At 34.8% G+C, this 72,089-nt stretch overlaps 2 protein-coding genes across 4 annotated transcripts; both read right to left on the bottom strand.

Annotated features, from left to right (window-relative positions):
- Positions 1 to 34,687: 34,687 nt before the first annotated feature.
- LOC120171833 (proline-rich receptor-like protein kinase PERK4) lies at positions 34,688 to 37,382 on the bottom strand. The gene is made up of 7 exons (XM_039179469.1): positions 36,899 to 37,382; positions 36,194 to 36,730; positions 35,750 to 35,820; positions 35,567 to 35,643; positions 35,274 to 35,412; positions 34,987 to 35,148; positions 34,688 to 34,918 (listed from the first exon to the last, which is right to left on the bottom strand). Exons 1-7 carry the CDS (start codon positions 37,380 to 37,382, stop codon positions 34,688 to 34,690), a joined length of 1,701 nt encoding a protein of 566 aa, XP_039035400.1.
- Positions 37,383 to 38,399: 1,017 nt separating this feature from the next.
- LOC120171769 (F-box protein At5g03970-like) lies at positions 38,400 to 40,547 on the bottom strand. 3 transcript variants are annotated; one of them, XM_039179424.1, is made up of 3 exons: positions 40,533 to 40,547; positions 40,089 to 40,200; positions 38,400 to 39,742 (listed from the first exon to the last, which is right to left on the bottom strand). In XM_039179424.1, exons 2-3 carry the CDS (start codon positions 40,194 to 40,196, stop codon positions 38,615 to 38,617), a joined length of 1,236 nt encoding a protein of 411 aa, XP_039035355.1. In that variant the 5' UTR covers positions 40,197 to 40,200; positions 40,533 to 40,547; the 3' UTR covers positions 38,400 to 38,614. The 3 variants fall into 3 exon arrangements, with proteins under 3 accessions (XP_039035355.1, XP_039035353.1, XP_039035354.1); XM_039179422.1 differs by lacking the exon at positions 40,533 to 40,547 and adding an exon at positions 40,289 to 40,382; XM_039179423.1 differs by lacking the exon at positions 40,533 to 40,547 and adding an exon at positions 40,300 to 40,373.
- Positions 40,548 to 72,089: the final 31,542 nt, after the last annotated feature.

Here is a 72,089-nt window from a genome sequence, read left to right as displayed (position 1 = left end):
TATTCTGATGCCTTCAATCTTGCTTTGCTTGACTTGGATCTGCTTTGCTGGGGATTTTTCCATAAGATACATTCATCTCCAGTATTTTGTGCTTCTTATTGAAATATGAATCTTTGAACTTTATTGCACTTGATCAACCTTGTAACTTGAGGCTCAATGAGTCACCCATCTTGATTTAATTTTTTCCTTTTTCCTTTTTTTTATCCGATGAATGAGTATAGGACTTCAATTGCTTTGAGCACCTCTTTTTCCTATTGTATTTTGGAAATTCTTTTGTTATTCTTGAATGGATTGATCTTCAAGCACTTTACATTTGATCTACCTTGTAGTTCAAAACTCTCTCCATTTCATGAAGATTTGCCTTCGTAATTGACAATCTTTATCCCTGTGAGCAGATATCCTTCTTCTTGCTCCCTAATGTGGAGGGTGATCATTGGTTAGGGTTGAATCAGAAAAAATATTATAGGCTCAAAAGGGGACAACAAGGGATATATATATATATATATATATATATATATATATATATATATATATATACATATATTTGAAAGGAAAAATGAAACAATGTCGTTCGTCATCTTATACACAGAAGTTTTTATAAAAAGATGTATCCTCAGGGGGATGAATATTCAAGATTAATTTTTATTTACATGAAAACAATGTAATTAATGCATGATATATTTATCTAAATCAATTTTTTTCTTCTTCTTTGAGTATTCCCCAATCACTCGAAATTATCTTCGATAAGTTGATTCATGATGCCTCATCTCGTCTCTTCTTGCAAGAAGATTTACGGATAATTTGAAAGTTTGGTTCTTTTGAGGTCTTTTAGTTTATGATGGTTTTTTATTTGGAATGACAAATGTGTGACTTTTGAAGTCGTGTATATAGTGGAGGGTAATGAACCAATCAACTCTACCCGATAAGGTAAACATTTGGATTTGGTGTCTCAAAACAAGTAAAGACATGACTTCAGAGTCTCAGATAAATGTATAGTCAAGATTTGGTTTTAGTAAGGATCAAGTAATTGGCATTGGATGGGATATAATTTTATCACTTGCCAAAGATCTATGAATCTTGAAAAATCTAAAGAATAATTAATTTACTTGATACTCAAAAACTTCAATATTAAAATTTGATTCTTTTCTCATAACCATAAAAGTAACACAAATTTATTTATTGCACAAAAAACGAAGAATGGAACAAAAAACAAATTCAAACTGGATGCTGAAAATAGAAAGGTATTACAGTGGTAGATAACAACTTCCACTTGTTTATTTTATCTTGCTCTATCATTCCTCGAATGTTGGGTATGTACTTGGGCCAGGATTTTCATCCTTATTTGCCCCCCATTTCTTGATCATTTCTTGTGTCAAGACTCTCTTGTCAATGAGCGTCTCTATTTCTTTTAACAGTGACCAACAATTCCCTGTTGAATGCCCAGATACTCCCAAGTGAAAATTACAGAAACTATTTTGATCATAGCAATCTGCATAAGAATTTGGTGCCACTTTCACCAATCTTGGTGTAATGTATTGGCCTTTAACCAAATGAGGGTACAAATCTGAGATAAATTCTTGAAACACCTTCATAGTTTTTCTTGCTCGAGAGATTATCACTTTCCTTGATCGTTCTGAACGACAAAATGTTCTCCTGTGATCGAGGGGATTCTGGATGCTCATTTCAGCTACAACTGGAGTAGTATTAACCAGACTCCTTAAGTTGCCCCTTGCCTTACTGGTTTTTGGAAAATTTGATACAGGTATATGAGGTGTCTTTTGGGTTATATCTACATCATTCTTTCTTAGACCTATGGACCAATCTCGAGTTACCTCCATGGGAGCCTTTTGATTTCTTTTCCCATTTTCTTGCGGCCGATATTCTTCGCAGGATTTGGTCACATTAGTCTCTATTGAGGCAACGATTTATGAGTATTGAATCTTAACCTCTTCTTTTACCTTGTTTTTTTTAATTTGCTTGCTCTAAAGGATCTTGGAAATTTCCTTCAAGGTTACCAGGAACCTTAGCTGAACAATTTGGAATTCCAGTCTGATTTATCCAAGGAACCTCCTCATATGTCCAATTCTCATTTGGAGGCCACTGTGATTGAACAAGTCGTTGAGTAGTTAATCTGGCTGAGAGCATTTTTTGATGTAATTTTTCACTTGAACAGTGGAAGAGAGGAAATTGAAAACCGTACACATTCTTTTTCTTCTTGATCACTCTATAAGGTTTTGCACTATGTTTAACTGAATAAGGCCTCACTATATTAACCTCAGCTTCTTTCTCGACTTCAGTATTGTCAGAGCCTCTTATCTTGCCATTCTTCATAGCCATTTCGATCATTTCTCCACTCATGATGATGTTAGAGAAATTATTAGGGACAACCCCTATCATGTGATTAATATAGGGAAATTTTAATGTACTGATGAACAAAGTAGTGAACTCCCTTTCAGTCAATGGTGGATGCACTTGAGAAGCAACGTCCTTCCATCGTTGTGAATATTGTCGAAAACTTTCATTGCACTTCATATTTATGTTTTGCAACATTGTTCGATTAGGGGCCATATCAATCATGTGCTTGTATTGACCTAAAAAAGCTTGAGCTAAGTCTTTCCAAGAATGTATTTGAGTACGTTTTAGCTTATTATACCATTTGGATGTACACTCCGATAAACTGTCTTGGAAACAGTGGATCAACAACTTTTCATTCTCTAAATAGCCAGTCATACGACGATAGTACATAGTGATATGATATGAAGGACATGTGGTCCCATTATACTTTTCAAAATCTGGAACTTTGAAATTTGGTGGGATAACTAATTCAAGGACCAAACTCAGCTCTTTGGCTTCAAACCCATAAAATGACTCAACCGTCTCTCTAGAAGCAGCACAAAATTCATTTGGCTTTGACCTAGAAGAACTAGGAAAATCAGTGGGGAATGATGCTCCAGCTTGATATTGTGAGTTCTTAACAGCGAAATGAACTGGTGATTGAATTTCCTGGTGTACAGAGGTATGCTGAGGAATGTGAACAGGTGTAACACCCAAATGATTTATGGGGTTTTCAACAAGACTCTTTTCAGTGGTCTGGTGCTTCCCAATTATTTATTTCATATTGTTTAGTAGATCGATATGAGAAATTGTGATATTAGCTTCAATTTGTACCAACTTGTTACCCAATTCTTCATGCCTCTCTTTTTGCTCTATCTCAAATTTGGCTAGCTTATCCTCAGTTTCTTTAGACATTTTTCTTATGTCGTGCTAAACGTTCTACAAGGAAGAACCAAGATCACTTCGGTTGAAATCCTTATTTTAATTAATGAATGTTTTAATGCATGATGTAAATTTGAAACTATAGATGTATCTATGCAACGATGCAAATGCAAATACAACGATAAAAAAATAAGAATGCAAATTCTGCAATACAAAAGCAAACAACAAATGCAAAATGAAAATGCAAAGATGTAAAATGCAAATGCAATGTATGAAAATGTGTTACTCAAGAGTGATCATCTTAGAACAGATTTCATTGAACACAAAGGTTTTCGTGCATCAAACAAAATTTTTACATGTGGGGACAGCTAACAAAACTTTACATATATGGGAATACTTTCCTATTTTCTTCTCTAAAGCCAAGTTAGTCTAACACTTATGGGCCATATTGCTTGTCTGGACTGCAGCTTCTTCCATGACATTCTCTTTCATCTTCTGTATCAGTTCTTGGAGTTGCTCATTTCTCTGTAAGAGAACCTTTTTGTTCAAAAAATTCTTGGACAAAATATTCATATATGTTGCAGTTCTTTTTCAATTTGGTGGCCCCTGTTATCCACTATTCTGGGGTGTTTCCTATGCCAGCCTTTTGAAAGGCTTGACTGATCTTCTGGAAATCTTAATGCATGGTTTCCATTTTTGTGCTCAATTTCTTGTGTTGGTCTTTCAAATAACATGCTTGAGCTTTAAAAACCGCCTTTATTCTGAATGTCCCGATATGCTCTTACCATAGAATGCTTTTGGTATCAATCTGGCAGGATCTTTGTGTAATACTTTTGGTATTAATATAACAGGATCTCTGTGTGCATTGCTCGCTTCTATCCTCGGAGTTTCCTCGGGATGTCTTTCCTTGGCCGCATCATATTTTATTTGATCATAAAACGTTTTGTCCATTTACGATTTCTTTCCAATTTGATGAACAATCTTTCAAGTCAACACCTTTTGATTATGCTATGATCATGCAATGCAAACAAAGAAATCAATATAAACAAGTTAGAGCAAAATAATTAAAAATGAAAAAAGAAAGGAAAAAAAATGATTAGTAATTAATGGAAAAAAATTCTATCTAGCAAGGTATAAATCCTAACCTCATGCTTTCTAGTTCCATGCTTTGTTTGGAAAAATTAACCTAACTGCATGATTTCTAGTTCGCATGCATTTATATAGAAAAAGAAAATAAAATTAAAAACTAGAACTTATTTCTCCTTTGTGTACACCTACGGACAGAGTTTTGATATTATCTTAGATTAGGAGAATTTCTAGGGTTTATTATATGCAGGGTTTCGATTCTAAGAGTAAAGGTACCCGAATTGTCTTTGTTAGTGCCCTCTTGGGCTGTCAACCCTCAATCCTAGTCCATTACAAACTTAAGCGGATCGAGTTCAATTCGAGGGGAAAATTTCTCTATGCCTGACACGGATAATAAATTCTCACGAAGATAAAGAGCATATGAAATAAATAATAACAGAATTAATTAATGACTAACATGAAATAAAATAGAAATTAACATGCAAAAATCAGAATAAAATAAATAAAGAATATTGGTGACCATAACAGAAAACACGCCTAAACTAGAATGGTTTATGGGTGATTAACCCACTAATTATTGATTTAAATGAAAACAAGCTTAAAATACAGGGACTTTAGCGTGATTTACCCCGAAAATTAACTAAACTCTTTAGTGACCAAACGCATGACACAACAAATAGGGATTAAATGCGATTTAACCCTAAAACTAGTGTTTAAAATATAAAAAGGGGTAAGCTAAGAGGACCTAAGAATATTTTACCCAAAACCTAAGCTATATATGTATTATTTCCCTCTATTGGCTAACCTAGCCACTTTTATTTTTTCTTTTCTCACAACCGAGTGAAGCCAAAGCTTCTCCATTCTTCTTCTTTCATAACCGGCCGACCAACCCAAGCATAACATCTCACCGCCGGCCACCATAAATCGATGGCCGTTCATTCTTCCGACGACTCGAACAAAAAACCAGAAACAAAATAAATCAATAAACAGTCCCGATTTGGGACTAAAACTATCAAAACCGAGACCTAAAAACTCAGGTCTTTCCCGATGCATCAACATGCGATTCGCGGCGACTAGACTTCGACGAAGAAATGACGGTGAGATAAAACACTCTTCTCTTTTCTATTTTTTATTTAATAACTACTGTTTTTTATTTCGAAAATAAAATAAAAGTAAAATACAAAGTTGAAAATTAAAAACAAATGTAAAATAACCTTTGTTGTTTTCTTTTTGATTTTTTTTTTGTATTGATGCTTGATTCCTCCCCCAAATTACATAATGTTCTGGGGTTTTTATAGCCCCAGTTTACATGTAAACTATATATATATGTATATAATATTTGTTGTTGTTTTCTGATTTGCTGATGAGGATGTTGGGATGTGGACGGTGCTTACGAGGCCACGGGTGGAGCTGTCGGAAGCTACTGGAGTGTAGAGGGACAGCTGGGTTGCTTACTGTAAGTTATTGGATGGAGGGGGAACATCTGTTGTTACTGGAAGCTGCTGGAATACTGCTGTAGTGGAGTTGAAACGTGGAAGGGGCTGCTGTCAATGTAAAAATGGTGATTACAGATTCAATTTAGTCATATTTATTAATTTCAACTTAACATTTTATAATTATTTCTATTGATCCCTCATTTGTGTTTTCTAATTTATTTAAATTCAATTTTTAGTTTCTTGTTGTCAATTATTCCTTAAAAACTATATTTTTACTAAAATTGACCCATAATTTTTTATATTTTTTGTAATTTACTCCAAATCATATACAATTACAAATTACAATTCGTCGTTCATGAAAGGCGAAAAATAAATAACCTAAAAATGACCTGACTTAAAGTCAATCTGAACCCGATAAGATCCAACCTGATTTTTTCTTTCAATGATGTGACCCGATCTGAACGAGATCTGACCTGAAGTCCATTCGAACCTGAATTAACCTGTTATTTAACTAATTCAGACATGAATCATTTTGACCTGAACTGGCATCGATTCGAAATGAAATTAACCCAATCCAAACCCGAACTGAATCTGATGTCAAATCAACCTAAAATTGACTCGAACTGATATGACCCAAACCCGACCTAGTCTAAGTCAAACCATCAAATTGACCTAACACGACTTGTATCCAATTTGGCCTGATCTGACAAGATCCAACTGAAACCTGAACGATTACATGATTCACATCCCTATTCATAAAGAGAATATGAAAATGTTAAGCCTAATTAGACTTTAAAATCTTTAATTACATTATTATCAAATTAAAGGACTTAATTATAAAATTCAATCAAAGTTATGCTACCAAGTTTTAAACATTAAATCCAGTTCAATTAAGAAGTTAAGGGCATTTCAAGTCTACTATTAACTTTTCATCTTACTTCGAGTTGAGATTCACTTCCAATTTCATTTGTAAATTTTGGGAATATTTTTGTAAATTTCACTTATGTAAGTACTATAAACTAAAAACTAACTTTTAAGGCTTTTAATTTAATTTTAAACATTTTCATGTGAATATTCGAGGGATCCATAATCTTACTTTAAACAAGGGATTAATACTTATAAAAAGAGATCGGTCTTTTTTTCTAGTAACAAAAGGTTGGATAATTTCCTAAAAGCGATGGATCGTTTTTTTTTTTTTTTGAAAAAATCTTGAAATTCACTGTAATAATGCATGATTGAGTTAACAATCTAACTATAATATTTATGTTGTTAATGAAGATATATGAACATGCCTAGTAAATCAAAAACTTCGCCCAAACAGAATTTGATCATGCATTATATCACTCAATACAAATTAGTAATAGAATATGATCATTTACAATTAATAAATTTTACATAATTTACAATCATTAAATTTAAATAATTTACATCATAAATTTAAATAATTAGATTTAATTAAAATTTATAATGTTTTTCAATTTACGATAAAGTAGTTTTTTTCATTTTTTTTACCCATAAAACCCATATTCTCCGTATTTCTTTTACTTTTCTCCATAAACATCACCGATATAACTTTCTATAAAATAGTTTTTTTTATGAGCAAAACCAACAAAAGACCTCGTTAAAAACTCCTAAACCAAGCAAGAAGAAAAGATTGTTCAAATTACATTAAATTTTATTTTTCAAATAATTTAAAATTTAATTGTAGGATATAATTATTAAAAATATATTTTAAATAGATAAAATATTATTTTAAATATTTTAAAAAATATAAAAATTATATAAAACTTATAAATAAATAATTTTATTAAAGAAAAAGATAAAATTTATAAATTTCAAGTCTTGCAAAGTATTTTTTTAAACCTAAATTACTATCAACTCTTAAAGTTAAATTGAAAAAAACATTTTTTTAAGAAAAATCTATAACCATTTCAAAACTAACCCAATAATAGAAGGCGGAAAGGCAAGTAAAATTGGCCCAATACGACATTCGGGCTTTTATTCCAATACGACACATTGTAAATTATTTAGACAACTACAACATTTGTTACTTATTCATGGAACTTGTCATGTCGACATGAAGAGTTTCATCGAAAAATATATTTTAATGGACATAGACGTTTGGGTCTAATATTTTAGTATTCTTGGAACTCGTTACACCAACATGACGAGTTCTATTAACAATATTTTTTATTTAGAGATATTTTTTCAAAATAATTTTTTAGGAAAAAATCATGAAACTCGTCATGCTGACGTGACGATATCCATCTGTCATATTGATAATTTTTACTAAATAGAAAGTACTAAATTTTACATTTGAAGCATTAACTCATACATTACATAAAAAACATTAACTTGTACATTACATTAGAAACATTAAATCCTACATTACATTACAGTACAATAAAAGCATTAAGTGGTTACCCCTGCATCTTAGTCTTCATAGTCAGTTGACTCGTCAGATGTTAAGTTCTTCAATCCTTTAGTTTTTTTTCTCTTGTTTCATTCTATATAAGTAGTTTAAGTTTTGAAATTCAGCTTCTATATTGTTAGATATGTACGAAGATTTTGTTTTGATGTGGAATGAGTTGTAGCTTGCTTGTAATACTTGACAAATAAGCCAACATTACTCACCGAATTTGTAATCTATGTGTCAATCATTGTTCGAACTACAACATCATTGTTCATATAGTCCATTGATGAATGTTGTGGAACCAAAGAGGTTTGAAACCTGAATTGTAGTAAAGAAAGTGTTGAATCTTCATTAGCTCCAACCTTGTTTGAAAATTTCGTCATCAAGTCAAATGTCTCCATCGAAGGAGATGATTAAAATTTTCCTCTCACAATAAATTGTTGTTGAAATTGTTGCCATGAAAATTTTCAAAATAAGAACTTCAACAATTAAGTTGTGTGTCAAATATAGGCTGTCTATATATAGCACTGAAATGTTATGGTGAAATAATTATGGTAGGATATGGTGAATTATTAATTATGATCAACAAGTTCAGAAATAAGGTGATACATCACCAAAAAGAAAATTGATGTTTGAATTATTATGATAGGGTCTGATTAATTATTATGATAGGGCCTAATATGTCAACAAATTGAGGTGATATATATCATTGAAAAGTTAAAAATGAAGTATTAAGCATTGAAAAGTTAAGTCATTGTTCATTCAAAAGTCACTGAGAAAAACATTTTTAATTAAAAATAGAATACCCCAAATTATGAGATAGTAGCTTTGGGTTACTCGAGAGGCAGTGGACCATGTGAATTTCATAATTTAAGTCATTGGGCTTAAAAAGGGATATTTTTGAATTGTAGAACGATGAGAATGACTAAATGTATAATTAATCCATTTTTAAAAGATGAGAGATTTTATATCTTTTTTCATTTTTCTCTTCACTTTCTTCATTCTCACTTATCTCTTTATTTTCCTCTCCAAGTGTCATATATAAGGGTAAGTCCTTTGAGCCATTTTCTACTTCTTTTAATATCCATTTTCATTCCTAATCCCTACAGCAACATCGTTTTAACGATTCAAGTCTTGGGTTATTCCTAGATAAGAAAAAGTGGGAGTTTTCATCCAAATCACAAAGGAATGAGTGTGGCCAAGCAGGTAGCTTCATTTTAGAATTGAAACATCAAGATAGTGTATTTGTAATCCATTGAAGTGTTAAGACTTTCATAAATATGAAGAATTGCTAAGATTTGTATAGCTGAGCATTTTAGGGCTTAAACTTGATTTCATGATTAAATAACATTTTAGATGTAAAGAAGGTGTTTTGTGCCCTATAAGACCCTAATTAACCTTTAACATTTAGCACATGATTAGGAACCAAATTAAGACATTTGAGATGATTTTACGATGTTTCTTGCGCTTAAACAAGATATTTCTGGGTTCGAGTATCGATATTGGATGAATAAGGATGAAAATTGGGGATTTCTAATTGGGAGCATTAATACTGCTAGGGAGAGTATCGATACTAGTATCGATACTCAGGTAACAATATCGATATTGGGCCACATTTTTCAATAACAAAAACAATTTTTGTATCGATCCTCATAAGGGTATCGATACTTGACCCTAGAGTATCGATACTACAGTAGAGTATTGATAGTACTTACTTTGGATGGTTAGATTTGACAATTAAGGCTTGTAAGAGTCAGGGATGGTCTGTAATGGTAGAACTTAGTCCGTGAGGGACATAAATGGCCAAAGGGGCCAAGAAATACTTGTAGGAATGGGTTACAACCGAAGTAACCATAGTATGTGGAATACGACCAAGTATTTTCAATCGTGCACATAGCAAGTATCTAAGAAAGAAGGATCGTTGTAGAAGATATACCCATAAACGGTATGAAGAAATAATCATATTATGAAATAGCGGAGTTATGTACTGCAAGAATGTCACAGAATGAGGAATGTACAGTTGTCCCTCCAACTCGATGATGAATTGAGGGAAAGTGTAGTAAGAGCGATTAGAGTGTCGCTACCCAATAATGAACTTGAGTTAGATATTGGGCTAGATAGTGTTACAGACAACGAACAACAAGCACAATAATCATTGTAAAATCACAAAACGTGTAGAGACTTCTTTAGAGATAAAATAACTAAAATACCCTAAGTAAAAATGACCAGAATAGAGTAGATAAATAAATTAAAAGAAGTGACAGACTAATAAATCTTCGCATAATGTTCTAGGTGAGAGAATGAGTGAGATAGCAACCAGTGAGGATTGACCTCACTTTAGTATGTCAAGCTATACTAGTGTGTAGTTAGGTTCCTCAATTGCCCTAGTGGGGCATTGTCAGTGCACGGGGCACTTTAGTGGCTAACTAGGGCATGAGGCCCAAACACTCACGAGGAGTGGGATAGCGATGTCAATGTTATGTGGACTTTAGGCACCCTTAGATATACATGTATAGTTGCATCAGTCTAGTACAAAAGATGTCCTAAAAGCTTGGCTTGAAGACTATGTGAGATCAAGTCAATGCTTCAATTGAGTGGGAATTGTACTGATGTTATATGACAATGGGTTTCTTTTCTATGATCTACCTGATGACTATATGAGGACCAAGAGATCATTCAACAGCTTAGTGGAGATTTCACTGATGCTATGTGACACCGGGTTCCCTCAATTAACTAGTGTTTGATGGCTATGTGAGACCAGATACTAGTCAGTGTGGCATTTAGATAATACACATCAGAGCCAATGTTGCATTAAGATAATACACATGAGTGTATGTGTCGTATTTAGATAATGCGTAATAGTTACATTCATTAAGGTTAGAGACCCCTTTAGGGGTATTCTCATAGATGGGCCCTTAGTAAAGGATTAAGGGAAGCGTGAGACCTCTACTCTAATGATAGGATAACTAAACCCTAAGTAGTCAATACTTGATTAAAATCATGCATGTACCTACCACTTAGTACCACGTCTTTAAAATGCTTGTGTTTATGAAAGTCATAATGTTGCTATAGATTAGCGATTATACTACTAGGCTTTGTAAGTTCATCTTTCGGACATCTTTAATTCATAGGTTAGTAGCCAAAGTCGATAGTGGAGCATTGTCACAATAGGACTTCCAGCATCTCCTTCAAAGTATTATATTGTTGCTTTAGTGGGCATATGTATTCATATGACCTTACTCATATATTTGGTTTATCAACTCTAAGTCATACTATTTTGATTTTAAATTATATGTCATGGAGCTCTAGTTTATAAAATGTTTTATAAATGTTATTTATATCTTTTATGATACCATTCAGTATGTTTGAAATGAAAATAAACGTGTTTTGAAATTCAGGGGTTATCTTGATGGCCCGATGTGACACTTTAGGTCATTCGGGTTTAGGGTGTTATATTTAGTTGTATCACATCATCATGTTGATTCGTTCCTATGACCCATTGGTCAATTTTAGTAAGGTTTCAGTGAATACATGCCCCTAGGTACTTAAAGTACTTGTCTAAGTATGAAATCCTGATGGTGTCCTTTTCTTAATCTATGTTGTAGATTCTTGCGATGGCCAATAGTTTCAAGCGTAGTCTCGAGGATGGAATGGAGAGCTGAGCCTCTCATCCCGTTAGTGCTAGTGAGAAGTTCCTGCCTAGGACAGAGGATCATGGGATCCCCTTAGGTGTGGGAGTCGAAAAGATGAAATTCTTAAGAGGTTTTACCTATACTCTTAGAGAGATAATATATATCATTCCTAGAGCTCAGACTGTTCAGCCAGCCACCCAGAGTACGTTAGTACTGATAGAGGCCCTAGTAGAGAGACTGATGAGGTACAAGATAGTCAACTTTTTCGGTTTAGGTAATGATGATCATATTTTGGTTGATCATGGTTGAGGGAGACCATGAGGACCTTAAGATAGCTTCACCTTACCCTTGAGGGTAAGTCAGAGTATGTCACCGTTTTGCTCGAGGGTAATGTTATTGACTGGTGGGAGATTATAGAGATGGCTCTACAGCCAGAGGTGCCCACATTGGATATGTTCCTAAAGAAGTTTAGATGCAAGTATATCAGCTAGTTTATAGACATCTCTCGTTATACGAGTATGAGGGAGATTTTCTACAATTGAGGTGCAAAGCCCTAGAGTTAGTTTGTGACTGAGTCCTTGAGGTACAAGATGTTCCTCTAGGTACTTCATATTGATATCCATACATAGTTAGCGGTATATCTACCTAGGGTATTTTTAGAGTTGGCACCGCAGGCTAAGGCTATGGAGAGGGTGCAGAGTATGAGCAAGAGTTTATTAGGTGAATCAGGTATTTCAATATGAGAACTCGTGTACCAGTAAACGTACTGAAGCCGATAGCAGAGAGGATTAGAGGTCCGTATGAGAAAAGAAAAGTGACGTCAGCTTTGTCACTCCAGTCAAGTCAGCGGTAAAATGGAGGGTCCTATAGGAGACCGTCAACTTCACCGTCTATGGCGAGCTTTTGAAAGCTTTGATAGAGTTTTTAAGTATCTGGAGTCTGAGTATTGTTGCCAAAATCATCAAGAAGGTGGTTTAAACTTTTTAGGAAATGTTATGGATGCGGATCCTTGGCACATTTAGTGAGGGATTGCCCTAGTTTGGATGGTGATGTTTAAGCTCGACTCGGAGAAGCAATCTAGTAGCTCAACATGGCAGAGAGCCTAACTAGAGAGGTGTTAGTTCTATGGTCGGAAGGAGAGCAGAGAAGCAGATCGACTTATTCTCAATTCAACGGTGCGTGATCTCGCTTGTAAGATCATAGAAATGCAGGGTTAGGACATCGATTTCACATATGAGATGCCAGGTATGTTCTTAGCTACCTCAGTTTTTCATGTTGCTTCAGTAGGTGTAAGTGCATGCATTCTTTTGCGATGACTAGTGAAGAGTTTTTTTATCCCAAGTTCAACATCGAAGATAAAAATCTCCGTGAGAGTGTTACGAATACCCAAGTTACTCTTTTTAGAATAACAATCACCTTATTGTCATAAACATCAGGATATATCTCGGCTAGTGCCAAGGCACTTTAGTTGTTAACTGGGCGTAGATACACCAAATACTCACGAGGAGTAAATTAGTTGGGTTTACATTCTGATGCAGCAGTTCTGAAATTTTACCTAAGGTACTAAGGGTACTATAGGTATGTTAGTAGGTTGCGAGTCTCGAGGTGTAGTAAACCCTCCAACGTCACCATGATGCCTTCTTGCGTGAACAGTAAGTGAATCAGCTAAGTGAGCCAAGCCTCGTTTGATGTCTTCGTGTTGGTACATAGCAGTATGTAGCTTGTGTAATACCGTAGATTCTAGTGTCAAAAATTAGAGGAAAACAAGTAATTAAGATACGTTTGACTAGCGTTGGTCGTCATTGAATACCTTAGTGGTGGTAAGCAATACTAAGTGCAAGGCGTAGAGTCTTAAGATCGTTAATTCAGAGTGTGGTTGCATGAAATCTCCTTTTTATGAGGTGTGTCATCCAAGAAATCCTATATTGCTAGTTTCGGTAGGTAAGTGGTATATTTTTAGTTGTGAGTGCCTTAGATGCACGACCTGATGAGTAGAGTGTATGTAAACCAAAAGGAGAATGAGAAACAATCAGATAGTGTAGATGAGTATTGAATCAGAGTTGCATAGCAGAATTGTAGAGATCGATGTTAGAAAGTCGAGACTTGTAACCATATCTTCAGTAGTCGACATGGAGACCGTGTATGGCAAGTGCTCATAGGATCTCAATGTGTATTTTATCGAGCTACTCCAGTCTAGTAAGTAGAGAGATTTTTAAGATGATGCAACTTTTCAACTCGACTTAGTAGAGTTAGCCAGTGAAAGGGGATAAAGATAGCAGTTTGGATCAAGGGTAACTTTATCCTTGTGAAACGTTTCAAGCTTTCAGTGTTAGACAACAATAATGATATTATCTAACCTTAGGCTTCTCGAAGGTAGTTAATGGTTCGACATAGGTAGAACCTTTATAAAACTGTAGATCAATTTTGCGAGTTCTGAGTTGCATCTCATGTTGTGAGGACTTCTTTCTTGAGGAACAGATTTAATAAAAGTCTAGGTGCTCCGAGATTTCTAAGTGTTGGACCTAAAGATAGGTTGTTATTCAATCTAAGTAAATATCGAGGTGAAATTTCTTTTAAGGATGGGAAAGTTGTAACACCCAAATTTTGGGCTAGTAGTTTCGAGTTTACCCGAGAGGCATATGGACCCCGTGAATTTCATAGTTTAAGTTTTTGGGCTTAATTAGGTTGGAATTTGGCCCAATTAGCCAAAATGAGATTTTGAATTGTAGAAAGATGAGAATGACTAAAAGTATTAACCCATTTTTAAAAAGATGAAAGATTTTATATCTCATTTCATCTTCTTCTTTTTGCTTTCTTCATTCTCACTTCTCTCCTTCCTTCTCTTCCTCTCCAAGTGACATAGCTAAGGGTAAGTCCTTTAAGCCACTTCCTACTTTTTTTAGCTTCATTTTCATTCATAATCCTTCCAACAACATTGTTTTAATGATTTAGGTCTTGGGTTATTCCCAGCTAAAGAAAAAGTGGGGGTTTTCATCCAAATCAAAAAAGGAAAGGAGTATGGCTAAGTAAGGAGATTCATTTCAGGATTGAAACATTAAGGTAGTGTATTTTTAATCCCTTGGAGTGTTAAGGCTTTCATAAATATGAAGAATTGCTAAGATTTGTGTAGTTGAGCATTTAAGGGTTTAAACTTGATTTCATGATTAAATGACGTTTTAGATGTAAAAAATGTGATTTTATGTCACTTTAAGACCTTAAGTAACCTTCTACAACTTTAGCACTTGATTTTGAACTAAACTACATTTGGGATGATTTTTTGGTGTTTCCCAAGCTTAAACAAGACATTTCTGGGTTCGAGTATCGATACTAGATGAATAATATTCATAATAGATGAAGTGGAACAAAAATTAGGAATTTTCAAAAAGGTTATCAATACTGCTAAGGAGAGTATCGATACTACCCCTACAGTATCAATACTCAGGGTAATAGTTTCGATACTTTGAAACTGGGCCATATTTTCAGCAATAGAAGCCATTTTTTGTACCAATACTCATAGGGGTGTCGATATGTGACACTAGGGTATTGATATTAGAAGTAGAGTATCGATAAATGGCTAGATTCGACCCGATTAAGTCTCGTAAGAGTCAGGATGATCTGTAATGGTAGAACTTAGTCCGTGGGGGACATAAATGGTCAAATAGAGCCTAAAAATACTCGTAGGAGTGGGTTATAACTGAATTAACCATAGCATATAGAGTACGTCCAAGTATCGTCAATCGAGCACGTAGCAAGTATCTAATAAAGAATGATTATTGTAGAGGATGTATCAACAAGTGGTATAATGAAATAATCAGATTACGAAATAGTGGAGTTGCGTACTGCAAGAATGTTAGCGAATGGGGAATGTACAATTGTCCCTCCAATTTGAGGGTGAATTGAGGGAAAGCTTAGTAAGAGCGATTAGATTGTTGATACCCAGTAATGAACATGAGTTAGATATCAAACTAGCTAGTGTTACAGAAAACAAATGACAAACACAATAATCATCCTAAAATCACAAAACGCGTAGAGACTTCTCCAGAGACAAAAATGACTGAAACTCTATTAGTAACGAATGATCAAAATAGAGCATCTAAATAAACTAATAGATGTAACATATTAATAAACCTTTGCATAACATTTTAGTGTTTCAAACTACACTAGTGTGTAGTTATGTTACCTAAGTTGCCTTAATAAGGCATTGTTAGTGTATAAGGCACTTTAGTGGCTAACTATGGTGCGAGGCTCAAACACTCACGAGGAGTAGATTTGCGATGTTAATGTTGTGTGGCCTTTGGGTCCTATTAAACCCTAATTTTATCGAGTAATTCAAATCGAATTAAAGGTGATCGAAGATTAATTTAAAAACGCTTGTGCATTGATGGAATTCGGGACATTTTGGAACATGCTTTTGCTTAATTAGGTTTATTTGGATTTCATAAACTATAAATAGTGATTGTGGAGTTTAAAGCCCAAGTTAAATTGTAACCCAATTTTATATCCAAGGTAAATTTACCAAATGCCCATTTACAAATAAATAAATAAATACCCATAAACCCACATTATGACCCAAACAAAGACCTTACACTTAACCCTTTTCAAGTAGTCCAAAAAAATTGATTCAATCAGCCCAATACATTTGGAATTAGGCTAAATCACCTAAAACCCTAAATGACAAAGAATTCAAGCTACCGCTGCCACTCATCTTTGCTCCTTCACGTCGAGCACTTCTCCAAATTCCAGCTGGCCGCTGCCCCACACAAACAACCAGGTTTGGTCTCCACCAGTAACCAACTTTTACATCACTGGCACCTCTAGAAGCTTCTACAAAGTGCCTCGTCATCACATGCACAAGAAAAAATAGAAAGGATGAGTTATATTTTTTTAGGTTCGTTTTGTAACAAAAATAGGGGTTTATATAAAACCAAAAGATAGCTTTGTAAATAGGGGTGTAAAAAGATGACTCGATCTGTAAAAATAACTGAAACCGACTCGAGTCAAAACTGTTTTTGACCTGCGCTGTGGCGATCCGAACCCGACTCGAGTCGGAACTGGTGTTGACCTGAACCCAAGTTGGACCTAGGAATTGTGATTATGAACCCGACTTGCTTCCGACCTGACCATTACACTGCCGTTAGTACGTTTGCAATATGGTCACTGAACTTTTCAGGCACTTGCATTTAGGTCCCCCCAACTTTTAAAACTTACAACACAATCCTCAATTTCATTATAAACCCCAAATTTCAAAATAATTCAATTATATTTTAAACCCCAAATTTTAAAATATTTTAATTTAGGGTTTAGAATATAATTAAAGTATTTTAAAATTTAGGGTTTAGAATGTAATTAAAGTGTTTTGGAATTTTGAACATGAATTTTCTATTTGATAGTGTTTACTTCAATATAAATTTGAGGTTTGTTGCATGCGCATCCAACAACTGCCGTACTTTGAACATGAAAAGTGCATCTATCACGTTTATTGCATAAAACATTGAAGTAAAAGTAACAAGGTCAATTTGTCTTGTTCGTAGCTGTCGTACTTTGGTATGACAATCCAATAGGTTTGGATGGAACTTGAGCATAGACTTCCAACGACTACGAAAATAGTAAAGAGTTTTAGTTCATAGGACTACAACATACAACCAAGCAATAACTTAAATAAACCAAGAATATCAATTAATAACTCATTCAAAAGGAGGACTTAATAAATAAAGGGAAAGAGATTCAGTCATAGTTACTCCAAAAGCTAAGGCGTCAAATGAGTTGTTTAAGATAGACATTAGATGCCAAATACAACATTACCAGTTGCAAATGCATTAATGGGCTGCCCTTTTAACATATAATTGCTTCTAATGCTCCATGTTTAATGTTCCTCAATAGCCAAACATGATAAGAATATAAAGCAGATAACGGAACTAAAATCATAGGACCTCATAATTCTTGTAAATTCATGGCATGTCAGCAATAACAGACATTGTAAAACATAGATGACACTGCAACAAACATATATATGCCAGAAATGAAGGTGCAAATGTGCAATGATCATGCACCATATCAAGTAGCTGCTCTAAATATACTACCCTATCATGATGCATTTCGAGTTGCGTGCATGCATAATTGCCTTCTAAAGCTATAATTCAATACATATTCAACTGTAAAATTTCTAAAACATGTAAAAAAATCCAATTTGTTCACGATATTTCAGTCCCATTGTAATATCCCAAAATCAGGGTTAGTGACTAAAATGAAATTTTTGAAACTTTGAAGTATGATTCTAAAAGATTAAAAAGTTCAGGGACTTAATTGGCAATATTTTGTGCAGGTCAATAATTGATGGAGTAAGGGGTATAATGGTCATTTGGCAAGAAAGATTTTTTATTTTTCCCCTTATAAGAGAAGTACCACGTGGATAAGGAATAAAATAAAGAAATAAATAAAGAAAGCTCTGGAGTTATCTTCTTCCTCCTCTCCACCGTAACACCATAGCTAAGGTAAGTTGGTTAATTCTTTCGTTTTTAAGTTGGTCTTGATTCTTGGGGCAATAGAAAAGCTTAAGGAAAGCTTAAGATTGCTTAAAACTTAAAGAGGATTAAGTTATGTGAGATTGAAAGAAAAGAGTTTTTAAAGGAATTCTTGAGATTGGATTATTAAATAAGTTTTGAAGTGAAAATTGACTTGTCACCAACTAAACTAATAAATTCAGAATGATAGAAATGAATTTGGAACATATTGATTTATTGGTTTAATTATTTAATCCAATCATGTTTGTGGGATTGGGGATGTTATAATGAATTAAAGTGAAATAAGTTGATTTGTACAAGTATAGTTAAGTCTCAAGGGTTAAAAGAAGGTTAAAGAAGAAGAATTAAGTAGGTTTGAGTGAATTTTCGGGATTATAAAGGAAAATATGGGTAAGGTGTATCGGTACATATTCAATATGTACTGATAAATCAAGAGTAAAATGCAAAAAAAATATTTAAAGTGTACCAATACATAGGAAGTGTATCGATACACCCCTTGTAATGAAAAACATCGAATGTAATTTGTGTATCGATACGTAGGTAGTGTATCGATACACACGTTCAGGAATGTACCAATACACTATAGTGTGTACCGATACACTTATAAAGGAAAATGGAAATAATCTTTCTTTTAATTTAGGAAATGAAAGATTTGAGTATGCCAAGTGGAATATATGTATAAATGTATGATTGTGTAGATAGCGATTGAGAGCAATGTCTGGACAAATTTTCAAGTAATAATCATCGAGAAGATATAAGAGATCGGTATTGACTAGTGAGGCCAGGTGAGTGCACATTATTTAGTATATGATGTTCAATGGGAAATAAGACTTGCGATTAGTCTATTCCCAATAGTAAAATGCATGAATTCATAGATAGAAGTATGTGTTTGTTATGATCTATATGTGTTAATATGTTATTATGTATGTTACATGATTATATAAGAATATGAAATAAGCTATGTTATAAAGACATAAGGAATGAAATGAACACGTGATATAGGCTATAAGCTAAAGAATTATTTGATATAAATATATGTGAACGGAAGATAATCAAGTATAAGTTATATTATATGGTATAAGTGATTATACAAAAAATGTTATAAGACTTTATGAAAATAGTATACAAATTAGGGGTATAAACATAAATGATGATACAAAATTATAAGATAAGCGATCTAGGGAAGATTTATAATTAAAGGAAGCTATGGTATAGGAGTTATAAAGTGAAGAACTACAAAGTTTTATGAAAGAGTATTATAAGAGTTAAGTGAAATTAAATTAAATAAATAGATTAAACTAGTATATAAATAATGTGAGATAAGTAATATATATTATATGGTCTGTATGAATTCAGGTTAATGAAATTAAATCATATGAACTGTTATAAATGATTTATGTGAGTGAAATGGAAAAGTGAGATAAGATGAGTATAAATTATTTATAGGATAAAATAAGACTATATGAGCATAGTATAAACTTTATGAGGGAGACATAGGTGAAATTATTATAGGATATGAGTACATGACATTACTAAGCAAATTACCTTAAAGAGAACATATGAGTACATGTGTAAGTCTATATGTTATTGATAGGAAATATAAGATTATATGATTGTGTGATAACAAAGAAAAAGTGAACTAAGTTCACTGATATTGAACCCTATAAGTATATGTGATATGTGACATATAACAATGAGATATATGAAGACAGTAATGTGATTACATGATCACAAGATATGAGCTATGATATGATATATGAAAAGTGAACCATATGTTTATATGAACATGAGAAATTATATGAAAGAGAATGCCATGTTATGTGAAATGAGAGCTAGGGGTATAGTTGGCATGCCAAGAGTCGAGGGTTCATAGGTCATTCGGGACATATAGAGGTCCTTCGGGACATACATAGGTCATTCAAGAAAATTTCACATGCCACTTAGTGGATCTTTATACGAGCTGTGGTGACAGCATAGGTGCACAACCTCAAAGTACTCGTATATCTTTAGTTTTCACATGGGTACATGGGCTAATAAAGTGATAACCCATATATATATATATATATATATATATATATATGCTTTGTGATATGAACTATATGACGTGATATGTGTGTTATGGGTTATTGTATCTCTTGTATGATATACATGAATATACGTTAATCTATATGTGAATAAAAAGAAATGATTTATATAAGGATATAAGAATTTGTTATAAGATATATGACATGAACATAAGAGATCATATGAACAAGAGATAAGAGATATGAAGAATAATATTATATGAATATGATAAACATAAATGATAACATGTAGGTGGGTATGTATGTATATGTTACATGTGAAAGTATATGAGCTACATGATATGATAGCATAAAATATTCATGCATGGTTGATGGATATAAATTGCATTAGATGTATTTTTATGCCTCACTAAGTCATAAACTTAGTGTGTGAGTGTTTCACATGTAGGTTACGGAAAGCGAGAAGAGATGCAAAGAGGAGCAAGACAGGTCAGATTCTCCTTTCCACAGATCATATCATAAATGTAGTTGAGTATATGTATTTTGTTATATAGAATGCAGTTGGCATGTAGTTTAAAGGTGTAAATTGTATAAGCTCTTATATGTTTTGTAAACCAATTGATTTAAATGAATGAAAATTAATCACTTTTTGAATTGTGTATGACTTTTGTTTATTCTGAAAAAGAAAAATGTTTGAAAAGTCAACGTGACACATTGGACTCGTATCCGGGTCGGGTACAGGTTGAGGGTGTTACACCCATAATCAATATGAACTTATTAAAAAGAATATGAGCTCACAAGACGCCGAAAACCACAGGTCGGATCAATACAATTCCCAGTAAACTAGAACCATCAGTCTCTCAGATTGAGCCTGGCGATTTTACTATGTCGATACTCACAACCAATTCCCTCATTTAAAGAAAAACCAAACAAGAAGATAAAAAAAAAATTAGCCTAGGACCCTCTTTCACTTCTATTCTGATGGACTGAATATCTTTTATAAGGAGTACTAAAAGTTTTGATTAAGAAGAAAGAAAGAAAATTAGATGGTTTGGTTTAAAACTAATATTGAATATCTAGATCATTGACGTGCAGTTCCAGAAACATAAAAATTTCAACAAAAAACACACAATGCGAGCTGAAAATGGGAAAGTGCGAAAGAGGAAAAGCTTACTTCCGGATAGCCCAAAAGAGAAAATAAATACCTTCTTGCAAGTGAGAGGATATGCTAAGAAATAAACGCAATCGGTGTTGCGTTCCAACAATTCTTCCTCCATTTTTTCTTTGTAAATAAAAAGCTGAACGACAGAGCACTGCTTGGGTTTACAATTTTACATGGCAGAAAATTAAAGAACAGAAACCAAACGAGAGTGCATGTGAGCGAAAGAGACTGAGAGGTGAATACGCTGTTTGGGATTTCATTATATGTGATCATCTGTTGGAAAATCTTTAACCACAAGGATTACACAAAGAAATTATTATATGTCATTTATACAAAATAATTTCAGCTTTGTGGGTGACTTTCAACAACGATATTTAGTTCATCTCAGTAGTATTTGTCAACTCTGTATTTCTAACCCCATTTGTTTCTCACAAGCATTTCATCGAACATCTATGCTTCACTTGAGATGACCTGTATCTAACATTACATTTTGAATCGTTGATGGTCCCTATAGTCCCTTGGTCAGGTCTTCTCTCAATGGATCCTTATTCAAGTCAACACCTCCACATAATTCAAATTTAAATTAGAATTTCCCATGCATCCCCGGCTGAAAAGTTACGCTGGAAATGAGAAGAGATAAGAAAAAAAAGGAAATTCGAGATCAAAAACGAATTTGGGGTTTATAACAAAATTAAGGAATGTTTGCAAGTTTTAAAAGTTGGGGGACCTAAATGCAAGCGCCTGAAAAGTTCAGTGACCATATTGCAAACGTAATAACGGCGCTGTAACGGTCGGGGAACATATTGAAAACGAACTAAATATTGGAGGACTATATTGCAAGTTTTAAAAGTTGAGGGACCTAAATGAAAGTTTTAGAAAAATTCAGTGATCATTACTATACTTTACCCTATAGTTTATACATATAGTTCATATGTAAACTATGTAGTATATATAGTTTAGATATAGTATAAGTTAGTTTATATATAGTTTAAATACTACTATTTATAAACTATATAATTTATATATAATTCCATAAATTAACCCTAAATCATAAATCCTAAACCTTAAACCATATATGCTATATATATAAACTATATAGTTATATTAATAAACTATATAATTTATATATATATTATTATAATTATACATAATATAAATATAAATTGTATAGTTCATATATAATTCATATAAACTTTATAATTTATATTAATAAACTAAGTAGTTTATATATAGTTCAATAGTTTATATATAAACTTATATTATAGTTTATACATGGTATATATAGTTTATATATAATATATATATAGTTTTATATATATATAATATAAATATAAATTATATAGTTTATATATACAATATATATAGTTTATATATAAACTATATAGTTTATATTATATATATATATATATTATAGTTGTTTCAATTTTTTTCTTAACTATTGAAATGAATGCAATTTAGTTTATGTTATAGATTTTTTTCACATTTTACAATCATTTTGATTTGATCCTTTATGTTGTTTAGTTTATTTAAATTTTTATTTATAATTTCATATTTGTTTAATTTAGTCCTTAAAATTATATTTACATATGAAATTGACCCATACTTATTACTTATTTATATTTTTTAATTGAGCCATAACTTTTTAAATGTATAATTTAATACTTTTTTGTATTAATTTAACCTTCACAATTTAAAATTATTTCAATTTGATCCCTCATCAATGTGTTTGCTTAATTTATTTAATTTTTTATTTGTAATTTCATATTTGTTCAATTTAGTTCTTAAAATTATATTTGCATCTGAAATTGACCCATACTTATTACTTATTTATATTTTTAATTGACCCATAACTTTTTAAATGGGTATAATTTAATACTTTTTTTTATATTAATTTCAACCTCACAATTTAAAATTATTTTGATTTGATCCTTCATCAATGCATGTTGTTTAATTTATTTAAATTTTAATTTGTAATTTCATATTTGTTCAATTTAGTTCTTAAATTTGTATTTTTCATAAAATTAAACCATGATTATTTATATTTTTAGTAATTTACTCTAAATCATATACAATTACAAATTATAATTCAACGTTTGCGAAAGACGAAAATTAATTAATCCAAAAATAAAAATTAACTGGATTTGAACTCAATCTGTATCTGATAGAAATCCGACCTGAATTTTATCTGCCAATGATGTGACCCGATTTGAACGAGATCCGCCTGAAGTCCATCCGAACCTGAATTAACCTGCTTTTTAATTGTTCCGGACCTGAACTGACATCGATCCGAATTGAAAGTAACCCGACCTAAACCCGAACTGTACTTGGTGTCAAATAAACCTGAAAATGGTCTGGACCCGACCTGATCCGAGTCAAAACATCAAATTTACCTAACTTGATATGTATCTGATTTTACCCGACGTGACAAGATCCGACTGAAACCTGAACGATTACCCATTCTTACATCCCTATTTTACAACATCCCTATTTGTAAAGGCTCTCTCCTTTTTTTTCTTTGGAAGCTATACACAGAACATTGGCAAGCACATTTTTTCATTATAGATAACCAAGGAACCGATAATCAAAACACAGATCCAAAAAATAAAAAACGAGCAGAGAGCATTTTCTAAAGGTATTTTCAACCTTTGTTTTCAGCATCCATAGTTTTCATTATTTGAAACGAAAGTAGAGAGTAAAGGGATATTTTGCCTGAGTAGGTCGCGTCCTCAGAAGGAGTCACTGGAGCCGAGTCCTTGTCGCCGGAGTTAGAGTCATAGTTGGTTTGGGTTCAGTCTCGAATGGATTGAAAAGAGGGCTTTTGGGGTCCTTTTTTTAGAATGGGGGGTCTCTAGGTTTTGGTTTATTATTTTTAAAGAGGAACAAGGCATTTAGTTAGTTGAGGTTTAGTCTCGGTTCGTTCTACCATAGGTGGAGATGGTGGAGTAGAGAAGGGAAACGCCAATTCACTGTGGGTGTGGCGCCGTGTGGGTCATCGGAGGGTGGCGCCGGCCGAGAGAGTGAAGGGAAGAAGAGAGTAAATAGAGATGGGGAGAGGCGGCTGAAAATTATAATTAGCCTTAGGTTTAGTTTAGGGTTAAATTATAATTAGGGATGTTAGTTGTTTTTGTTAATTATCTTTTAGCCACCGAAACTTTAGGGTAAAATTACTTTTAGGTCCCCTAAGGTTTAGCGCAAATTTGAACATTAGTCACCTGTAGGGCTCTTTTCGAATTCTATTTAATTTTGATTGTCCTAATTTCGTAATTTTACGGATTTTGTGTGTTAGGGTATTTTAGTTTTATAAAATAGAAAAATCATGCTTTAGTCCCTCTAGTTTAGGCACGTTTAGTTTAGGCATTTTGGTCACTTGACTAATTTCAGTTTTGGCATGTTTAATTTACTAATATTCAATTTAGTCATTGTTTTAAAATTGATATATTTAGTTTCAAATTGGCCCCTAATTTATTCTATTTGTTTTAATTTAATACTTAAATTAATATTTTTATTAATTAACTTTAACAATGATTTAGTTTAATAATTCACTTTGTTGTTCTTTTAATTATTAATTAGTTTTCTATTTTTTAGTAATTTCCTTTATTTAGGTATTTGAAAGCATATTAATTTTTATGTAATTTTAATTATTTTTAACTTGTTTTTTCTTTTGAGATTAATTTGTTTCTTTAATTAATTAAATAGATTTTAAGTTCAATCCCTAGATTCTCTCACACTTTAGTCCTCAAATTTAGGGGGTAATATGAATTTTTCCTCGCATTAACATGCCCAAAGGACCATTTCGATTATTCTGTTCAAATTGGTTAAATTGAATTAGGGTTAACATTAGAACCTCCACCTTCAGGTTTAATACTTTTAGGTTCTCTAATTTTCATAATTTGACACTTCAAGTTAGAAAAGCCTTTATTAACCCACCTAGTATAATTAGGTTAAATTGTTGTATGATTACATCTTGATTTTAAAAGAATGAGAATTTCCATTTATCAAGGAATTAATAGTGTATCCTCAGTGTTATGCTCAGGGGTTGACCGCTGGTAATTTCCAAAGTAAGTCAACATCATTTTCAAAGCCTTATACCATGATTTCTTAAATCGACATCCTTTTTCAAATGTGCATCAATAATGATTTTTAACTTAAATAAAAATCTCGAACTCAAAATTTTTAATTTTAAATATAGGGTAATCGACTAGGTACCAATTTATGGGTGTTGTAGGGCTGTTAATCATTCCCCACACGTAACTGATTCCTGAACCTATTTTCTAGTTTTTGCTGACCCAAATTTGGTATTTTTGATAAAAATAAATAATTTTATTAAAAGTATCCGATTTTAGGTGTTCCAATCGTACTTTAAAAATGATTGGTGGCAACTTCTAATATTTCATTTCAAAATCATTTCAAAAACCCCAACGTCACAACTTGTCGACTTTCCCCGAAGGGTCGATTGCGCAGACCTTTAGATATGCATGTATCGTTGCATCAGTCTAGTAAAACATATATCCTTAAAGCTTGGCTTGACAGCTATGTGAGACCAAGGCAATGCTTCAGTTAAATGGAAATTGTACATATGCTATGTGACACCAGGTTCCCTCTCCATGATCTACCTGATGGCTATGTGAGGACTAGGAGATTATTTAATAGTTTAGTGGGAATTTCACTAATGTTATGTGACACCGGATTCCCTCAGTTAACTAGTGTTTGATGGCTATGTGAGACTAGATACTAGTCAGCATGACATTTAGATAATGCACAACTAAATCAATATAGTATTTCGATAATGCACATGAGTGTCAGTGTCTCATTTAGATAATGCGTAATAGTTACAATCATTAAGGTTATGGTGTTCTTATGGCGAGGCCCTTAGCAGAGGATTAAGGGAAACATGAAACCCATACTCTAGTGATAGGACAGTTGAACCTTAAGTAGGTAGCACTTGATTAAGATCATGCATGTACCTACCACTTATTACCATGTCTTTAGCATATTTGTGTTTATGAAACTTATAATGTTGCTATAGATTAACGATTATACTACTGGGCTTTGTAAGCCACTACAACAAAATAGATTTTAAGCGACGTTTTTAGTCATATACCGACGTTTTTAGCGCCGCTAAAAACCTTCACGACGCTCGTAAAAACGCCACAATAAGTGTCGGTATAAACAATGCTGCAATAGTTAACGACATTTGTGAACATAAAACGCCATAAAAGGTCGCAACATACAACGACATCTGTAAACATAAAACACCGTAAATGTTTGTGACATATAGCGGCATTTGTAAATGAATGCTGCTAATTACCTTATCTTTAGTGGCGTTTTTTTCCAAATGTCCTATATGTTATGATATATAGTGATGTTTTCTTTTCACAAATGCCGCTATTTATTATGTTTTTAGTGACGTTTGGCTCCACAAAGCTGCAAATGTGTATGTCATTAGTGACGTTTTCATCCCAAAACACCTCGAAAGGCACAATTAGGAGTAGGTAATGAGTAGCAGAAAACAACATTAAATACATTGTTTGCACCCACAGTAAGAATCATGGTTACAAATCAAAACATATATTCCATATACTAAATAAAAACAATTCATTTGAAATTAAAAGGGCAAAAAGCATTAATATCATAAAATACATACAAAAATTTACATATATGTGTTACATATATAAGAAACAGAAAAGCAAACTAGTTGCATGTGTATTTTCATGCTTCCCACTTATGCATTTGATTTCCAATTGCAACCTTTCTCAACTTCTTCCCTATATCCAAATCTCCACCAACATTTTTTTTTTTTTGCTTTTTTTATTTTGCTTGTTAATTGATGCTGTTGTACCTAATGAATTTTCAAATTTAATATAAAAAAATTACACTTGTATTCCAATAACTAAATTCAATAAGCAGGTATGATATTTAACCATTTCTAATTACAATTACTACCACAAAAGTTCCACTTTACACTTGATTTATATTATGTACGCTTCATTTTGCATAATCTATATTAAAAACAAAAATCGAACTTAAAAAAAAAAACAAAGTACTTACTTGGACTCTTCTTTCAGGTGACTGATACCTTAGTTGCTTCACAGTGTTCTTCAAAGATTTCTAATCATTCATATTCATATGATTTAGAAAGGAAAAAAAATTGATGATAATTAAATATCCACTATTTAAGATACATTACATGATCAGAAATGCACATAAAATATCACTAGAGAAGTAGAACCACTTAAGATACATTTCATGATAAGTAACAATTAGCTGATTAATCATCTCCAGCTTGAGTTGCACACCTGCTAGAATTGATGATAATTAAACATCTACCATTTAAGATCTTCAAGGAAGTAAACTTCACACTTAAGAGCTAATGGAAAAGGGAAAAAACTAGATCATGTATTCAATATCAACAGTTGTCCACACTCCTAAAGTTAAAAACATTTAAATGAAATATTATACATATGGCGTTTCCAAGCACTTCAGTATGCAATCCAATAAACAATACTACAAATTTTGACAACACAAATTTAATATTGTCAACTAATTTAATCAACAGATCTGAAGTATCCAACAGCAAGCAAGGATTAAACACCAATCTGACAGATTTGTACTCCATTGATTTTCTCAAAAAAGATTAAACAGAAAGCAAATGATATACCCAATTCTATGTTCAAGGATAGTTGTAAACTGAATCTCCAACTATTTTTTTTTTTTTGTAAGTAGATAATTCTTTATTTAAAAAAAACTAATAAATTTGTATATTAATTAAAAATAAGTACTTATTTAAATGGAAATTAAAGGCTGCAAGTTTAAATACAAAAACTTAGATGTTTTGGCTTCTAATTTCCACTTTCCTTCCTGAGTTTCAAAGTTAATGACTTACAGTTTTCTTTAATCATATCATCGTTATAAACTTCCAATCATCGACATTGACTTAAAATACAGAGATGCTTATTAACTTACAATACAAGTTTAAAAGATATTTTTCATAAAGTAGACGAGTTTAAATGTGTAATGGTAATTTATAATTTTAAAATAAAAAGAGAGAATGTACCAATTGGCACTCAAATATAACTGAGTTGGACACATTGTCGGACATGGATGTGACGATCTGTTCCTCCAAACACATGGGGAAATTACAAAAATGAATATAATTGAGTCAGACACATAGCCCGTATCCGACACTCACACTCAAGTACAAGTAACAAACCACTACATATCTATCTAATAAATGCCATTCCTTTTCGAATAGCTTTGATGCCATCTTCAAAAATTACAAATCAACTTACCAAGAAGCCCTGTATAGTATAAGGGGAACATCTGTGTTGACTTTTGAACACAGTATCAATCGCTGTTATGAGAGTATACTCATTCCATTTGAATCTACAACTTTGGCCACACCGTAATACCTCAAATGAGTTCGCCCTTGATGTATCCCGAATGAGTAGAATCCACAACTTTGGCCATACCGTGCCTAACCCTCATTCCATTTGAATCTGGAGAGCTCAGTCGTAAGGACTGCTGTTAAGGGTTCGGTCACTGAATCTTGGACATCTAAGACAATTCACTAATTCATTATTGTTGCACCTCTAATCCATCATCCATGGTTTCAGATTAAAATTTATTTAACAATCAACGAACATAATCAGAAAGAACCAAGAAATTTAATATACGAACATTTTCATGAACATCTGATCTACGACACTTAGACTTGTAATAAAAAAACTTCAAATCGACCCAATAGCTACAAGAAAAGTTAAACAAACAAAAACAAATAAAAAATTCTTTAAAGAGCTGAAAAAAGGGGAGATTAACTTTTTCTTTTAAAGATGCAATTATCCAACTCAAAGAGCCAATCTGGAAAGACGCCACATACGGGCCTTGGAGATTCTTCAAGCGATTTCTCATGTAAGGATCACAAGATAAGTAGAGGTTTTTGTTCCTCACTAATTCTTCACCACCCATTGTTGCTTGAAACCAAAAGAAGAAAACTCGATAATTCAAAGGAGGAGCCAAGAAATTATGAAGAATTATAGAGAGAAAAGAAGAGGCGAAGATATGGTACCTGTGAGTTACACCGAAGAGAGAGATGAATGACAAAGACCAATGATTAGGCAACACCCTGGGATTCATAGAGAGAGGAGAAAAAACTAGGGATTTAAAACCAAGTAACAGAAGGGACGAGAGGATTGGGGGATAAATGAGTGAACAATTGCGACATTTGTAAAAACAAACGCCACTAAAGTACCACACAATTGCGGCGTTCAACTTAAAACGCCACTAAACGGCATGAAAGTACTAATCTATAGTGGCGTTTCTCCGAAAACACCACTTTATATAAGTCTATTACGGTGTTTTTAACAAAAACGCCACTATAGGTTCATGCATATTGCGGCGCATACCTATAAACGTCGTGAATGTTAACATTTTGTGGCATTTATATATAAATGTTGCGGATGCTAACATTTTGTAGCCAGAGCCGATCGTGGAGCACCGTCACAGCAGGACTTCCAACATTTTCATCAGAGAATTATACTATAACTTTAGTGGGCATATGTATTCATACGACCTTAGTCATGTATTTGGTTTATCAACTCTAAGATGTAGTGTTTTGATTTTAAATTTTGTATCACGGAGCTCCGGTTTGTAAAATGTTTAATAATTGTTATTTATGTCTTTTATGATACCATTCAATATGTTTGAGATGAAAATAAATAGGTTTGAAATTCAGAGGTTGCCTCGATGGCCCAATGTGACACTTTTGGTCCATTTGAGTTTAGGGTGTTACAAAAAATGGTCAGAAATATCATTCAATGGTCTAATATATCATTGATTTGAAGTGATATATCACTGAAAAGTTTAGAAATGATGTGATTAGGCACTGGAGAGTTATTGTCATTGTTCATTAAATGGTCATTGAGAAATGACCATTTTCATCAAAAATTGTCAAAAACATCATTCAATGGTCTAATATATCATTGAAGAAGTGATATCACTGAAACGGTTCAGAAATGATGTGATTGGGCACTGAAAGTTATTTTCATTGTTCATTAAATGGTTACTAAGAAAGGATGTTTTTCTTTTAAATTGACTTATGTTCTGAATCTTCACAAAAATGCTACTTTTGACAACTTCATTGAAGTAGCAAAACATTTTCTCAAACAATTACTAACAAAATTTTCAGAGTTGTTCACTCCAATGGCTAAATTATACAAATTGATGATGGTGTTGTGTTTACTTCTCAGAGACCCATAGACATGATGTTCTCTGTAGATATATCTCATCACCAAATGAAGGAGAAAATTGAAAGAAAACTTGGAACTTATGTTTCATATTTAAGTTATCGACACATAATCTCAGAGAATCCACTCACATAGATACACCCATCGCTGAAGAACCACGATCATCTATATCGTATGAAAGTGGTGTATATGATAACCTTGTTCGGTAATTCGGTGAAAGCCTTACTGAGTTTAGCAAGGATAATGAAACTATCATTCCAGTTATGGAAGATGATGACACACCAATACTTGATGATTCTGATATCGTCCAGGCTACTTCAAAGGGAAAAAGGTTTTGATTTTTAAGGTGATGTATAGGAGGCAACAATTTCACGGGGTCAGGAATTTCAGAATGCTCCAAGGGGTTGAGCCCATTCACCAATACCGCCACAACCCCAAATGCTTCACCATCATTATCCAATTGCAATGCACGACATTAATTATAATGCCATGAGGAATCCTGAGATTTCTAATATATCGAATATATGTTCTGCCCACTGGGGTAACTTCGATGACAAGTCGAGAGTTGGCAGTTGGGTCCCAATTTGAAACTAAACAAGATGCACAACTAGTAGTCAAGGAGTATTGTATCAATGTCCATATCGAATTCTATGTGGTGGAATCTGATCAAAAAACATATTTCATTAGGTGTATAAACCATAATTTCGACTGTAAGTGGAGGATACGAGTTTCATACTTACAACAAAATATGTTGTGAGAAGTGACAATGTTCAACGGCCATCACACATGTACATTGAGCTCATTGACACAATACCACAAACATTTGGATTTTGATGTCATATGCTCATATGTCAAGCTTCTGGTCGAAAAAAATCCAAGGATCCTAGTTTCAGTAATAGTGGTATCCATTCTGAATACATTTGGTTATATTTCATCTTACTATAAGTCGTGGACGGTGAAAAAGAAAGCAATGACATTGTTGTACGATGATTGGGATAAGTCATATGAGCTACCATTGTACGATATTATACTCATCCTGCGACTATGATTTATTGAGAAGTTATCCCATGGAAGAGAATTTTTGGTGGCATGTTCTGGGCTTTCAAGTAGTCTATTGAAGAGTCTCACTTTTGTAAACAAATGGTTCAAGTTGATGAGACTTTTCTGTGTGGGGTATAAAAACACGTCCTGATGATAGCTGTTGCACAAGATGGTGATAAAAATATTTTTCCCATTACCTTAACCATTGTTAAAAATGAGTTAGAGGAAACTTGAAATTTCTTTCTCTCCAACTTGTGTTCCTTATTTTGTCACTCAAGATAGGGTTTGCATGATATCAGATCGTTCAGTTAGATTGCAAGTGACGATTTCTAGATCGTGAAGTAGGTAGTTGCCTCCCCACGCATATTCAACATGTTGTATACGTCATATTTCCTATAATGATATGACAAGATTTAAGAACAAAAGGATCAAAAAGAGATTATCAACATGGGTAATTTCTATGTTTTTTTTTCGTTCATGATATATGCTTCATTTATGTTCTTCATTTATTATTCTTAAATCCAATTTTTTTTTCAAGATATGCTTTACTACAACCAAACTTCCGTGCAAGGTTATAAAATTTGAGAAAATATAGAGAAGTTATTTATAAATTTGCAGTTGAAATACCTCATGAAAGATGGTCATAGGTATATGATGATCAGGGTTGACGATACGACTATAGGACAATCAATCTTGCCGAATGTATCAACTCAGTGCTTAGAAGGACTCAATATATTCCGGTAGCGATAATGTTATAGAGACTTACTTAGGTAAAGTTTGGGAATACAAAGGTGCACAAATAAATGCCATGATCAACAATGGGAGAATTTGTGCTCCAGATTTGAAGAAGACAATGAACAAAAATCAAACACGTGTAACATCTATGTTTGTTCATAATTTCACTAGACTTGATTCTGGTTACGTTGTCCAAGCACTTGTTCGACCACATGAGGGTGATAATTCTACCACATACATTGATAATCTCAATAGAAGATGGTATGATTGTGGTCAATTTCAAGCTTTTAGATACCCATGCGCTCACACTGTCATTGTATGTATTTTTGTTAATGTTGACCCATACTCTTATGCTGATGATAGTTAGATCCTGGATACTATGCACAACATATACAATTGTGAGTTTAAGTATCTCTCAAATGATGCTTATTGGTCACCAACTATTTCTGAAGAATGGTTGTCAAATCCATAATTACGTAGAAAGTTGAAGGATTGACCCGAATCTAGTCAAATTCAAACTGATACGAATGGTCCTCAACGAGAGCAAGGTCTACCAAAATTTTGTGGTCACTTCAGAGTTGAATGCCACAACAAAAAGCATTGTCCACATCTTCTTAAATATCGACCTGACTGATAAAACTTCGTAATTCTATTCCCATGTTGTTTGGGGTGCCTTTTCTTACCCCCTTTTTGTAATTCTCTATTTTTTTATCTTTAACTTCTTTTTTTGGATAATTTTTTAACATCCTTAAACATATTTATTTTTAACTTTTCATATATAATTGTAAACTATTCATAATTAACTAAAAAAATGTTACTTTATTACATAAAAATCAACTTTACACATTCTTCTCTTCAATTTCCATGCTATTATTTTTTTCATTCCTTTCTATAAGTTGTTTGCTACATCAGATTGGTAAGTTTTCATACTTCTTCTTCTTCTCTATTTTCATCTCCTTATTCTCTTATTATGTTCATCAAGTATCGAATTTATTGTCTCTTTTACCCACTTCACTTCTGAAGACGAGCTTGAATTCGAACCATCGGAGTCTGAGTTGTCAGACCCAAAAAGATCGTTCAAGAAATCTTCATAAAAGTTTTCCCACAAATACATGATTTGATTCTCAAAATATTTTTTCCCACTTTTCGTATAAACTTCATCAAATCAATTTACTCCTATTTATACAAAAAAAAATTATCAATATGATCGTTGGAACTCGTCACGCCCACGTGATGAGTTCCATCAATTTAAAATATGGTCGTTGCCCAACAACTATAAACGACTATTTTTTAAAACCAAATGGAATTTGTCATCTCAGCATGACGAGTTTCATGGTTTATATTTATTTTAAATTTATTTTTTAAAAAAGCCTATAAATTAAAAAAATAGTATTTTAATTGAACATATCATATCAACGTGATGAGTTTCAAAAATATATAATATAATACTAGACCCAATGTCTGAGTACATTAAAATATATTTTTCAATAAAACTCGTGCACTGTAAAAAATATTGTAGTTCCCTAAATTATCTATGTCGTGTTGGGCTAAATAATTAACTGGCCTGGCCTAATAGTCCAATTTTACCCCGAAAGACATTGAATTGAAAAGGCCGAAGTTTTCAACTTTTCCTTCATATAAAATTCCGTAAGATTACGAACCAATCTTATTAATATTTATAATAATAATATTTCTTATATACCATATATCTTATCATAGTTTTTATTGTTGTTATCATGTAAAACACAAGGAACACACAATTAACAGAAGCAAAATCTGCTACTGTACTATAGATTTCGATAATTGAAGACAAAACTCTTGAATACAAAAGAATCCAATTTGAAAGTATAAAGTGACCTGGAATGGATAATGCATTTGACCTGTCCATTATTGTTATGCAGACAAAACACTGTTTTGCTCCGTCTTGTTTTTATTTTAGTATTTAAATAAAGCTTTTGGTTAAGTGCTGGAAATGATCATCCAGCTCATTTAGTAGAGCACAAAGTTCTTAACTTCGAGGTAGAGATCGAGTTCCATGGAGGATATTTCATAATTCGGAGGTCTCCTACGAAAGCTGCTCTCAACCTAGTGTTGGGGACAGCCTACTATCTTACCTCCCCTTACCCCATTACATATGGAAACAAGGGACATCCATTTTTTTTGGTTACGTGCTGGTGTCCTATCTCATCCCTCCGGGTCCCATCTCTCTTGAGTTGTCCCCGCTGGAAGTTCCGTACTCGCTGCTCTCGAATTCTTGGCTGCCAACTGCCAATTGTCTGAACCTCTGCATGTCAGCATTGTATAAACTGCTGTTGTACTCTCCACTGACTCCAAAAATTGTGCTTTGCCCTGGCTTTGTTCCCTCATTCAGGCTATCCAGGGATGAGTCTCCTTCCAGTATACGCGCTATCTGCTTTCCATAATCAATTTTTATCATTCAAACCATTCTAACAAGCCAAGTCATTGATCATTGCAAACCTGGCTCATTTTCGGGCGCTTTCTCGCCGAATGTCGGATGCTTGCAGCAGCGCTGGCTATCATGCGTTGCATTTCTTTATGGTTGTAGTTCTTCCTCAACCGCGGATCAACCAGCTCATCAAAGTTGCCATCTTCTAGTGCACGAGCCAAAAGTGGTCGAGCCTGTTCATAAACTAACCAATTAGTATGGAAATCAATATACTCCACTTTGGTAAGTCATTGTGATAAGATCTGATAATTTTTTGTGATTAATGCATCAGAGAATCTGTAGAGAAACATTTACGGACCCAATCTACTAAGCTGTCGTCCATTGTAACATCAATTGGTTGTTTTCCAGTTATGAGTTCTAAAAGCGTGACCCCAAATGAGAAAACATCGGATCTATCTGTTAACTTGCCGCTCGAGGCATACTCTGGAGCCAAGTACCTATATTCGATCAAAAGAAATCGAGGCCTTTAGCAACAGGGTTCCACTTTCCAATTTCCTTTTATGACACGAAGCATGAATCAATCTTTCTTCTCCTCAAACACACTAATGCATAACATAGCTCTTCATTTCAGTTTATAGATTCCATCCCTACACGAATGTTCCTGTCACCCGTGTCGAGACATGAGTGTAGTTATCAAATGACAACTTACCCAATCCAAAATCAGCAACCTATCAAATAGGCTATAGGTTACTACAATTGATAAAAGCATTATCATTGGATAATTGAATTTCAATGGTGTATAGCAGACACTGGATTAACTGTAAAAGAAGATACCATGGCGTCAAAGTTGTTATCAAGCAGAATATTAGCCGCTTTGATATCGCGATGAATAATGCGAGGATGGCCTGCATTCATAATTCAATAAGGAAATGAAAACCTTGGTGAATAATGGAGTGGCAGAGAGATAAGAAATGGAGACAAGGAACTCCTTAGACCTTACAATCTTCATGTGTCTAGTGGAAAAACCCATGACAGGATGATCCTTTCCTGCAATAAGTTCGTAATGATTTTAGGCCTCAAGAATTTAAAGATAAAAAGCATTTCTGACAGTGATGGACAACATATTCTCGCCTTTGTTGGAACAATTCGAATTTTCATCCTTTCCTTGGTGGTCTGGTAATGCTAATATATGACAGTGATGGCCAATGGTGCAGGGCTTCAAGCTTTAATGTTTCCTTGTGCAAATACCAACAGGAAAAAGGATAAGGAATAGTTTACCATGGAGATGATACTCCAAGGTTTTATTTGGAACAAAATCATACACCAACATCCGCTGCCCACCGGCAATGCAATATCCAACTAGTGACACAAGATAGAGATGGTGAACACGGCTAATTATTTCAACTTCATCTTGGAATTCTCTCTCTCCTTGTCCGCTACCGGTTTTTAAAGTTTTAATCACAACCTCCTTTCCGTTCGGTAAGACGCCTTTATACACGAATCCGAACCCACCTTGACCAATCAGATTGGCCTGAGAAAATCCATTTGTAGCAGCAAGCAGCTCCTCATAAGTGAAAGTGCTCTTATTGAATCCAAGAGCCATAGTTGGTGACAGAGGTGGCAAAGGAGGAGGATGGTGTGGGCCGGAGAACTGGGAGCTTGCTTCGCTGCTATAAAACGGTGGTGGTACACCCCAGCTACCGCCCATGCCACCACCACCTCCTGACGGTGAGGGTACATGTACAGCATGCTCTGGCACTTTCCCACTATGAACCCACGGAGAATTCTGATGGTTGTTATAATTTTTACCGCCGGCTATAAAGGACACAATACAAAGGAATTATCATCAGATCCCAAATCACAAATTTTACGTCAAAAGAAGATGCATACAAGATTCAACAGAATATATCATGCATATTGATTTTATACTCTTCATTAGATTTATAAAGGTGGCAAGTAGCTTTCGTTTCCATAGTTCCATACCTTTAGATTCATCATAGTACATCTCTTTGGATTTCTTCCTCCTCTTCCAGCAGCAACATATTATACAGATGATCATAGAAAGGAGCACCAATCCTACAAACACAGCTGCTATTATAATGATTTCTGTGTCCATGTCGTTTTCAGATGAATTTGAGGATGGTGTTTTGCCAGAAGAACCAACTTGCTTGTTGCCATTAGTTTTGTGAGAATTAGAAGAACGTGGAGAGGAGTGAGTATTTCCACTTTTCTTCTTTGCAGGAGGAGGAGGAGGAGAAGGAGGAGGATAGGATTGACTATCTTGACTATCTGTTTTACGACCAGATGTTTTTTCCGGCAGGGGAGGCAGAGACGATGATTGTGATTGTGATTGTGATGGTGATTGTGATTGTGAGTTTTTGGATGGTGAAGAGCTATCTTGTGATGAATTTGATCCTGATGGAGCAGGTGGGGATTCTTCAGGAGATTCCTTGGGGGATGGCGCCATTTTTGCATTAGCTTACAAGCTTTTCCAGCCAAGAAACTCCACCCACACCCTGATTTTGCCTGGCTCAAACAACTGAAGAACCCTGACCAAATTTCCAAGGTTATAATGGCAGGATTATGTTGGTCAAACACAGGATTTTGGAACACAAACTACTGAAGATCTGATATTATGGTCATACATTCTCCTTAACAACTTTCATCTAATTTGTAACACGAACTACATGTTAAAGCGTTGATATTCTATGATGAAATCCGTTCATTTGATCCTACTACGTTAGAATATCTTTTTATGAATGTCAACACATGAAAAGAAAAACAGAAATCAAAAGAGAAGAGAAAAGAGGTACCTGAAAGAAGAAGAAAAGAAGGGTTCTCAAAGGAAAGGGAGAGAAAATGTGGGTAAATTTGCCACTACTCTGGAAAGGGGACCCTGTCTTGCCTCCCCTCCGTGGCTTTCTACAACGCAGGAATTTTGGCTCTCTTTTTCTCTTTTATTTATTTATTTATCTATTCTCTCTCATCCTCTTGTTTTCTCGCTGACACCCTTGATTCGTTTTTGTTGGTTATTTCTTTTTCTTTTTTTTTACTATTTCTTGGCATTGCCAGCCCTTTTTTTTTCGTTTTCCTTTTGGTTCTAAAACAGGCTCAAACAGTATAGATTATCAACTTCAGCTGCAAAAACTCCTAAACCTGCGCTTATTTCAACATTTGTAACCAAAAATGCCTCCCACATTTATAGAATCATTGACCACATAATAGAAGGATTCCAAGATTGTATCAACTGACTGAACCAAGTCTCAAATTTTAATCCACCTTTGAAGATTATATATCAAACTTACTTTTATGATTTGATTTCTTCATAGACCGTAGACATTTTGGATAATATAATGTTGGGTTGAACCAACTTGGAAGATGAAATATCAAAACTAGCAACTACTCACTCATAGTCTTGTATGGTTCAAGCCATTTCTGCATCATGAGAGAGGAATTCACACCATGAGGGGTGATTTTTACATGGAAAACTATACCATATATTCAATCAATGTCAACAAAGATTCATGAAGGGGGGTTTCCTACTGTACTAACAAAAGCTTTTTATAACAAGTTTCAGTTTCAAGACCAAACTAATAAAATTATCGTAAAACCAAATATCTGGGTTTATAGAAAGTCAAGGTATGATATTGGCAAAGGTGAAGGACGGCCAGTTTTACAAGACATCTTGAGAGAGTCTGTCTAGATAATTAAGCCCTTGTCTTTAATCAATGGATGCCTCACAGAGACAAGGTTGTTCACATACGGGACATATGTAGACCACGCGCCGCCTCCTAATGTGCTTATCAGTTCCACCTTGTCTTCTCTAACATGATAAGAAATCATGTCAGTCCCAAGTGCAAGTATCAGAATGTCATTATTAATGAACACCAATGCCCTGCAAACATCGAATTTGCTCCCCGCATCATAAGTAAGATTGATTACAGACTTCAGGCTCATATCCATATTCCCATGAATGTATATGGTGCACACATTATCCTGATAATGAGGCAGAATATAACACAACTCGCCATGATACACGGATAAAGTACCATTTCCGTATTGTCCACCATTGGCAGGAAGTGGCAGAATACCATATTGCTCATTCCTCAAATCAAAGGCTAGAATGATATTGGATGAGGCTTCCCAATAGACAACTCCCTCCATGTAGTACCCACCATTATGAAATTCCAAACTATCGAACTCGCAACATACGGTATCAGAGACTCTCCAGGAGCTTGATCTTGATGAGTAAATCTCAAAATAGACAACCGGATGGTGGGGAAAAGTGACAGCACAGACAAGCTCGTAAGATTCGTTAAAATTGAGTAGATGGGGTTCAAAAACAAGTACAACAGCTGCCTCGTCTCCATGATACAAGTTCGGCTTAGGAAGCCTTTTCCATTCCTTGGTCACAGGGTTACAAATGTAGTAAACATTTTCCCCAACACTCTGGCAGCAAAGCAGACCCTTGCAAGAGGTTCTGACATAGACAGGTTCAGGTAAGAACTTCAAAGAGGGATCAGGCATGCCACAAGCGTCTTGATCGAATGAAATGAAGGAAGGATTGAAATTGGCAACCTGACAAAAGAGACCGGAAATGTTATTGAAGTAAGTAGTTTGCCGGTGGGCAAACAATGGGCTGCTTATCCACTGATCCCATCGTCTGGAAACAGTTTTGAATCTGAAGAGTGCTTTTGCAGGGAGTAAATGAAGAGCATGATCCTTCAAAACATCTTCTAACGGTACTTCCTTCCTGTGTACATATTTGGGGGCTTCGGCGTAATCCTCAGTACTTTTAGCTTTAGATTTGCATGAGAGAATTGGGAGCTAAAAGACAAGAACATATTTCATCGTATTGATAATCAGAAAGTTCAAATAAGTGATTAAAGAAAGAGCAGTCAACAAGTTCCCTCTCCTTTAGTGTTTGTTAGACAAACACAGAAGAAATTATAATAGAGAAACCAAAGTTAAACTATCAGATGCAGAGACTAAGAAGTTATTTTCGTTGGATATAAAACAAGAAAGGGTCACATCATTATTTGAATCATCAATGATTAAACAGAGCCTAATGAACAGAATAGCACAATATCCCTATCAGCAATTAGGCATTGACATGTTCTCACAAATAGAATTAGAGTGAAAAAGAAGAGAAAATTCTAAAAGCATTGCATACCACAAAAAAACCGTCATCATCACTATCCCCCTCCAAATCATCTGGATCTTCAACTAAGCAAAAGCCATCTTCCATTGTTTCTTGAATATTGTTCTTGGAATGAGCCATAAACCTGCAGGCATGTGTTTGGTAAATCAGCAAATCATGGTGACAATTGTACATATGATTATAGACATCAAGAAAGAAAGAAAAAAACTAACAAGGACTTTACAATCAACTGCTGTGTTTGTAATAAGATGGAAACCAAACTACTGAATCCTAAGAAAAAATCACCATTTCTCGAAACTAATATTCAAGGAACGATTGATAGGAGTGGAGGCAAATGCTAGATAAAGTGTTTATAAGTAGAAACGAGAAAAAAAGAAACAACAGTAAAGTCAAAATCAACTGTTTGGTCCACACAAGAAAATTAAACACGTAAACGAAGCTTGGCACGAAACTTACGCTTTCTTCTATATTTCAAGAAGCTAGATGGAAATTCAGTTGAGAAAATTTCTTCCCTTTACCCCCATTTTCTAAATTATTTTACTTTCCTAGCAAACAAACAGAAACAGCCAAAAAAAAATAAACCCAAAAACAGGGGTGGGGGGGGGGAAGTCTTTAAAGAGAACATGAAACTCAAGTCAACACACTTTACCGGACATCGGAAATAGAAATGTCAACAGAAACACAAAGTCAAGCGTGGCGTGTTAAACTATTCGATTCCTTACTTTCTCTCAATACTAAATGGAAATCCTATCGTCGAAAAGTCTTTTTTTTTTTTGGTTTCCATAATTGATTAGCTTATTTTCTTAGCAAAGAAACATGGACAGACCTTCAAAAAACAAACCTGATGCGAATTGAAGAAATCAAAGAGTGCAAGTGAGGAAGATGGTTTCTCTGTAAGAATCAAAACCCTCAAAGAGAGAGAGATTGATAGACAGTTTATGAACTGTAACTACGTCTTCGTGATTATGACTAACACAATTACTTGGTTGCTAAGTCTTTAGTGATCAAGCATAATTTAACCCTTAACTTGTTAATTTTCTAAATTTATTTCCTCTTTTTTTTTAATTTCAAAATTTGACTATCTTTCTCGATTTAACCTATAAAATTAGATTTTTCAATTTAATTCAAAAAATAAAATTTTATAATCCTAATAAATTATATTAAACTTTAATGATATTTTTAACAATTTAAAACACATTTTAATCTTATTTTTTTTAAAAATATTTTTTAAAAAATTAAACAATTTGTCAAAAAATAAAATAAAAAATGTATTAAATTAACGTAAGCTGTCTTTTATAATTATTAATGTCATTGTTTTATTTCAAATGAAAAAATATTAAAAATTAATTTTTTTTAAAAAAATATTGAAATCCAAAAATACCATTGGCTCTTATATAAATAACAATTGAACTACATATAATATATTTTTGGGTAAATTACAGAAATCATCATTAAACTTTCTTCTATCTTGTTTTGTTCACTAAACTTTAAAACTTTTGTTATCAGTGACTATTTATATAGTTATCAATTTTTTTATTTTTAAAAAAAATTATCAACCAAAGCGTGGAGGGTTTGATATTGTATGAAATTTTAACCTGATTGCAACATGGGTTCTTGGCTGGGAGTCGTGTGCGGTTGAATGTTGAGGTTAAAGGGATTGTGCAAAGGTGTTTAATTGGAGTGTTTGCACCTTTGGAAGACTGCGAAGTGGTTAGTCTTATTTCAATAAAATATTGTACTGTGGAATGCAGTTATGAAAATGTCCTTGTCTTGTTTATTTTATTTTTTAAAAAGAAATTGTTTCTGTTTGGTGTACAGATTTGCATGTACGAAGAAGCCAAGTCATGATGGCTACGGCCAAACGAAATCATGTGATACTCACCATCCATGTGAGACCGGTAAGATAATATATACATAATACCCTAATTTTGTCTGATAATTCAAATCGAATTGAGAGTGATCGAAGATTAATTTAAAATGTCATTCGAATAGCATTTTGAGTGTCGTTGCTAAATTGAGCTAACCATTCATGTCCATTTTGGAATTCTGGACCCAAATTAAAATTTAACTCGAGGCTTTCTTAATAGAAACCAAATACTTAATTAAAAATGTCCATTTAAAACCCAAAATTCAAAAGTATGTTCACCAAACACTTAAAGTTCATCTATACAATCCATTTACATTTGCTAAATCAAAACCCATTCACATTCTCATATGACTCAATATTACAAACCCATGTGACAGACCCATTTACAAGCATACCCATTCACTAACTCCCAGTCACCCACATTACGAAAGCCATAACCTAAACATGGACCAACACAAGAAGCCTAAACATTAATGAAAACCTAGCCTACAATCAAACCCTAGGTTCTCAAACAGCGCCGCTAACCACATCATCCTTTGTTAGTACCCTGTCCACGATAGCAATCAGGCAGCAACCAAGGTGGCCCCCTGCCCACATCGACCTTGCACAATGGCCCCCCTCCAGAATCTTCTCCAAAAACGCTCCATCAGTATTCGATATGCACAACAAATACAAACAAAGTAGGAGTTCTGATTGGATTCTCATTTTCGGTTGTAACAAACGGGTATTATAAAACCTCAAACAATTATAAAAAGAGCTCGATATTTTTTTTTTCATTTGTTGAATAGAAAGCAATAAAAATCCTTCCCCGATTCAAGAAACGCCAGCAATATACAAAGCATAGTATTTTTTTCAAAGGTTTTCTTCTTTTTTGTTCAATATTTTCACCAAGTTTTAGTGGGTTTTCGAAACCAAAATAATAAAGTGAGAGAATTGTTCGTTTATCTTAGTTGTAACGCCTGAAATCCTGGGTTAGCAATTTTGGATTAACCCGAGTGGGTCTTAGAATAAATCCATAATCTAGGAAGTGTTGGACCAAGTGTACATTGATTTGGGCTTGTTTGAACCCAATGATTGAGATAAGGGAATGTTTTCGAAATACAACCAAAGCTAGAGTGACGAAGAGAGTAATTGTACAAAAACAATATTTTCAAAGGCTGAAATCCCGTAACGAGGGATGATATCACGTCTGACTCTCTCTTTTTCTCAACGCTTCTTTGTCTTCTTCATTCTCCTCCACCTCCCTATTCTTTCTCTCCAAGAAGTGAATAAAGGTTAGAACTTGATAATCAACAATCCTAGTCCATCTTAGTGAAGGTAAGATTCATAATCTCCATCTTCAAAGCCTCAAATCAAGCCCACAACCTCTTCATTTCTCCTTGGTTCCCAAAATGTGGGCTTAGTGGGGGATTTTAGGAACTTAGAGAAACTAACTCATTTTTTAGGGATTCAAACCTCAAGAAACATTATAAATCCTTTCCTAAACTCTCTATTAACGTTAGTAACACTTGTGATTAATTCTTGTCTAGTGAGAGAAGTTAGAGAAAGCTCCAAGGCAAGAGGAAAAAAGAAGCTCACTATTGGTTGAAGCTTTAGTGTTTCCAGCGGTTTAGACATTCAAAGTAACTCACTTCTAACTTAACTCTACCTTATGTAAGTCATTAAATGTGTTTTGGTAGGTTGCATAAGTTATGAAGAATGTTCATGGTAGAATTCAAAAATCAGTGTTTTTCTGCATGTTTATGGACTGTTTATGACCCCTATATTCATACATAAGACTTTAACAACAGTCGAGAACCTCATTAGGATGTTTGGAGTAGAAAGTTAGCATTTTTTGCCTAAAACAGTGTATTTTTTGGCACAAGTAATGATGCTGGAGGAACAATACCGATATTGTTCTTCAGATGTTCAAAACAAAAGGGATTTTGGGGACAAAAGTATTGATACTCCTTCAATGGGTATCGATAATCGTATGGTGGTATTGATACAGAGTTCACTTAGCAAATTCCAATAGATAATTTTTTGTACCGGTATTGATGGGAGTATCGATACTAAGTTATTTTCTCAAATATAGATCCTAATTTCGATGTAAATACTCATAATAGTATCGATACCCAGCATTAGAGTATCGATAATCAGTCAGGAGTACCGATACTTCCATTCTCAATCAGTATATGATAGTCATTGAGTATCAATACCAAGAGGTGGGTTATCGATACTCAAGGTTCATTACCAATACTAAAGGGCTAATAACGGTACCATCGAAAATTTTTGGATAAGTAATCCAATTGTTGATGAATTTGACTTGAGGGGTCCAATAACATTAGAATATCAACAAATAAAACTACAAGTAAGAATAGTAATAAACTCAGAACAACTAGAAATAGTAACAACTATGATAACATAAAAGTAATCTTGTTTGACGCTCGGGAAACATGAAACAACCAGGACACCTGAGTCTCTTTAGAAAAATACGAAGTCATTTGGATATCCCAATCAGTGCCAAGGCACTATAGCCACTAGTTGGGCGTAAATTCCCCAAGAGTCAACAGAGTAAGTTAGTTGGGTGTACGTTTCTGGTGCATCTCCAGATTTCATCCAAAATACCCAAGGGTATTTTAGAGAGGCTAGACGGGTGTGTGAGCTCTGAGATGCAGAAACCTCAACCACACCATGATGCCTACACCATGTTAGATCAATATTTCTCATGTCTTTATACTTATGCCACTAACATTTGCATTTAGTGAATTCATGTAGTATAGTACATTTATTAGTGAGGCACTAAGCTTGTAAGCTCAACGTTTGAAATGTATTTCAGTGCGTAGGTTCATAGAAGACCAACCGATGAGCATTATCATCATCATTAGTTCCAACAAGCACGAGGCACTAAATACGTATTGATTTAGTTTAGAGTGCATGTACCATTATAGACCCTATTTATGTTAGATGTAACTCTATTTTGATTTTAAGCTCAATATGTTTATTTTGGATGATTTGGGAGCTCCCCATGATTTGTAAACTTATACTTACCACGTTTTATCATATTTTGCTTGGGATGGATTTTATACAGTGTTTTACAGTTAATTTAAAGAAAATTTTGGGTTAGCCACTTTGGTGATCCCGTATGACATCATGATCGAGTGATCTTCGATTCAGAATAGATTAGGATTTTACATTTAGTGGTATCAGAGCATCAGGTATAGTCGTTCATAAGACTTACAGGTTAGAGTTAGTCAGCGTCTATAAGTGTACATGCCTCTAGAGAGTCAAGAGTACTTTAAAGACTAGAATGATGATAATAACCTCCCTTTTTCGTTTAATTTCAAAGAAAACCCTATGGTAGAAGACTCAACCTATAGTCATGATGGCATACACGAGAGTCATGCCTTATTAGCAAATGGCATCGGTGATGAGTTCATATTGGATACGACCATCAGGACGTACTTATAGATGCAGGGTTAGAGGAGGTGACCTTGTTCAAGGACCTTACCTCCATACTTAGGCAAATTGTTAAGTCCCTACCCAACACTTCAGTTGCACCACCTTCCCCGCCAGAACCTCTAGCCTAGCCTGTAATAGTACATCAGAAGTCCCAAGTAGAGAGGCTCCACATATATAAGACCATTGACTTTTATAGTTTAGGGGCAGATGATCCCATTGTAGCAGAATAGTGGCTCAAAGAGACTCTTCATATCCCCAAACAACTGCACCTGACTGTAAAATGTCAGTTTGAGTGCATCACCACCCTTCTCAAGGGTGATTCCATTGACTGATGTGAGACGATAGAGTTGGTACTAGAGCCAGAGAGGTCGACTTGGGAGATGTTTTTAGTAGAGTTCAAATAGAAATAAATTGGTGAGACTCACATCGATGACTTGAGTAACAGTTCCTGCACTTAACCCAAGGGGACATGGCTCTGATAAAGTATAGGAGGGAGTTCCTCAGATTGAGTAGATACGCGCCAGAGTTGGCCTATTCAAAGGAGCACTGCTATCGTAGGTTTAAGGAGGACCTACACCTCGACATTCTTTTGTACCCAGACATCAACCCTCCCAAGATCTTTGCACAATTATCACAGTAGGTGAAGGTAGTAGAGAGGGTCCTGAGTAGGAGCGCCCAGTAGTCGAGTGAGGTTACAGGTAGTCCAGTAGAGTTACCGAGCCAGTGAGGCCATCTCAGACCCTGAACAAGAGGGACAGAGATAGTCAGGATTCATAGAGACCCCTAGAAGTGCAGTCGAGGAGGATTGGTCAGAGTTCAGACCGAAGGAGAAGATCCTAGTCTAGGAGAAGACATCCGACCTTAGTCTTCGGAGATAATGCTAGTGAGTTAGCAAGAGTATTTACTCACCCCATCTATGCTCAGTGCGGGAAGAGGCACCCAGGGACGCGCCAGTAGGGATTGAGGGGTTACTTTAATTATGGCTCCTTAGATACTTTGTTAGAGATTGTTTGGGATTTCAGAGTGTGACTATAATATCGAATCATAGGTCTGCATCATTCATACAGAGAGGCCGAGAGACAATGAGAGGTAGTAGTACAGGTAATAGAGTAGAGGGATAACCATATCTGTGGTCAGTTCAGAGCCGAGGGTAGCCTCTAGACAGTACGCAGTGAGAGTCCGCAAGGAGTGTGATGTGGCTAACGTGATATCAAGCACTTTAACAGTATTTTCCCTTCTAGTTACTAGTTTGATAGATCCCATCTCCACCCATTTCTACATCTGTTCCAACCTAGTTCAAGAAATAGAAATTCCAACAGAAGACTTAGAGGTATGAGTTCGAGTATCAAGCCATCTAGATCAAGATGTCCTAGTAGACAAGATTCATAAACGATATCCAATAGAAATTCAAGGTTAGACCTTCTTAGCAGACTTGATGAAGTTACCCTTTAGAGAGTTTGACATGATTGTAGGCATGGATTGACTATTCAAGCACGATGCTAGTTTGAAGTACAAGGCCAGACAACTTAAGCTCAAGACAGACAATGGAACCAAGTTAGTGATGAACAGTGAGAAATCAAGTCAGTCGAGGATATTATCAGCCATAAAAGCCCAATAGATAATCAATTATGGGTGTGAGGCCTTCTTGGCTCATGTGATAGACACTCTAATCTCAGTTCCAACACTCGATGATATCTAAGCAGTGAAATATTTCCCTGATGTATTTCCAGAGGACTTATCGATTTTACCGCCCGACCGTGAGCTAGAGTTTAGCATCGAGTTAATTTTGGGTTCAGCTTCGGTGCCCATTTCCCTTACCGTATGGAACTGACAGAGTTAAAGGAGTTAAAGACTTAGATTTAGGAGTTGCTAGAGAAGGGTTTCATCTGAATGATCATCTCTCCCTATGGAGCGTCGGTCTTGTTTGTCAAGAAAAATGATGGGTCAATGAGGATGTGCATCAACTACAGAAAGTTAAACAAGTTAACCATCAAGAAAGGTTACCCACTTCATACAATAGATGATTTATTTGATCAGTTGAGGGGAGTGTGTGTGTTCTCAAAGATAGACTTGAGGTTCAGTTACTACAATTTGAAGGTCAATGATGCTGATGTAGCGAAGATAACTTTTAAGATGAGATACGGTCATTATGAGTTCCTAGTAATGTCGTTTGGACTCACCAACGCCCCGACTACATTCACGGACTTGTTGAACTGAGTCTTTCACCCCTATCTAGATCAATTCATTGCGGTGTTTATAAATGACATCCTTGTGTACTCCGAGACTGACAATTGTAGTCTATTTTATGTTAGATGTAACTCTATTTTGATTTTAAGCTCAATATGTTTATTTTGGATGATTTGGGAGCTCCCCATGATTTGTAAACTTATACTTACCACGTTTTATCCTATTTTGCTTGGGATGGATTTTATACAGTGTTTTACAATTAATTTAAAGAAATTTTTGGGTTAGCCACTTTGGTGGTCCCGTATGACATCATGATCGAGTGATCTTCGATTCAGACTAGATTAGGATGTTACATTTAGTGGTATCAGAGCATCAGGTATAGTCGTTCATAGGACTTACAGGTTAGAGTTTGTCAACGTCTATAAGTGTACATGCCTCTAGAGAGTCAAGACTACTTTAAAGACTAGAATTACGATAATAACCTCCCTTTTTCATTTAATTTCAAAGAAAACCCTATGGTAGAAGACTCAACCTATAGTCATGATGGCAGACATGAGAGTCATGCCTTATTAGCAAATGGCATCGGTGATGAGTTCATATTGGATACGACCATCAGGACGTACTTATAGAAGCAGGGTTAGAGGAGGTGCCCTTCTTCAAGGACCTTACCTCCATACTTAGGCAAATTGCACCACCTTCCCCGCCATAACCTCTAGCCCAGCCTGCAGTAGTATATCAGAAGTCCCATGTAGAGAGGCTCCGCATATATAATACCACTTACTTTTATAGTTTAGGGGTAGATGATCCCATTGCAGCAGAACAGTGGCTAAAAGAGACTCTTCGCATCCCCAAACAACTGCACCTTACTGTAAAAGGTCAGCTTGAGTGCATCACCACCCTACTCAATGGTGATTCCATTGACTGATGTGAGATGATAGAGTTGGCACTAGAGCCAGAGAGGCCGACTTGGGAGATGTTTTTAGCAGAGTTCAGATAGAAATAAATTGGTGAGACTCACATCTATGACTTGAGTAACAGTTCCTGCACTTAACCCAAGGGGACATGGCTGTGATAAAGTATGGGAGGGAGTTCCTCAGATTGAGTAGATACGTGCCAGAGTTAGCCTATTCAGAGGAGCACTGTTGTCTTAGGTTTAAGGAGGGCCTACACCTCAACATTCTTTTGTACCTAGTCGTCAACCCTCCCAAGATCTTTGCGCAATTATCACAGCAGGTGAAGGTAGTAGAGAGGGTCCAGTAGAGTTACCGAGCCAGTGAGGCCATCTCAGACCCTGACCAAGAGGGACAGAGATAGTCAGGATTAATAGAGACCCCTAAAGGTGCAGTCGAGGAGGATTGGTCAGAGTTCAAACTGAAGGAGAAGATCCTAGTCTAGGAGAAGACATCCGACCTTAGTCTTCGGAGCTAATGCTAGTGAGTTAGCAAGAGCCTTCACTCACCCTATCTATGCTCAGTGCGGGAAGAGACACCCAGGGACGTGCCAATAGGGATCGAGGGGTTACTTTAATTGTGGCTCCTTAGATACTTTGTTAGAGATTGTTTGGGATTTCAGAGTGTGACTTTAATGTCGAATCATAGGTCTATATCATTCATACAGAGAGGCCAAAAGACAATGAGAGGTGGTAGTACAGGTAACAGAGTACAGGGACAACCATATCTGTGGTCAGTTCAGAGCCGAGGGTAGCCTCTAGACAGTACGCAGTGAGAGTCCACAAGGAGTGTGATGTGGCTAACGTGATATCAAGCACTTTAACAGTATTTTCCCTTCTAGTTACTACTTTGATAGATCCCATCTCCACCTATTTCTACATCTGTTCCAACCTAGTTCAAGAAATAGAAATTCTAGCAGAAGAGTTATAGGTATGAGTTCAAGTATCGAGCCATCTAGATCTAGATGTCCTAGTAGACAAGATTCATAAACAATATCCAATAGAAATTCAAGGTTAAACCTTCTTAGCATACTTGATGAAGTTACCCTTTAGAGAGTTTGACATGATTTTAGGCATGGATTGGCTATTCAAGCACGATGCTAGTTTGAAGTACAAGGCCAGACAACTTAAGCTCAAGACAGACAATGGAACCAAGTTAGTAATGAACAGTGAGAAATCAAGTCAGTCGAGGATAATATCAGCCATAAAAGCCCAATAGATAATCAGTTGTGGATGTGAGGCCTTCTTGGCTCATGTGATAGACACTCTAATCTCAGTTCCAACACTCGATGATATCTAAGCAGTGAAAGATTTCCCTGACGTATTTCCAGAGGAGTTATCAATTTTACCGCCCGACCGTGAGCTAGAGTTTAGCATCGAGTTAATTTTGGGTTCAGCTTCGGTGCCCATTTCCCTTACCGCATGGAACTGACAGAGTTGAAGGAGTTAAAGACTTAGATTTAGGAGTTGCTAGAGAAGGGTTTCATCTGAATGATCATCTCTCCCTATGGAGCGTCGATCTTGTTTGTCAAGAAAAATGATGGGTCAATGAGAATGTGCATCAACTACAGAAAGTTAAACAAGTTAACCATCAAGAAAGGTTACCCACTTCATACAATAGACGATTTCTTTGATCAGTTGAGGGGAGTGTGTGTGTTCTCAAAGATATACTTGAGGTTCGGTTAATACAATTTGAAGGTCAAGGATGTTGATGTAGTGAAGATAACTTTTAAGATGAGATACGATCATTATGAGTTCCTAGTAATGTCGTTTGGACTCACCAACGCCCCGACATTCACGGACTTATTGAACTAAGTCTTTCACCCCTATCTAGATGAATTCATTGCGGTGTTTATAAATGACATCCTTGTGTACTCTAAGACTGACAATTGTATGCTAAGTTTAGGAAGTGCAAGTTTTGCTATCAGAGGTTACATTTTTGGATCACGTCGTATCAACAGTTGATATCAATGTTGATCTTCACAAGATTCAGGCTATAGTTTAGTGGGAGCCACCTAAGAGTGTGTGAGAGGTGCACAACTTTTTATGTTTAACTGGGTACTATCATTAATTTATTCAGGGTTTCTCTATAATACTACTCCGTTAACCAAACTACTTCCGAAGGGAGTTTCCTTTGTATGGAATGAAAAGAAACATGAGAGATTCGAATAGTTGAAGACCATCTTAACTCAAGCTCCAGTGTTAACCCGTCCAGAGTAAAGTAAACACTTCACATTTTTCAGTGACTCTTCATTGAATAGTCTTGGACGTGTCTTGATGTAGGAGGGTAAATATTTAGCTTATGCTTCCCGCCAGCTTAAACCTCATGAGCATAATTATCCCACTTATGACCATGAGCTAGCAGTAGTAGTGTTTGCCTTGAAGATTTGGTGACACTAACGTTTTGGTGAGAAATAACACATATTCACCGATAACAAGAGTCTTAAGTATCTTCTCACGTATAAGGAGTTGAACTTGAGATAGCATATGTGGGTCGAGTTACTCAAGGACTATAACTATGTGATATACTACCATCTAGGTAAGACAAATGTTGTAGCAGACGCCTTGAGTAGGATGTCAATGTCAAAGTTGAGAGATTTCCTATCACGCTTGAGTGTGACTACTAAAGGTAGATTGTTAATTGAGTTACAAGTCGAACTAGATTTAGTTGGTGAAACCAAGAGGCTACAGAGATCAGATGATCAATTAAAGGCTATAGAGGCTACAGAGTTCAGATAAGCGATTAAAGGCTCAGGTTGAACAGTTTCACTAAGTCAAAGTATTGGGGTTTGAATTGCACGATAATGGTGCTTTGTAATTTAGAGGTTGGTTATGTGTACCCGCAAATGTTCAGTTGTGCAGTAAGATCCCTCGTGAGGTGCATTGCAGTCCACTCTCAGTTCATATCAGTTCGGTAATTGTTCTGGTAGTCGGGCATGAAAAGGGAAATGTTAGAGTTTGTTGCTAGATGTCTAGTGTGTCAACATGTTAAAGTGGAACACCAGGTTCCCTCAGGTTTAATTAAGCCAATTCAAATTCCTCAGTGGAAATGGGCCAGAGTAACCATGTACTTCGTGATCGGGTTACCCATGAACAGATTGAGACATGACGTAGTTTGGGTCATAGTTGATCGTTTAACCAAATTAGCTCAATTTCTCCAGTCTGGATGGACTATACCTTAAAGAGCTTAACTCAGTTGTATATCTGTGAGATTGTGAGGTTACAAGCTGTACCGATTTTCATCATATGAGAAAGAGACCCTCGATTTACTTCCCATTTCTGGAAAGCCCTTTATTAGTCTTTAGGCACCAAAATAAACTTTAGTGCAACTTTCAATCATCAGAAAGACGGCCAGTCAGAGCGTGTCATTCAGATCTTAGAGGATATGCTTAGGTGCACTATCATAGAGGGTAGTTAGGAGGACCACCTACCATTAATGGAGTTCGTGTACAACAATAGTTTTTAGTTGAGCATACAAATGGCTCTGTATGAGGCCTTATATAGGTATAAGTGTATAACTCTACTATGTTGGACAGAGCTCAGTAAGGGTAAGATAGTGGGGTCAGACTTGATAAGATAAATTGAATAGAAGGTTTAGTTAATTCATAGCCGGTTGAGAGAAGCTTCAGATAGGAAGAGATCCTATGTTGATCTGAAGTGTAAGAATATAGAGTTCTCACTAGGGGACAAGGTGTTCCTCAAGGTTTCCCCAAGGAAGAAATTACTTCACTTTGGGCACAAGAGAAAGTTGACCCTGCGCTTCATATGACCTTATGAGCTGCTAAAGAGAATTGTACCAGTAGCTTAACGGTTGGCCTTACCACCAAAGTTAGAGCACATCCACAATGTGTTCTACTTATCCATGCTCAAATGAAATCGTTCTGATCCTTCTCATATCATACCCCTACAACAGATCAAGTTGAGCCTAGACATGACATATGAGGAGGAACTTATCAAAATATTAAAAATAGATGTTAAAGAACTAAGGAATAAGAAGATTCCTTTAGCAAAGGTGTTGTGGAGGAACCATGACGTTGAGGAAGCGATCAGGGAAACCGAGGATGACATGTAGCATATGTACCCTCATCTCTTTTATCTAGGTAAATTTTGAGGATGAAATTTCTTTTTAGGAGGGGAGAGTTATAACACCCCAAATATAGAGTTAGGAGTTTTGGGTTAACTCGGACAGGCCTTAGAATAAATCCATAAACAATCTAGGAAGTTTTGGACCAAGTGGAAATTGATTTGAGCTTGTTTGGGCCCAATGATGAGATAAGGGAGTTTTTGAAATACAACCAAAACTAGAGTGACTAAGGGATTAATTATACCATAAATATTTTCAAAGGTGAAATCCCTTAATGAGGAATGATATCACGCCTGAATGATATCACGCTATGTTTTTTTCTTCATTATCCTCCATCTCATTATTATTTTTCTCCAAGAAGTGAACAAAGGTTGGAACTTGATAACCAACAATCCTAGTCCACTTCAGTGAAGGTAGTATCCATAATATCCATATGTAAAGCCTCAAATGAAGCCCACAACCTCTTCATGTAACTTTGGTTCCCAAAATGTGGGCTTAGTAGGGGGTTTTAGAAACCTAGAGAAACCAACTCATTTTTATAGGGATTCAAGCCTTAAGAAACATTCTAAATCCTTTTGCTAACTCCCATTAACTTTAGTAACACTTGTTTTAGAATATTGATATTCCTTCAATGGGTATCAATACTCATAGGGGTATGGATACGAAGTTCACTTAGCAGATTATAGTAGACAATTTTGGTACATATACTTATGGGAGTATCGATACCAGTATCGATACCTTCTATAGGGGTATCGATAATGAGGTATTTTCTCAAACATCGAACCTAATTTTGGTATCAATACTCAGAACAATATCGATACCAAATATTAGAGTATCGATACTCAGTCAAGGGTATCGATACTTCCATTCGTAAGCAGTATATAATAGTCAGTGGGTATCGATACCAAGAGGTGGGTTTTGATACTCATGGTTCAATATTGATACTGAAGGGCCAATATCAGTACCATCGGATAGTTTTGGATAAGTAATCTAATTGTTTAGGAATTTGACTTAAGGGGTCCAATTATATTAGAATATGAGCAAATAAATCTATTAGTGATAACATTAATAAACTCAGAACAACTAGAAACTATAACAGTTAGGATAACATAAAACTAACATTGTCTGACGCTCAGGAAACAACCAGGACACCAAGTCTCTTTAGAAGAATATGACAGTCAGTTGGATATCACAGTCAATCCCAAGTCACTTCATCCACTAGATGGGCACAGATGCCTTAAGACTCGACGGAGTAAACTAGTCTAGTGTACGTTTTTTATGCAACTCTGGATCTCACCCAAAATACCCAAGGGTTTTAGAAAGGCTATAGGGGTGTGTGAGCTCCGAGATGTAGTACCCACCATGATGCCTACATCAGCATGTTAGATCAATATTTATCATGTCTTCATACTTGTGCCACTAGCATGCGAATTTAGTGGCGATTGAACCTTTAGATTTAGATTTATTTTAATCTGGAGTAAACATAAAAAAACCCGATTTCTAATTTCGCATAATAAAACCATATATTTTTGATAAAATAAAAATATTTTTATTAAAATTACATGATTTTAGGTATTCCAATCGCACCTTAAAAATGATTGGTGGCGACTCCCAATTTTTTTTATAAACCATTTTTTAAAATTGTCGATAATCAATTTTCACTCAAAAGCTGATTATCGTAGCTTAGCGACTCCACTTGGGATTTTTGTTTTTAAAATAAAATAGAAAGTCAAGCTACAAGTTGATTACCTTGTATTTTAGAAGTTAAAAATTTTGAGTTCGAATGTATTTAATTTATGATTATTTATGTTTTTTTTTAAATTGGAAAAAATAATTTTCTCTATGGTTAATGTTTTCATTTGTATGAATATAAATAGGACTGTTGCATATCATAACTCTCTACCCAAGCTTTACCCTAATTCACTTGAGTATAATGCCACACCACAGAGAAATATTGGATTTCCTAGTGTAAGTTTGGAAAAGTACCTTTGGAAAGAATCATTTATGTCTTTCTAGATATTGTTTTCTTTGATAGACATTTAGTGGTGTGATCCCCTAAACTAAATTCAATTCGCAAATTATGTAATAGGCGAGAATTAAAGTCCTTATTTACCTTATTAGGTTGTAAGGACAGTTTGAGAACCCTTCTTTAGAACCAAAATTCATATAGAGAATTCAGTAAGCCTTAAGAGAACTGGAATGCATACGGTTAATTGCATTTTAGCCATCCTAGTTTAGTCACATACTTACACTTTAGTCACCAATGTTCTATTTTTTATTAATTTTCAAAGCGTTCGTCCTTATCTTTAGATTTTCTATTTTTGTGTATATTAATTTGCTAGGGTTAATATTTGGGTTATTCACGCTCATACCCCTAAATCTTTGTCGTGTTTTTCTTTTTTGGCCACTGGACCTTTATTTTTTATTTTTTTTTATTTTGACATGTTTTTATGTTTTCCATTTTAGTCACTCTTTAGTCTTTTTTATTTTAATTTGAATATGTTGTTTTATATTTCTTTTAATTTGGTCACAATTTCTTTACATTTTATGCAATTTAATCCATGTATTAATTTTATTACCAATTCCTAATTTACTAATCGTTGACCTTTAATTTTATTTGATTCATTAATTTTTATTTTTACATTTATGCCTTTAATTTCTCATTTTTTTAATTTAGTCCTAGACTCTTGATAATATATTGAACCATTAGATTTAGATTTCTTTTAATATGGTCCTTGTGAGAATAGTTCGATTTTAGATTTAGTCCTTAAATTTATGTTTCTTATAAATTCCCTAAACTTTTAAATTAGGTGAGTGATTCAATTTGGTCCTCACATTAATGTTTGATGTTCCGAACTGATTATTTGATTGATATAATTAATTATGATTAATAATTAGAGCCTCCACTTTAAATTAATTTCACCTTTTATTACTTTAGCTTAGGAAAAATTTATTTGCTCTTTCCATTAATGCCCAATGGTACATTTCAATTATTTGATTCATTAATTGATTAAAATGAATTAGGATCAATATTTGAACCTATATTTTTAGGTTTAGACCCCTAATTTTTTTAAATTTCATAATTTGACACTTTAAGTTGTAAGATGCCTTAATTAACCCATATAGTGTAATTAGATTTGATAAAAATTGTTTGATTGCATTTTGATTTTTAAAATCAAGGCAATGTTCATTTCTTAGGTGATTAATGGTGTACCCCCACCATTGCTTGGGGGACCACTATTAATCCCTGAAGTAATCATCATTTTTTTTAAACCCTGCATTATATTTTAAACATAATTAAGGCAATGCTCATTTATTGAGACCGATAACGAAACTCCGCTTGTGCCTGGGTGGTCGTTATTGGTCTTTGTAAATCAACTTTTTTTAAATTTTTTTTTGCATACATAGTGGATTTTAATTTAAATAAAATTTAAATGAAAAAAATATAATTTTAAAATATAAGGTAATCAACTAGGTGCTAGTTTTGGAAGTTGTGGGGTGCTAATCCTTCCCCACGTGTAACCGACTTTCGAACCCGATTTCTAAATTTCACAAAGCAAAATCGTGTATTTTTTATAAAATAAAAATATTTTATTAAAATTACTTGATTTCAGGTGTTCTAATCGCATCTTAAAAATGATTGGTGGCCACTCCCAATTTTTATAAACAATTTTCTAAAATTGTCGATAATCGGTTTTCACTCAAAAGCTGGTTATCACGATATACTTAAGGGTGTTATCGGTTAATTTGGTTTAAAATCAGTTGATTGAATTAATTGAAATACTAAATATTTAATATATTATATATTATTTACATATTACTTAATCTTAAGGGTGTTTAAACTTTGGTTTTAATCGAATCAACTAACCAAATTATTCAAAGATATTAAATATTTAATATATTATTTTTAAATTTCAATTAATTCAGAGAACCTACCGAATTAACCAAACTTTGTTCGATTCGATTAAAAGACTTTGAAAAAATTCGGTTTGATTAATAGTTAAAATGAAGAAAAAAAAATCTTAATGAATTTTGGGTAGTTTAGTTTGGTTGATTAACCAAACCGACTGATTGAACAACCCTAAAAGTCGATGAACTTGCCGAAAAGTAAGAACATATTGATAATTAATTTTAGGATCAATTATACAAATTATCACTTATATTTGATTAATATTTTATTTTCTTCACTGAAGTTTTAAAAGTAAAAATTTAATCACTAACGTTATTGATTTATAACAATGTGATCACTTAACGTTAACAGTCGTTATTGTAAGTGAAAAAAGTTGATGTGGCACGTTAACCATTGACTTGGCACTTTTTGACCACGAGAGAGTCATTTTAATCGATCTTTTCCTTCCGCCTTCCATCTCCACACATCTTTTGTTGTTGATTTATACTACCGACCCTTTAAAACCCATCTCTACTTCATTTTTGGTGTAATTTTCATTAGCTTCTTATGTGTCTAGTTTAAGGATTAAGGGTTATTTTGGAAAAAAGAATATGGAAAATGTTGGCTAACTTTCACAAGGTATTTGTTATTCCACCAGAAGAGATAAATAGTTTAGCTTCCCATAAATCTTCAAAGAAGCCTAAACAGCCTGAAGAAACCCAAAATGGATTCCTTTCTCATCACCTTACAACACTTCCTCCATGAGCTTTGGCAACGTTGTGGTCTTGGCTTATATTCGCCGCCATGAAAGTCAACCTTCAATCAATTAGAGTTAACAAGTTTTGTATGAGAAAATAACTCAAATGGTTTGCACGGGGTTCTCCTCTATGTAGTGGTGTTTCATCTCTCTTTACACTCTTATTCTTTACGTTTTCCTATTATTTACTTATTTGTATTTGATGCACCATACTGGATTGATGCATGGTCTCATATCATTTTATCTCATGTTCTCCAAACTATTCATCATCAACTACTTAAAATATCAAAGAAGGTATTTGTTTACAAATTTAAAACCAAAAGTTGCATATTTGCTTTAAAATATGGAATTTTGTTATGTTTAAGATATTAAGTAGAATAGATATTATCATTCACTATATACTTTATTAATAACTCACCTGTGAGTCTATGACTGATAGATTTAGTTGGTAGTGAACGTGTGGAAAAGATCTGACCATATTCCTTACAGGTTTCTACCCCTCTCTATATCAATCTCATCACTCTCATACAAACACAACACATAAGCTCAGCACATCAAAAACTAATTCTAACATTAACACCTCTACTCTTTTTACTTTTCCATGAAATCACAAAACCGCCAAATGGCGTTGCCCAAACAAAAAAGAATAAAAAAAAGAGCATTGTCAGGGGAGGGCAAAAGAAACAAAAAAATAGAAAGAAGAAAAGGTAAAGAAGAAAAGGTGGAGAAGATGAGGGGTAGTGCTACTCCAACCTATCTATTAGAGCTGAAAATCTATAGCCTTGTGCTACCGAAGCTGAAGCAACCTTAGACGTTGGAAGAAGTCTTGGAGTGGTTTTTGATGTTCCAGACAGTGTAGTTATTGGCAGATTCGAGGAGCTTAAAGATGGAGTAGGACAATGAAAAAGCCTCCTCTTTCGTTTGTATGGTCCTTTTTGGTGTGTTTATTAAATTTTTATTTATGAATTTTGTTGCAATGCCATAACAAAGGAATCAACACATTACTGAAGAAGGTTAAAGTAGCTACAAAGTCGTGGGTGGAAGAATCAAATCTTAAGGATCATGAGTCTATAACGGATATGGAGAAGAAAATATAAGAGTTAGAAGCGTTATCGCTACAGTTGGGTGCATGGTCAAAACTGAGCCTTGAAAGGAAAATTATGGGAGAGGCACAGAATGGATGAACGTGAATGGCTGCAAAAATCAAGACTCAAATGGTTTAAGGCTGGAGACCGAAATTCTAAATTCTTCCATCTCTCGCATCGTTAAAAAGAAGGTCAAACTCAATTTCCAAATTCAGTCGGGTAATGAGGTAGTTAAGGAGCCGCAGTGAATTGCAAGGTAATTGAGAAAAACTTTAAAAGAAATTATAATGAAGTTAACACATACCCCTTGAATACTTTTGATGTGCGGCTTAGTAAATTAAACTCAACGACTAAGAGCACGATTGAGGCTCGCTTCACCGAAGATGAGGTGTGGCGTGCCATTCATTCAACTGATGGATCTAGTTTAAGAAGTTTGGGATTTCAACCTTGACTTCTTTAAGAAGTTTTGGGATTGATCAAAGATGAGATTATGGATTATTTCTGTGTGTTTCATAACGGGAAATTAGTTGACCAGTCCATCAACCACTCCTTCATCACTCTCATTTCGAAGAAGACCATTCCTAATAGCCTAGATGACTTCAAACCAATTTCTATGGTCAAAAACCTCTATAAGATTCTGACGAGAGTGCTTTCTAGAAGATTGGCCAAGTGCTTGAATAAAGTTGTTGCGGAGTTGTAATTCTCTTTTATGGTTGGGAAACAAATTTTTGATTGTTCACTCTGTTGAATGATGGTTGTTAGCTGATATGTACGGTTAGTGTATAGTTAAGGAAGCTGTTAGGAACGATTGTTAGTTGGTTAGTTGTTGAGAAGTTATAAGGGCTGCTGTAAACTCTTGTATATACGGAGTATTATAGATCAATAAATGATATACATTTTGAGTCAATAGTTTGCTGCTATAGCTGCATTCTCACATGGCATCAATCGTCATAAGTTCCTGGAGTCATGTGTTCTTGTTGCGTAACTCATAGAGTGTTGGTTAAGCGTGGAAGGTGATTGATCGTCAGCTTGGTATGGTGTTCTTGGTCGAGTAATGAATCTTTATACGATTCTTGTTCTTTTTCTACTGAATATTGTGATGCAATGTTCACTAACAAGAAAATCAATGTGGTACTTGATAAAACGAATTTCTTGTTGTGGAAACAACAAGTTTTACTTACTGTTCTCAATTATAGACTTGAGCGTCTTCTTACCGGTGCTATGCAGTCTCCACCGGAGATGACTGTTGATGAAGATGACATCCTGGTTCCCAATGATGCTTATGATGATTTTGTAGCCCAAGACAACGCATTAGCATCATGGTTATTGTCTACCATTAGTCCACATCTTCTATCTCAGTTTGTGGGAGATGAGACAGCTGCATCGATTTGGGATACAGTGTTGCAATACTTTGCAACTAGGTCTTCAACCTCGGTGATGAGTTTCAGTCCCTCAAGAAAGGAGAAGACAACATGCGAGTCTATCTTGGTAAAGTCAATGAAATTTGCGATGCTTTGGCTTCATGTGGAATCAAGATTCCTCTAGTAGAGCATATTGCCAGCATCTTGAAAGGGCTACCGCATGAATACCAACCATTTATGGCTGTTATTACGTCGAGTGGTGATATGTTGCCCTTAGACAAGGCATGTACCATGTTAATAGATGCAGAGACGCAAATCACTGGTTTTACAACTCAAGAAGAAACAATGATGACAACGACTCATGTTGCTCGTGGGACTGGTCTAGGTGATTACTCTAAATAGTCTTATTCAAGCTATGATAAAGATCATATGACTACTTCTCGGTCAGATAGCATGTCTGGTGGTTGAGCAGGTCGAGGACGAGGCAGACCACGTGTTCAGTGCCAACTTTTGTGGTAAATTTGGGCACTTAGTTGATCGGTGTTGGTATCGTTATGATGAATCATTTTAGATTGTTAGTAACAATCAATCAAGGTATGATGAAGAACCTGCTCAGGCTCACACTACTGCCTATGATAAGTGTGCATGTATGTGTTGTTCGAAAGGGTCTCGATCACATGCATCATCGAGTGTTGATGCGTCAATGGCTGAACAAGAACAATGGGTCATTGATTCTGGAGCCATTCACCATGTTACACAGGACTCAGATGTTGTAACTCGAAAAAATGGTTACAGTTGACCATGTAAGCTAGTTGTTGGTGATGTTGTCTTATTACCTGTCGGTTTGGTTGGCAGTATTGTCATGAAGTCTGGTTCTAGAATATTGTTAGTTAATGATTTACTTCAGGTATCTGGCATAATACAAAATCAGTTGTATGTGTCCAAATTTTCTAGGGATAACAATGTGGTGTTTAAATTCTATTAACAAGGGTTGCAGTGTTCGTGATGCAGTTAATGGAGAAGTGCTTCTTCAAGGAAGCATGCAAGAAAGACTTTATGTGTTCCCTAGTACTACTATGAAGAGTGTTTGTAGAAATGCCTGTGTAAATGTTGCTAAGGCTGGTGATGTTTATAGCCTTTTGCATAGGAAGTTAGGGCATGCAACGCATGATACTGTTTTTAGTGTATGCAAAACCATTGATGTACAAATTAATAAAGATGTGAATAAAATTTGTGAATCATGTTGCATTGGCAAAAGCCATAAACTTCCATTCTGCTATTCCAAGACTATCTATACTGAACCATTTCAACTTATGTATACTGACATATGGGGACTAGCTCATGCAACTTCAAATGGCTATCACTACTACTTGACATTTGTAGATGCGTACTAAAGACACCCTTGGGTCTATTTCTTAAAAGATCGATCACATGCAGTAAACACATTTAAGGTGTTTCAGCAAATGGTTGTAACTCAGTTTGGGCTAGTTATGAAGGCTGTGTAAAGCGACTAGGGTAGAGAGTATCGAAGTCTGTCAGTTGTGTTGTTAAAAGAAGGGATTGTACATCGTGTTGCCTGCCCCTATACATCCGAATAGAATGGTGTGGTCGAGAGGAAACATCGATACATCATTGAGCTTGCCTTGGTTTTGTTAGCACAAGCTTCTATGCCCTTGCGTTATTATTACTATGCAACTCTTAATGCAGTGTTTCTTATTAATCGACTTCCTACTAAGGTTTTGGATAGATTGTCACCTTATGAGAAATTGTTCAGTAAGAAACCTTATTATGTTTTCATGAAAGTTTTTGGGTGCAAATGCTTTCATCACTTGAGGTTGTTTCAGCAGCACAAACTTGAATTTCGTTCTCAATCATGTACATTCCTTGGTTACAGCCCTCATCGTAAAGGCTACATGTGTTTAGCAGCTAGTGGTGGGATATATATTTCAAGATATGTTATTTTTGATGAGTTTACCTTTCTATTTACAGGGGTTGAAGGGTCGAGTAATACATCTCCATATAATAAACAATGGTCTGTAGAACTTGAGGTTGTTGTTGACATAAGGTAATTTCGAAACAACATGGCTGGTGTAGGTTAAGGAATAACTTCTGATAATATAAATTTGGCTGGCTTGTCTGAAGCAGTTCCAGAAGAAGCCGTTAGTGCAGCAGAAGGTAGTGTAGATGGAAACTCTGGTCGTGAAACTTCCCTAGAAACTGCTGCTCAAGGAGATATCGATGAAGAAGGTGGTGAAGTTGGTACAACTGAAGTTGTTGAATCGGCAAATCAAAGGCAACATTTGGCAGTGACTGGTTTGTTTGACAATGATGTTCCTTTAAGAGATGCGAATGATGTCAGTTCATTGAATCGACATTCGTTGCTGACAAGGAGTAAATGTGGGGTATTCAAACCTAAGTTGTATGTGGCTAGGTATGATGACAAGGAACCTCTTAATGTTCATGAAGCAATTCAGTCACCTCATTGGAGAGCAGCAGTACATGTAGAGATTGAAGATTTAATGAGGAATGGTACGTGGACCCTAGTGAAACTACCTGAAGGATGGCCAGTCGTGGGGTGTAAGTGGCTGTTCAAGTTGAAAAAGAACCCTAATGGTTTTATTAGCAGGTATAAAGCTAGGTTAGTAGCTAAAGGTTTTTCGCAAATGCCAGAGCATGATTTTGGTGAAACATTCGGTCTAGTTGTCAGATTTGCAACGTTAAATATATTTATTTCACTAGCTATTACGAATGGCTGGCAATTACGCCAGGTGGATGTGAACAATGCGTTTCTTCATTTGGTATACAGGTTAGAAAAGGAGTTGTATGGTTTATGCCAAGCCCCTCAAAATTGGCATGATAAACTGAAGATTTGTCTAGTTAGGTTGGTTTTAAAGAATCTTCAGAGATACATCTCTTTTTGTTTGCTGGGATGATGGTCAGTGCATTTACATACTCGTGTATGTTGATAACATAGTGTTGACTGGAAGCTCTAACAAGTAGATTGAAGAAGTAGTGAAATTGCTTGTAAGAGAATTTTCCCTGAAGGATCTTGGTGATTTTCATTATTTTTTGGGCATAGAAGTTAAGCGCTGTGGTAGCTCTTTAATTCTTAGCCAAAGGAAGTTTATCCTAGAATTGTTAATGAAAACGAAAATGAGCACTGCCAATCTTACATCTATACCCATGCTTGTGTCTGCTAAGTTGAGTCAAGATGCGGGGATGTTGCTTCAGGATGCCTATGAGTATCGAAGCATTGTAGGTGCATTATTGTATGCTTGTCACACTCGTCCAGATATTACCTTCAGTGTTAACAAGGAAACACAATACATGCATGCTCCAAGGCAAGAACATTTGGTTGCAGTTAAGAGGATTTTGAGGTATTTGGTGGGAACAATAAATCATGGCCTGGTCATAGCACCTGCAGTAGCAGGATTCAATGTAGTGGCCTTTGCTGATGCTGATTGGGCTGCAAGCACAGATGATCGCAAGTCTATCTCTGGCTATTGTGTGTTTGTAGGTGACAACCTTATAATGTGGAACTCAAAGAAATAAAAGTCAGTGTCCATATCAACCATGGAGGCTGAGTATAGAAGTGTAGCAGATATTACTGCTGAAACAATATGGGCAGATGCTCTCCTAACTGATTTAGGTATTGGAAGGCAGAAAATTCCTATAGTTTGGTGTTATAACAGCAATGTTGTAGCCATGACAGCTAATCTTGTCTATTATGCAAAGAGTAAACATGTTGAACTTGATGTTCATTTTGTTCGTGAGAAGGTGGCATTGAAGAAAGTGTTGGTGAACTATGTGCCAGGAAGTCGCCAGGTTGCTGATGGATTCACAAAACCATTAGATGTTGCTCGATTTTTGGAATAAATGGAGGAATTAGATGAAACTTTTTACATCGAAAGCTTCAATATCAGTCCTTATGAACGACATTCCAATTAAAAAATTAAATATATATATGGGGAGGCCTCAGACAGGGCTGTCAACTTCTTTATTACTGTTTAACATTGTGGGTGAAGCGCAAAGTAAATTAATTAGAAAAGCAGTTGATGTTGGGCTATTCAAGGGTGTGAGAGTAGGGTCAAGCGTGTTGCACCTATCCCATATTCATTTTGTGGATGTTTAATATCCCAAAATTTTGGCTAGTGACCAAAATAAAATATTTTAAAGTTTTATGGCCAAAGTAAAAACTTTGGGAAAGTTTAAGGACCAAATTATAATTTTAAAATATGTATTTTTAACCCGTAAATGAATATTTTACCCCCAAGAATATTATTTTCACGTCTTTCATATTTTTCGTATAGAGTTTTTATTAAAAGTTATAAAGCGATAAAGTATGGGAAAAATTCGAATAATCAAATTGAATCACATTTTTGAGATATTTTTAAGGATTATAGAAGAAGGTTAATAATTTCATTTCCATGCCTTAATATGGAAGGATTTAACATGGACCGTTGAATTTAAGTTGATTTTCCATGTTAAATCGGGACCAAAATGGCAAGATTGTAATTTTGGGAAACTTCAAGGGATGTTGGAAGCTATCAAATATGTTGGTTCATATTTAACCTTCGGATGAATAAAATTTCCAAGTGACTTGATAATTATCATAAGACTTCAAGGGCAAAATGGTCATTTGGCATTAAATGAATTTTTAATTCATTTATTCATTAGAAGATGACAACATGGCTTAAGATATTTGTTTAGAAAAATCAAGAAAGTTTGTCCATATTCCTAAGCTTTTCGTGAGCTTCTCTAAGGTAGTGGAGAAATTTTTTAAGCCAATTCCTTTGGATTTTGGATGAAAGCATGAAATACAAAATTGTTCTACATGAAATTCTCGATCATTAAGTAGCATTTATTCATGCTTTCCATGCTTGAAACTGTTCTTGAATTGAGTAAATGAAGGGAGGTTAGGTTTTCATGTTTTAAGATTGGATTATGATGTAATTGATGTTGTTGAATCATTTCCATGTTTGAAAAGTGATGAAAAATCATTAGAAATGGTATTATAAGTTTTGACCACTTAGGGTTTTATAATGAATTTGGAGGTTTGAATTGAATTTGATATGGAATTGATTGTAAAAGCTTGGGAATGATGTTTGGAGATTGAATTCATGCTTGAATCAAGTTGGAAATCATGTTTAAGGTAGGGTACAAGGTTCGACCATGGTGAAATAAAATGGGGGAAAATGGGGAAAATTATACATGGTTGATCATGTTATTAGATGCTGGAATTTGAAGTTAAATGACAAGGGATCATTTTCAATAAATTGGAAATGTTGGGATGAATTTTAAAAGAATTCAATTTAATGGTTAGATTGTGGATTTGAAATGATTATGTGAGCTATTGGCTGATATTAGTAATGAGAGAATTGAAATTGTATTTGGAAGTGTTGAGGTTAGCATTGATTTTATGAAATGGAATTAGTATCGAAAGAATTTTTAGGAATTTATTTCCTATTGTGTGCCTATGTTATTAAGGCACTTGATGCTACAAAATTGATACATCAATAAACACAAGTGTACATGTCATAATTCTAGTAATAAATTAGAAACTTAGAAAGCTTCGACTGTCAAACCCACAGAGAGGAATATGCTACAGAAGAGTTGTGAAAAGATACTTAAATTTGAGGGAATTAGAAACAAGCTAGTGGCTAAAAGTAAAATTCAAATCTAAAAATACCAGGCAGTCCTACAACATTAATGAGAACAATAGGCCAAGGATTGAATGGATTGGGAAGATATTTGGCAGATTCTATTATAAATATGTCATGAACTAAATATTTATGCATCTAGCAATGATTAACATTATCTGTCAGACATAAATCAACTCTCATTGACTTAATCAATTAAACTATTAACAATGCAAGATATTTGGCAGCATATATTCCACACGCAAACTTGTCTTTCGGCAACCCGAAGCTGAAAAAAGTAGTAAATCTATTAATGAATCTTATCTCTAAACATCATCAATAAACACCCATGAAGATAATTATATCTCTACAACTATCTTACAAGCATCGCAACACATAACATAAAGTCAAAACATGAAACATAATTAAAAGCATTCCACTAATGAATAAGTTCATAACCCAAATATCATCCACAAAAATTAAATAACAATCAAATATACTTACCACTCCCCTATCTCTAACGAATAAAAAAAGTAGAAAATGACTCTTTTTTATCATTGATGCTAGTCAATAAAGCTCTTAGGCTGCTACTACGCTCTCAAGAGAAGGAGTTAAGCTACCATAGTTTATTAAATGTAGTGCATAAAAATAATTTTATGTAGAAATTCTAATATCAAATGATGCAAAGAGCTCTCCAATTTATAGGTTAAGGATTTCGACCTTCAACCAATGGGTTTCCTCCACGTTTCAAATAATTTTTAATCATTTGACAGTTGCCCCATTCAAGATGTCCATTCCAAAAGATTCTTCTAACCGTCTGATGAGTCATCAGTTGTTGCACCCTCTACACAACATTACCTATAGCTTCAAGCAATGCTACAATATCAGCATATCATTTTCAGCAGTAAAGTCAAAACCAACCCAAAGCACCTCACTAATTATCATGATTCAAATAATGCAAAAGTATTTAGAAATGATACTAATGATGCTAAAGTTCAAACTTATCCTAGGTAAAAGGATCCTAAAAGATAACTCTTTTGGAGAGTTATCACACCCCCAAACCTAAGTATTTTCTCATCCTCAAGCAACAACATGCATGAAATGCAACTAAAGCTAACAATAATACCATAAAAAATATCATTAAACCAATTAGAATTTTTTTAATTTCATTTTTCAACCCCTAGAATACTGCTGCAGCAGTGCATACAACATACATATGATCTTAAATCAAGGAATGCAATTTCAACCTAGTAAAATCAGAATCCATTGAGTGTAGTAGTGTGCAGGCTAGGTGTATCTAATCAATACTTAGCTAAGTTATAAAAAATTGTTCTTACTCAGCTTTTCCAACTTATTCCTAAAATATTTTTTCAATTAAGTATATTATTGTAGCATATAATAAAGATATAAAATTTAAAGTTAAAAAATTTCTAACATCTCTAAGTATTGAGAACATACACCTATAATGTTGAAAAGTTTCTATGAACTCTAACTCTAACTCTAACTCTAACAAGTCTCTACAATGTTCCCCTAACATTTCACAGAATAAAATTTTTCATCATTGGGTATCATCAAAATTTCCTTAAAAAGTCATTGATTTTATAACATTAATTTTGCAGCATCACAAATGTATTTCCCATATGTTGTAACAAAATGCTAAAATCATGCAATCCAAATTAATACAAAAATGTAAATATCATAAAAAATCAAAACACAAAAAAAGAACTAAACCAGAAAAACATACCCCTAAACCTAAGAGATGTATTGTCCTCGAAGCATGCACAAAATAACAAAAAATACTAGTAAAAATTCGTGAGAAAAGGAGAATAAAACTCCCCTAAGTGGGCTTTCTTGGGCTTTTGCAAGGGCTGATTACATTGGGATGAATGCGCTTTGTAGTTACCTTGGTCTTTGATGAACTCTTCCACTTTTGGCTAGCAGAAGTTGAAGTGGCCTTAGCCAAAGAAACATCAGGAATAAGAGTAGCTGATGCTGTAGCAACATCATTTGGCTTTGGTGCAGAGGTTTTCATTTTTTACTTCTTTATGGGTTCCTTAACGAAGCCAACTTACACAGTAGTAGAGTCTTTAGGTGGACTGATTGCAGCAGCAGTCTCATCCTCTTTGATGACATTGTTGATGATCCGATCAATATATGTAGTGTGCTCTAAAGTTACTGTAGCATCTTTCATAACTATGTCAAAATTTAAATGCAACAATTGTTGGGCAGCCTTCTTATCCTTGCTTTCTTCCGGTTTCAAATTATCTTTCTTCTTTTGGTTGCTTGTGTGCTCCTCATCAACTTCTTCAATGTTGACACCCTCAGAGTTGGTAACAAGTATCTCAGTAGATGCTGTCGAATCAGCCACACTGTCATCCTCTTCATCATTCTCCTCAGAATTAATGTCTTCTTCTTCCTCATCTGTCGTTGTATCTGTGTCCAGATCATTTTCTTCTTTCTTCTTCTCTTCTTCAATGCTGGAAAAAATTATCGCATCATCTGGTATTTCTAGTGGAGCTAAGTTATTCAATATCGACATTGGAAAGATATAGAATGAGACTTCTGCTTTCTTAAACTTCTTGGTTATCACTTGTTGAATTGCTTTGTCACGATCGTTGGCATATTGCCAGTATTGGACCTAGGCATTATGCATCTGAGATTGGTTTTGCAAAAATGACTTAGCATTGACATGATATTGTCTTGCTTGGCTGACATTGATGCTATTGCATTTTACAACTCCAATATAGAAGGGCTTGCTTATGTCATCGTAGTTTGTGTAGCATTAAGAACAGTCTATGTCTAGCCTTTCATTTACCAATGTGCGCTTGATAGATACATGCATGATAGCAATACTGTTTTCAAATATATTATTAGAAGACAATATAAAAACTTGTACTTGTTTGCACAGTGAAGTGATTAGAGAGGGGAAAAACAAATACCCCGTAATTTTCTATGTACAAGCATATAATTCAGAAGATATAATTTTTCCAACATCAATATGCCATTTAGACAAAATAGAATACAGAAGTAAAATCATATCCTTAGTGATTGATGAGTAGTGCATTATAAGCATTAAACGAATTCGAAGAAAAATAAACCATACCTTTGCTGGTCAGTTATAACTCAACCTCTTCATGGTGTACACCCTAGTTGTTGATTTGTCCCATGATTTTCTAGGTAAACATACATCAATTCCAACTTGATCTAACTAAACATTGGTGAGAATTTTGACAAATGTTGTGTGTTCACAATCAACTTCCTTGATGTCGAGTAGCATGTTGATAGGTTTTACCCACCAATGCACCATTTTCTCATGAAAAAAGACTAGTGGTTTCTTCTCTTCCGTGAGATTACTGTAAAACTCCCAAACAAGCTATTGATTAATTTCACCTGGATGCGTACAGAATGCTTCCCATTGGATCATAGCCATGGTGTCAGTGATATAATCAAAAGCGTGCAGGTCATCTATCAAAGATAAGTCAAAGCCTTGCTCGTAACAAAACTCGCTATTAGAGAACACTTCATTGTACCTTGGTTGTTGCTCGGCCTCCATGAATCGTCGGTCCGTTGCTAGAAATGGCCAAAGGTTGAATATAGTGCTCTTTTCATGGGGGAGTTGGTGGTCGATTGAAACACTTGACAACAGACTTTTTTAGGTTCCATGATTAATGGTTTTGTTGAGGAAGAAAGATGAATCGTGAAAAGATGAAGAGAGAAAATGCAAGCTTTTGGGGATTTGGGAAGTAACGGTTGAAGGGATAGTGAAAAAGTGACACCAGACAGAATAGTGATTATCCTGTAGGCTAGCTCCGACAGACGATTCACAAGAGAAAATTCACCCAAAAACCAGAGAAAAAAGTCTCTAGGGTTTAATAAAATATTATAAAATCAAATTGTCCAAAGCAGTCCACAAGCCGGACTGTTATAGCAAAAAATCGTCTTTATTCGAATTTTGCCAAAATAGCAAAATCCGAAAATCACTCTAAATTTAAATTCAAAATAAAATAAGCAATCTCCCAAAAATCCGGCCTAAATCGGATTTAAATTGACTTCCTAATTAACAATCGAAATATTACCATAAATAGTAAAAAATAATTAAATCTAGTGATTCGGAGGGGAAAATGGCAGAATTTGAGGTTGAAAAAAAGGCCACATGGAGCATAGCTCATGTGGAGAGTGTGCGCGTCGAAAAGAGCTTTCCGGATTGGGGTCTTATGCGCGATTCTGACACCTGTAGCCAAAGTTATGGCCAAAAGACTGAAACATACTCAAAACGACCCCAATGAGGAACATGTCACAATCAATTCCCGCCTTTGCGCTGATCTGCCAACTCATGGTATCTCAGCGCCATCAACGTGCAATCTGACAGCTCAGCATCATCTGTCTCGGATCCCCCTGCATCAAAAAGTGAAGTAAATGAGCCTTGGGGGTTTAGGTTATTAAATGTTACGTGTGGGAGATAAAAAGATAAAAAAAAATTATTTGATATTTCAAATGGTTGAGTCAAATAAATAAGGTTGATATTTTAAAATGAATGGTGGTGATTGGAAGAGATTGACGCTGATGATGTAATGAGAAAAAATGGGAAACAACTCATTTTTACCTTTTTACCGTTTAATAGTTAACTCTCAAACTGTCCAATGATGTCAATGATGAGTACAACATTTGATACACAAAGTAGTGAAGATTTCTGGGAAGCAATTTCAGAAGAACAACAGGGAAGTTGCGACAGAGCTGTAGCAAAAACCTATACAAAAATCAACAAAAATAAAAACCAATTGGAAGAAAATAAAACTAAAATGATGTAAAAGATTATTTACTAAATATTATAATAAACTAAAAAAAGAAAGGTTCGCTTAGTGTGATAGAAACAATGTGAAAGCTTGTTGTTAACAATAAGGCTTCAAATGTTGCCCATTAACTTTAAATGTACTTTCATCTACCAAATTGTTTATCAACACAACACCATAAGGAAAAACTTCATGGATAAAATGGACCAGACCATCTAGATTTTAACTTCCTAGGAAATAGCTTTAGAAGAGAGTTGAATAACAAGACATGTTGTCTAACATTAAATTTCCCTGCCAAAACATGTTTGTCATACCATTTCTTACTCTTATCTTTGTAAATCTTAGAATTCTCATAGTCATTATTCCGCAGCTCTTCTAATTCATTGATGTCCAACATCCGTTTCTCGCCTGCAACATCCAAATTAAAGTTAACTACTTCAAAGCCCACTTGGCTTTATGCTCTAGCTCTATGGTAAATGGCAAGCTTTGTCATACACAAGGCGATAAGGAGACATGCCTAACAGAGTTTTATACGCTGTCTTATAAGCCCTATTTTTGTGGGAAAACCTTAGAATTGCTTTAGCATTGCTAGTAGGAAATGCTATAACTTCCACCCATTTGGATACGTAGTCAACAGAGACTAGAATAAAAAGGTTTTCACGTGATGAAAGATATGGTCCCATGAAATATAACCCTCAAACATCAAACAGTTCAATCTCTAAAATAGGTTGCATTGACATCTTATTGCGACGATAAATGCTACAGTTCGTTGGATTCGTTCACATTGCTTAACAAAATCATCAGCATCCGTGAACAACAACGACAAATAGTAGCCACTTTGTAGGACCTTTGCTGTAGTTTTCATTCTTCCAAAATGACCACCAAAAGATGTATTGTGGCAATGATGAAAATTGATTTGCTGCTTACATTCAGGGACATATCTTCTTAGAATTTGATCATTGCATTGCTTGAAAAGGTATGGATCCTCCCAATGAAATGCACATATCTCTCATGAATTTTTTTCTTCCTTGGTAATCAAGGTCAAGTGGCATCAATCTACTTACTAAATAGTTAACGAAATCCACGTACCAAGGAAAAATTTCAACTACAAGTAACTTCTCATCGGGAAAAGTGTTTGGGATTACTAATAGTTTTCCATCTTCACTACCAGCTTCCAAGCATGATAAGTGATCAGCCACTTGGTTCTTGGACCCTTTTTTGTCTCTAACTTTAATGTCAAATTATTGAAGTAACAACAGTCATCTCATTAATGTTGGCTTGGTTTCATTCTTGGAAAACAAATGCTTCAAAGTCAAATGGTCAGTGCATATAATAACCTTAGTTCCAACTAAATAAGATCAGAACTTATTAAAGGCAAACACCACAACTAGTAATTCCTTCTTAGTTGTTGTATAGTTGATATGGGTAGCATTCAGTGTTTGATTGGCATAACGTATAGCATGGAAAACTTTTTCCTTCCTTTGCCCCAGCACTGCTTCAACAGCTTGGTCATTAGCATCACACATAAGCTAAATGGGAAACTTCAATCTAGTGTTATTATTATAGGAGTATTGAGTAATTGCAACTTGATTGTTTCAAAGGATTTCAACACTTTATCATCAACAAAAAATTTCCTATTTTCCTCCAGCAATGATCATAATGGTCTATCAATCTAGGAAAAATATTTGATGAATCTTTGATAAAAGTCAGTATGTCCTAAGAAACTTCTAATTAACTTCATGTTAGTAGGCAATGGCAGCTTCTCAATAGCTTCTACTTTAGCTTTATCTAATTTAATATCATGGTTAGAGATCTGATGTCCTAGCAATATACCATCGGTTACCATAAAGTGGCGTTTCTCCCAATTCAAAACCAAATTGGTTTCTTCACATCGTTTCAACACAGAAGCCAAATGATTAAGGCATTGATAAAATTCTTTCCAAAAATAGATAAGTCATCCATAA

Source organism: Hibiscus syriacus, unplaced genomic scaffold, assembly GCF_006381635.1.
Source record: "Hibiscus syriacus cultivar Baekdansim isolate YM2019G1 unplaced genomic scaffold, ASM638163v2 tig00111837_pilon, whole genome shotgun sequence".
Lineage (NCBI taxonomy): Eukaryota > Viridiplantae > Streptophyta > Magnoliopsida > Malvales > Malvaceae > Hibiscus > Hibiscus syriacus.
The sequence above is the reverse complement of the archived record's forward strand: the minus strand, read 5'-3'. Positions and strand labels throughout refer to the sequence as shown.

What these genes read in the sequence shown, in the direction of transcription:
- LOC120171833 (XM_039179469.1), bottom strand. Translation starts at nt 37,382, where the DNA reads ATGGCGCCATCCCCCAAGGAATCTCCTGAAGAATCCCCACCTGCTCCA. An exon ending in ATAACAACTTTGACGCCATG is followed by an intron (nt 35,644 to 35,749) that starts GTATCTTCTTTT and finishes CCTATTTGATAG; the next exon opens with GTTGCTGATTTTGGATTGGG. An exon ending in CGGGTGACAGGAACATTCGT is followed by an intron (nt 35,413 to 35,566) that starts GTAGGGATGGAA and finishes GATCGAATATAG; the next exon opens with GTACTTGGCTCCAGAGTATG.
- LOC120171769 (XM_039179424.1), bottom strand. Translation starts at nt 40,196, where the DNA reads ATGGCTCATTCCAAGAACAATATTCAAGAAACAATGGAAGATGGCTTT. An exon ending in ATGATGACGGTTTTTTTGTG is followed by an intron (nt 39,743 to 40,088) that starts GTATGCAATGCT and finishes CTTGTCTTTTAG; the next exon opens with CTCCCAATTCTCTCATGCAA.